Source organism: Triticum urartu, chromosome 7A, assembly GCF_056163025.1.
Source record: "Triticum urartu cultivar PI428250 chromosome 7A, HENAU_Tu73, whole genome shotgun sequence".
NCBI lineage: Eukaryota > Viridiplantae > Streptophyta > Magnoliopsida > Poales > Poaceae > Triticum > Triticum urartu.
In genome coordinates this window covers 211093902-211165606 of record NC_141879.1, presented here as the reverse complement: position 1 = coordinate 211165606, position 71705 = coordinate 211093902, and the positions used below count along the sequence as shown (strand labels likewise).

The following is a 71705-nucleotide window of genomic DNA, read 5'->3' as shown; positions in this document are numbered from 1 at the left end:
ATGGCCAGGCCAGGGATGCGAGTAGGGTGGGCCGTGAGGCCTGCCCGGCAGCGCAGGCGACCACGGGAGGTGGGAGTAGGCGGTTCCACCGGCACTGGTTTGGGCGGCTAGAGCAGAAAGATCAGAGACTGAAGAAGCACGATTGTCATTGTATTGACATATAACGGTTTGATGTTGGTAGAGTCGATTGTTGACTAAGTTTCTTTTTTTAGAAACCTTGTGTACGCATGAACTTAGTAGGCCCACAAGTCAGTCTCCAAATTTGCGGCAGATAACATAGAGCCCATTTACTATTCTTTTATAATTGTAGCCCATTTGCTAATTCTTAAGGGATTTATTACAACCCATTTTCTACCTAGGACCACAGTGAAAAAGTTCAACCTAATTTTGCATATTTCGATGGAGTCCGAACTATTTTAATCCAGAAATGATAAACATTTATTTTTTAAGAACTTATTGATTTGCCAAAAAATTGTTTTATTTTTGTAAGCTAATAAGACGCGGGAAAATTGAGTTAGTTTTAGGGAAAACCAGTGGTAAAAAAATCAGTATTAGGAAGGAAGAAAACAACAACAAAAAATAAGGATGTAAAGATGAAAAGGAAACTTTATGTATTTTCAATATAATAATACATGTATATGAACTAGTGAAACTATAGGTAGGGATTAGAAAACGGAAGTAGGACATGGCGTTTCAAGAGAAAAATAAAACTGGGTTGCATGTTCTAAGAGAAAATATAACTAAGGCTGGCGGGCCAGAGGCCAGTTCATACCTGCTCGATCTTTGTGTCCCATTGTCATCATGTGCTGGGCCTGTTAAAAACAAAACCAAGCCTGGGCAGTCTAGAGCCCAGTTGAAACTTGTTTGACTTGAAAAAACAATGTACCTGCTGGATCCCAGTTATCAGTCTATACTTGCAGAATTCTCTCGTTTATTGACTACGCTGAAAATTTCGTAGGTGTCTCAGACGTCAGCATTATTTTTCCATCGTGATAATAAGTGCATGCACTTGCTTGCATACGGCCATGGACCTGCTGGTTCCCTACGGTTAGGTTGTGTATGGACAATCGTTTTGTGTTTCCACAGACGAATTTCATGCAAATCGGATGGTTTTCAGTAAAATCAGACTAAATACATTGCATCTTACGTATTCCTTTTTATTATGGAATATTTTACATATTTTAACTAATAATAACCGACTAGGCCTTTTGAGTCCATGGAAGGCGCTTCACGCCATCGAGGTCGTGACGCTTAACTGTTCTGGAAGGCCCAAATTCATCGCTCCTCTCTTTTAACAATTTGCAGTTGGGATTGGCATGCCACATATTGTCATGTCGTGTAGCACTGTGTTAGGTCACCCCTAGCACTACATATTGTCATGGCATGCATCGTGATGCATCTGTTTGCATTGTATTTATTGTTTCTTCCCCCTTTTCTCTCCGGTAGACACCGAGACTAACACTGCTGCTGGATACGACTATAATGTCGATGACCTCTCCTTCTCAGCAGAGCTTCCAGGCAAGCAAAGCCCCCTGATACCGCCTACTCTTTCCCTCTACTGCTTGCATTAGAGTAGTGATAATTGTTACTGTCTTATCGGTTGATCCTATTCTGTTGCATAGCCTTTCCTTGTTACTGTTGTTGATACTTTACCTGCTATCCTAAATGCTTAGTATAGGTATGCTAGAATTCCATCAGTGGCCCTACATTCTTGTCCGTCTGCCATGCTAAACCCTAAACCCTAACCTTAAACCCTAAAAGTGATTCACACACTGGGGGCTGAAAGGACTTCTCTCCCTACGGCCCCCTGAATGATTCTTTGTGGCGAAGCGGGCAGGTTGAGACCACCTAGGAGAGAGGTGGGATTGATCCCTGGTCGGCGTTCGCAATTATTTCTTAATAACACACCTAACGAGTTTGGATATTTGATATGAGTTGGTCGTTGACCTATATGCACTAACCGCCACATGGGAACAGTTATGGGCACTTGCATCGTACGTTTTCTCCCGAAAGCTTTTCAGACGTCATAGTTGAGTGGCACGCACCGGGGTGGTCCGCGTAGGCACCTACCTTGTATCAGGAGGTAGCCAGGACTGATCCCGTCTGTCCTCACAACATGCAGGAGTGCAACGGGCAATGGGCCCAAGACCCCTGCACACTTAGGATGTAGACCGACGCGTTGACCTCTCTAGAGAGCCTAGATAGGGCTACGACGTGTTGATCTTCTGAGGTCAGGCATTACCTAGGAAAGCGTGTCCAGCCAGAGCGATCGAGTGTGTTGGGTAATGTGGTGCACCCCTGCGGGGAAGTAATCTATTCGAATAGCCGTGTCCACGGTAACATGACGACTTGGAGTTGTATTCCGACCTCTTACAACTAATACCGGATACTTGATAAAACACACCGAGATAAGTGACAGATACAACCCGGTGATCGCTCTCTCACAGGGAGACGAGGAGAGGATCTCCGGGTAGGATTATTGGTATATGATGATACTTGTTACATACCAGCTACTCTCTTCTATTGCTTCAAGATGGTGGCTGCCAGAAGACCTAGTCTTCGATAGGACTAGCTTCCCCCCTTATTCTGGCATTCTGCAGTTTAGTCCATAGATACTACCCCTTTTATCGATACAGATGCATATGTATTGTAGATCTGATGTAAGTCTTGCGAGTACTTTGAATGAGTACTCACAGTTGCTTTGCTACCTCTTTTCCCCCTATACCCGATTGCTACGATTAGATATCGGAGCCCTGGAGCCAGATGCCACCACCGACGACTACTACTACTACTACTACTACCCCGACGATGCCTACTACTACGTGGAGACCATCGACGACCATGAGTAGTTAGGAGGCTTCCAGACAGGAGGTCTTGCCTTTTCGATCATTGTTGTTTTTTGTGCTAGCCTTCTTAAGGCAAACTTGTTTACTTATGTCAGTACTCAAATACTTTTTGCTTCCGCTGACTCGTTTGTATTCGAGCCCTTGAGGCTTAACTTGTAATATAAAGCTTATATGACTTTAATTTGTGTCTAGAGTTGTGTTGTGATATCTTCCCATGAGTTCCTGATCTTGATCGTACACATTTTTGTACACATTTTTGTGTATGATTAGTGTACGATTGAATTGGGGGCGTCATTCGGGGCGTCACATGCGTGGAGTTCAATATGCCTCGGTAATTAAATCCATCATGAGAACCATGATATGTACAAAACCAAATGTTTCTTGTGCACTAAGTGTTATTAGCAGGTACCAAAAGTGATCCCGGAGTGGCTCACTGGACAACTATTAAAATATTATTAAGTACCTCAGAAGGACAAAGTACATGCTCCTTGTCTATAAGAAGATGAAGAGACTGTTGTAATTGGTTACACAAATAAATAGCTCCATGATTGATATAACTGATTAGCTGGCTATGTTTGGAATAGTTGCAAGCCTGAACACTATTGTGGATTCTATAGCGAAAGAAGAATATGTTGAGGCTTCAGATGCTTCAAAGTAGGAAGTCTAAATCAAGAAATGTCATGATATAGTTGGTGTGATCCTAAATGCAATGAATCTAATGATACTATATGCTGAATAGTAGTGACATTGCTAAAAACAAAAGGAATCTAGATCCCACGTATAAATCAGACATAGCAAGCACAAGTATCACAAGGATTTGAATGTGTCAGACCCTATGACAAAGGCTCTACCATGAGAAAATCATGAGCAACATAGGTGTTAGAGAAATAATGTAATTAGATTATTGACTCTAGTGCAAGTGGGAGTCTTTTGGAGATGTGCCCTAGAGGCAATAATATTGTATTATTATATTTCTATGCTCATAATTAGGAGTTTATATTCTATTCTATAACTATTATGATCCTAGAATATGTGATTCAGTGGAAAACTCATATGTAGGTGTGTAATGATAAACGACAAAATAAGATTCCTAGTCTCACCTTTAAGACTAGCTCAAGTGTTGTTTGTGATCATGTTTTTCGAATCTTAGGATATTGTTAAGTGTAACGATAGTCCTAAAACAACATTGAGAGTGTGACGTTAGAAGAACGATCATATTGAATCGACCCAATCTTGTTTGTTATACATTGAGATAATACCGTCAGAAGTCAATTGTTATAACACGGGGTGTTAACATGTAATTTAGTTCCTTAGACCATGAGAGTATCTAAACTTTGGGGCTGCTCAAATGTCATTAGTAACACCGTGATCATAAAAACAACTTACAAGTTCATCAGAAAGTTTGACAAAGGACTAGATAGCTCGAGAGTGGAATTTGCTCCTCCTATAGAGAGATATTTTTAGGGCCCTCTCGTTGTGACGACATCCATCATCGTCTGAACAGACACAGATGACTATGTCACGGGGATGCCGGAACATGACAACGAAAAAGAAGAACAAAACTGGGAACAGGGAGACCGGTATAGTGAGCATGTGAATGACTCAAGATGATACTGATATATCTCACATTGGGTTTTGTAAAGTATTGTGAACCAAAGGGAATATCACATCATAACCAAAGGTTCACTAAAATGTCATTCATGTACTCATAGGGATCGATATGGACGTCCACGGTTCTGCTATTGGTCATTGAACGAAAAGGGTTGTGTTCATGTCTATGTTTTACGAAACCTACAGGGTCACAAGTTTAAGGTAATCACAATCTGCTAGGTGTTAGTAGGACTAGAATAATGAGAATATATTTGTGAAATAGTTTCCCTAATATTCAGAATAGAAAGGATCCAGAAACGTTCCGAGGTCACCAGAAGGGTTTCAGAGTTTATCGGGCAATACCGGGTATTTTCAATAAATAATATATAGGTGGAATTTTTTTATGATGTTAATTAATAATAAAAAAGACTCATAATTGTTAGGAGGATTTTATATTTAATTTAATATTAACGAGCCTTAAAAGGCTAAGTGGTGGAAGAAGGGCCCAATAGGGGGTGGCGCCCCCTTTGGCCATATTGGGAGGCCAAATTGGAGTGGGGGAGCATTCCTCCTCCCCATAGGGTCGGCGCAAGGGGAGAGGAAATCCTCCCCTTGTGTGGCGTCCCCCCCTCTCCAACCTATATATACTAGAGATTTTCGACACATTTAGACACAAAAAGTTTTGGAGCCTCGTTTAGTTCCCTAGTTCCAGTTCTAGTTGATCAATTAAAACTAGACCTAGATCCTCTAATTCTCATAATTAGAAGCCCAGTGTGGTTCTAATATCCTCCCTCTAATTCTCCATCGATGATTAGCTCTGGACGGCAAAAGTGTGGTTCTAATCTCCTCCCTCTAATTCTCCATCGATGATTAGCTCTGGACGGCAAAAGCGTTGCCAGATCATGAAGACCGTACGCTTGCAATCTATGGAGAGACCGTGCTTTCAGTCTTTCATTCGATGGACTGTTCATTGGTGATTCGACAGATCGTTCATCTACAGTTCGAGGGACTCCAAGTACGATCTACACCGACTTGTCTTCTTCCACTACAACTCAGAATCGGTAACGATCTAATCAAACCATTCATTGCATCTTTATAGTGTTCCTGGTAGATCGTAGGATAATTTTTTTGTTTTTCTACTATGTTTCCCAACAACATGCATGAACCACCAACATAACCGTTAGCGACCGTCTAGATCAGAGCGGTTCGGGACCGAGAGGCACTAGGCCGGGAAGGCAGTTGGTGAAATTGTAGGTACAGACCACGTCCATGACAGTCACCCCTTGCGTCGTCGACGGGTGGGCCAACCTGGTTGGTGCCACCCATCCCTCCCGCCACCACTACAAACATCACCCCCTTCGGTTGTCATAGGGGCCGCCTCCCCTAGGTCTTCGGCGACTGAGGTATCAACCTCGGGCGCCCTCTCGACGGTTTCGTCCACCCCCCTCGGCCAAGAGAGGTCCTTCGGGACGACACTTCGGTGTCCTCCATGGCGATAGGCGAGGGGGCTCGCGGCGTCGTGTCACTCTCTGTCATCTCCGGCGGTAGAGAATTCCCCTCCGATAATGGAGTATGCGGGAGCTTGCGGGGAGGGCTGAAAGGCAAATAATAAAATAACTTACATAATTGAAGCAAGTGGACCGAAGATAAACAGTGAGTTTCTGAATACTTATGATTCGGCCAGGGGCTTCACCCTGAGAGGTTTCTTGGGGACTAGTTTGGACTCTGAGTCCGAACTGTCCGAGAGGATCAGCTTCCCTCTCTTGGGCGCCTCCCCCTCTGGGTCTTCGGAGGCCGCCATCTTCTTCTTCCTTCCCTTACGGGGTGAGTCACTTTCCGCCTCCTCCTCCTCTTCTTCCTCACTTCCCTCATAGGAAGAGAGGGCTTCGGTCTCTCCGGACACCGTTTCCGAGGGACCTTTGTGGTGGGGGCCGCCCTCGGCCTCCTTGCCTTTCTTCTTCTTGGTTTTCTTCTCCGGCGCCTGATAGGGCGCCGGGACCAACATCTTCGTCAGCTAGGGTGTGGTCGGGTTCTCAGGCAGCGGCGCTGGACAGTTGATATGCTCCGCCTTTGCCGTCCAGCCTATACAGAAAGCAGGCATATAACCTTTGTTATATCTGAAATATTGACCGAATAGGTCTTCAGAAAGATTATGCTTACCACCGTGGTCGGGTTCTCGATGTCGAGCCCGATGTCTTCAGTCTTCTTCAGCCACTTTTTCTGAGCCTTGAAGAGTTGCTTCCATATATCTTCGTGTGTGGTGCCGAAGAAGCGCTTCAGGGTCCGTGGCTCCTCCGGATTGAACTCCCACATGGGGGAGGCCCGGAGTTGGCAGGGAAGGGTGCGACAAAAGAGCATCACTTGAATCACGTTTGTGAGACCGGTGTTTTCGCCCAACATATTGGAGATGTGTTTCTATAGCATCTGCACCTCCGATTTGGACCCCCAATCAAGGTCCTTGGTGGTCCATGAGGTGAGTCTCGTGGGGGGTCCGGATCTGAAGTCCGACGTGGCGGGGTTCGGTGATGTAGAACCACTCCTGCTGCCACATCCCCTTTGGCCCAGACGGCGTTGGGGATCTTGCTTACCATAGCCCCACCACAGTCCGCATGCTGTCCGTCGACCACCTTCGGCTTTAGATTGAAGACCTTGAGCCATAGGCCGAAGTGTGAGGGGATGCGAAGGAGAGCCTCACACACGACTATGAAAGCCGATATATGGAGGAAGGAATTTGGAGCTAGACCGTGGAAATCTAGCCCGTAGTAAAACATAAGACCCCAGATGAAGGGGTGGAGGGGAAATCCTAGCCCCCGGAAGAAATGGGGCATGAACACGACCCTCTCACCAGGCTCCGAAGTGGGGATAACCTGATCCTTGTCAGGGATCCTATGCGCGATATCCGCAGATAGATAGCCCGTGCTCCGGAGGTCCTTGACGTCCTTTTCGGTGATAGAGGAGGCCTCCCACTTGCCCTTGGAACCGGACCCGGCCATTGCTGGGGAGGGTGGCAGCGGTGGAGAAGATCGGAGCTGTGAGCACTGGAGCTTGGAGGTTGGAAGACAGGGGCTAGAGGAAGGCGTGAAGAAAAAGGAGGGATCTTTATCCTTTTATAGACAGTGAAAATACCAAATGTCCCCCTCTTAAGCCATAAAACTTGCATGTTCCCAACAAGATTGTGTGTAAGTTGCGGTTGGATTACCCAAATCACATTGATGAGAATCCCGTAATGGGCGGGCATGATCTCTATTTTGACGAGACGTGCCAATGGAGGCTAGACCTCGAAACGCGAAACGGGAAGCGTGAAAATGATTCAAAATAATGTTAAAGAGTCAAGTGTGACGCTTCACCAAAAAAGTTATCAGTAAAAGACACTATTCCTATTTTGATGTCTTGCCTTCATGGCTAAGGGTTGTATTGATTATGCAGAGCCGAACACAGTTCCTTTATGCAGGAAGTTAACTTAAAGTATTCAGGAGAAGGAACTCTCCTTGCAATGCTGAAGATAATCCGCGCGCCGAACACATCGTCATCGAAGACTGGTTCAGGGGCTACTGAGGGAGTCATGGATTAGGAGGTCCTCGGGTGTCCGGTCTATTCGATATGGGCCAGACTGATGGGCCGTGAAGATAAAGCAGAAGGCTATCCCTCGTGTCTGGGTAGGACTCCTATGTGCGTAGAACGACAAGTTTGGTGTCCGGGTGTAATGTTTCCTTCCTCTGCAAGCCGACTCTGTACAACCCTAGGCCCCTCTGGTGTGTATATAAACTAGAGGGGTTTAGTCCGTAGAGGCTATCAGAATAATCATAGGCTAGACAATTAGGGTTTAGCCATTACGATCTCGAGGTAGATCAACTCTTGTAACCCCTATACCCATCGAATACAATCAAGTAGGACGTAGGGTTTTACCTCCTTTAAAGAGGGCCCAAACCTGGGTAAACATCGTGTCCTCATTGTCCCTTATTACCATCGATCTTCAGACACACAACATGAGACCCCCTACCTGAGATCTGTCGGTTTCAACACCGACAACCCCACCACATCTCCCTGCCTGACACCATATATGGGAAGCGCCGAACTAGCCACCACCCGTCGCCTCAGAAGAGCTCAAGCACCGTCCACAAGGGCCGCTCGTAGACGAGATGCCACCGAGATGCGACCTGCCAACCTTTGTAGAGCGCCGCACCGCCGATAGGCCACCGTGCCGCCATGGACCACATCCCATGCATCTGATGGCCTCCGTCACCACCCCGCGACGCCAACGACAACCAGGCGCCATATACGACCAGATCTCGCAAGCATGCATCGCCAACAGGCTGCAATAGCCGACGACCACCGGCCTAGGCGCCGCTGCAATGCGGCCAGGCCCCGTCGACCAGGCTGCCCTCGGCACCAGATCCAGCCGAGCAACAGATCCATCGAAGGAAGGCCAGTCAATACGACGCACACTACCGCCGCCCACCACTAGTAGAAAACAGGGCTTTGGTCCAGGCCGAGGTGGCCCATTAGTCCCGGTTCAGTCCAGAACCGGGACCCATGGGACCATCTGTCCCGGTTCATGAGGCCAAGGGCCTGCCGGGCCTCATGGGGGCATTGGTCCCGGTTCGTCATGCCCCTTTGGTCCCGGTTGGTGGGACGAACCGGGACCAATGGGCCTCGCTCCTGGCCCAACACCATTGGTCCCGGTTGGTGGCTTGAACCGGGACCACAGGCTTCCCTTTGGTACCGGTTCATGCCACGAACCGGGACCAATGAGGTACCTATATATACCCACTCGCCAGCGAGCAGAGCACTCCACACTGCTCTGTTTTTCTGGCCGGCGAGGGGAGAGCTTTGTGGTGCTCTAGCTCACCTCCTATGCACATGAGGTGTTCGATGAAATGGCCGAGCCACACTAGTTAAGCTTTCTCCTCTCGAAACTCGACCTCAAAGCTCCATTTTCCTCGAGATTTGTCTAGGTTTAGCGGCCCGTCACGTCCCACTCCCGTCTTCGCCGCCGTGGATCGCCCGCACCGATCTCGTCGCTGGCACCACCGTGGTGAGCCTCTTGTTCTTATCTTCTTTCTGAAAGAAAAGAAAAATCTTACTTTAGCTAGATAGATACTTGTCTAATTTTCTTACTTTTATTATTGCTTGTTATTACATAGTGCGATGGTTTTGGTATCCGCCCCCGTCGGCCCTCGTCATGGCTATGATTCGGATGTGGTATATATTATCTTTTTATAACTATTTGGTTCATTTATTGTTTATGACAATTATGCCGACCAACGTGACATAGATTTTATTTATCTAGGAGGTAGTTGAACCGGAAATTCCAACCAACCCTATTGTCGAGAGGTTAAATTTAGTTGAAGAAGAAAACAATTACTTGAAGGAAAAAATAAAAAAAATTGAGGAGGAGAAGATGATATTGGAGTTGCATGTTGCGGATGTCGTCGATGATCACAAGATCAAGATGGATGTAATGCGGTTGAAGATGAGAAAGATTAGAAAATATGCCATTCATACCGAGGCTTGGTATCATTATGCCGTTGGATCAATTGTTACCTTGGTTGCGATTATGATCGCATTTGTTTTCGCATTGAAATGTTTTACATAGTTTCAATGTATGGTTTAATTAATTAGATGCACTGGAGAGCTATATGTTGTTAGATGAGAACTATGTATGTACTTTGGTTTTAATGTGATGATGAACTTCTATTAATTTGGTCACTTAATTATCTATTCATGATGTTCTGTAATGGTTTTTGACACACTTAATTATATATAATGCACGTAGATGAACCGGCAATGAATGTACGGTGGCAGACACACCTCCGAGTACATTAAGGACGTGCATGATTTTCTCGAAGTGGCTGAGGCAATACAGATTCGGTCCTTCTCTGAAGACTCCAGAGAAGTTACCATACGAGAGGACCCCGGAGGAGAACGCCGACATCGCGCGAGCCGAAGTGAGGAACTTCTTTGAAGGGGTGAAAGCAAAGAAACATCCACCTCCGAAGGAGAAGGTAGATCCAGTGAAAGCGAAGCGCACTCTGGCTGCCCTGAAAAAACCAGCAAAGTCTCCACCCAAAGGCAACTATGAGCGCATTATTGAAAAGTCATTTGTCGAAGCGGAGCGGTCGGGAAGTACTGTCAGTGATCAAAGATTAAAAGAACGACGAGCTGGGAAAAAAATTCCCCAGCTCGGCAAACAAGCGAACCAATCGTGCCCCCCGCTCAAGGTGCCTACTAATGATCCGAGGATGGTGCCCGGTTATAACAATCTTGGAGATTACCTGCCCGACAATGTACATTATAAGTTCTTGGAGGTGGAGGAACACATATACGAGTACGGGAAGCCTCTTGTCAAAGATGAAAGATCTCTAACAACGATGATGCGAAGATTCCATGATTGGTACATAAAAACCTGCAGAGAGTCTGAGGGGAGGAATACTTTGCTGCTGAGAGTTAGAGAGGAGCATGACCTTGTCGGAATTGAACTGTTGAATGTTCCATTTGAGGAGTTCTTCCAGTTTTTCAATCAAAAGGCCCTCGATAAAGCAATGGTCACTTGCTACTGTCTGTAAGTAGTACTACTTCTGTCATTAAGTCTCTCTATATAGGTCAACTCTTTCATTGCATGTATTTATAATTATCCTCACTATATTATGCAGATTGAAGATCGCCAAATTGAAGAAAAGACAAATTGATGATATTGGGTTCATTAACACAAATCTCATAGATGCAAGTGAGGTCAAATATCGTGCTGAAGATACCGAGGCCAACTTGCTATGATCACTGGTAATAAATGAAAACAAAGATATAATACTCTTTCCTTACAACTTCAAGTGAGTGTTACTGTCTTGTGCATATTCGGTTTCCCTTATTAGTCCAGGTTATAGTAATGTAATTGATGAGTTATGCATGCGTGCGCAGCTTCCACTATATTCTCCTAGAGATTAAGCTTGAGCAGGCACTAGTAACCGTCTTAGACTCGAGACAAAAAGATCCCCAGGACTATGCGGACATGACTCAAATGCTCGAGAAGTAAGTTAATGAAGGAAATATGCCCTAGAGGCAATAATAAATTTATTATTTATTTCCTTATATCATGATAAATGTTTATTATTCATGCTAGAATTGTATTAACCGGAAACATAATACATGTGTGAATACATAAACAAACAGAGTGTCACTAGTATGCCTCTACTTGACTAGCTCGTTGATCAAAGATGGTTATGTTTCCTAACCATAGACATGAGTTGTCATTTGATTAACGGGATCACATCATTAGAAGAATGATGTGATTGACTTGACCCATTCCGTTAGCATAGCACTTGATCGTTTAGTTTGTTGCTATTGCTTTCTTCATGACTTATACATGTTCCTATGACTATGAGATTATGCAACTCCGGTTTACCGGAGGAACACTTTGTGTGCCACCAAACGTCACAACGTAACTGGGTGATTATAAAGGTGCTCGACAGATGTCTCTGAAGGTACTTGTTGGGTTGGCGTATTTCGAGATTAGGATTTGTCACTCCGATTGTCGGAGAGGTATCTCTGGGCCCTCTCGGTAATGCACATCACTTAAGCCTTGCAAGCATTGCAACTAATGAGTTAGTTGCAGGATGATGTATTACGGAACGAGTAAAGAGACTTGCCGGCAACGAGATTGAACTAGGTATTGAGATACCGACGATCGAATCTCGGGCAAGTAACATACCGTTGACAAAGGGAACAACGTATGTTGTTATGCGGTCTAACCGATAAAGATCTTCGTAAAATATGTAGGAGCCAATATGAGCATCCATGTTTCACTATTAGTTATTGACCGGAGACGTGTCTCGGTCATGTCTACATAGTTCTCGAACCCATAGGGTCCGCACGCTTAAAGTTCGATGACGATCGTAATTAGGGTTTTTGTGTTTTGATGTACCGAAGGTTGTTCGAAGTCCCGGATGTGATCACGGACATGACGAGGAGTCTCGAAATGGTCGAGACATAAAGATTGATATATTGAAAGCCTATATTTGGATATCGGAAACGTTTCGGGTGAAATCGGGATTTTACCGGAGTACCAGGGGTTACCGGAACCCCCCCGAGGGTTATTGGGCCTACATGGGCCATAAGGGAGAAGAGGAGGGCCGGCCAGGGCAGGCCGCGCGCCCCCTCCCCCCTAGTTCAAATAGGACAAGGAAGGGGGGGGGCCCTTTCCTCTTTCTCCCTTCCTCCTTCCTTTTCCAACAAGGCAAGAGGGGGGAGTCCTACTCCCGGTTGGAGTAGAACTCCTCCAGGCACACCCATAGGGCCGGCCGCACCTCCCCCTCTCCCTCTTTTATATACTGAGGCAAGGGGGCACCCCAGAACACACAAGTTGATCCTCGTGATCGTTCCTTAGCCGTGTGCGGTGCCCCCTTCCACCATATTCCACCTCGGTCATATCGTAGCAGTGCTTAGGCGAAGCCCTGCGTCGGTAGAACATCATCACCGTTATCACGCCGTCGTGCTGACGAAACTCTCCCTCAACGTTTTGCTGGATCAGAACTCGAGGGACGTCACCGAGTTGAACGTGTGCAGAACTCAGAGGTGCCGTACGTTCGGTACTTGGATCGGTCGGATCGGGAAGGCGTACGACTACTTCCTCTACGTTGTGTCAACACTTCCGTTGCCGGTCTACGAGGGTACGTAAACAACACTCTCCCCTCTCGTTGCTATGCATCACCATGATCTTGCGTGTGCGTAGGAATTTTTTTGAAATTACTACGTTCCCCAACAGTTAAATCGATCATTATCCACCATATCAGCAACTTTGTTCATTTCCTGATATTAAGTAATTGTTTTCTTTGTATGCAGGGTTTGGAGAAAATTCACCAAAAAAGCTCCGGGACTGCCGAAGAAGCTGCAATTTAGACACCCGAAAGTAAGTACTATAGTAACATGTTCCGCGCATCTCCTAGTCATTCAAGCGCTAGTTTCCTCAATACCATTTGGCATGCTTGCTTATCAGTTTGATTGACCTCTATTTCTTGTAAAGTGGTTGTGACAGAAACAAGGGAATGATTTCTGTGGATACTACGTTTGCGAGTCTATCCGCCACATGACCTGTGAACGAGGGTACTTTGATGAACAATATGAAGTGCGTAAGCAATAATATTCACAATTTTATTTTATTACCATCATTTGTGTTGAGTTTCATATATATATATATATATATATATATATTGACCCCCTTCTTCAAATTAGATCTTTCGAATGTGGGATGAACTCCTAGCACCACATCGTATGCGAGCAATTCAAGAGGAATTGGCGACATTCTTCCTTGACCACGTGATCGCTGAAGACGGAGAATACTATGTGGATCCTGTGTTCGTATATAATTAGGAGATTATATTTTAAGAAATAATTATTGTATATATGTAGCCGGTAGTGTCGGATAGATATACGAGAACTTGTTGTTCGACCAATCTCTCGGAGAAGGAGAGGTGGTCGATATCACTTCTCACTGTATGCATATATGTTTATGACAATCTTCTGTTTTCTTCGTTTGCTTACTAGCTAGCTAGCGTGTCTAGTCCTCTCTATACGTATATAGTACGTAGCGTCGACCAAGCACGGACATAAGAGAGGACACTTCTCTCTATTAATTAGCTAGCTAACACAATATATGAAACACCTAAATTAACCTCCCAAAACCCCCAATCCCCCCCCCTTAAAAAAAACAAAAACCTCAGCCCCTGAAATGCTGATGCGTGGATGCCTATTGGTCCCGATTGGTGCCACCAACCGGGACCAAAAGCAAAAAAAACAAAAACCTCAGCCCCTGAAATGCTGACGCGTGGATGCCTATTGGTCCCGGTTGGTGCCACCAACCGGGACCAAAGGCCCTCTTGCCTGGGCTCGACGCACCGGCCACGTGAAGGCCCATCTGTCCCGGTTCCTGTTTGAACTGGGACTAAAGGGCCAGGGCATTAGTAACGACCCTTTAGTCCCGGTTCAAAAACCGGGACAAAAGGCCCTTACCAACCGGGATAGAATACCCTTTTTCTACTAGTGCACGACCCTTTACGCCGCCTCCAGAAGGCCGTGAGCCATCGTTGCACCCTCTGCAAGCGCTGCACCGCCACCTGACTACCTCGGCCCGTGCTTAGCCACCCCAAGCGAGAGAAAGAGAGAAGGCCCTGCCAAGGCTAGCCGGGCTTCGGCCGCCAACGCATCGAGACGGTGGCGAGGAGGGTACAAGGGAGCGAGGGAGGAGTTGAGCGGGGCAGCTAGGGTTTCCCCTCAGGTCGCTTGCGATAGGGACACAATAGGTGGAAGGAAGGGATCTAGTGGGCTTACTAGCTGACACTAAGGTACCGTCATTCCAAACATTATAATACTCTGGTAGCCAACTGTGCGAACTAACGAGTTCGGAAAAAAGTTGCCAAAAATTTACCCATATAATCATAGATATGGATTGAGCTTCGGTGCCTTAAAGGCACCTACCTTTGAGTCTATGACAGGTGGGCCAGCCACCTGTTAGGCCCACCTGTCATAGGCCCAAAGGCAGGTGCCTTAAGGCACCAAAGCAGAGCAGCGTCCCCAGATATGCATGGTTATTTGACAATACAAAAGCTCATTTACAGCTGGATATAGGTATGTTGAGTTGTTGACCATCCAATACAATGGCAGGGCATAACTAGTTGCCCCGTTTTCCTTGCGTTTCACCACCAAAACATGCTACTATATTTTTTTTTGGTAGGCATTTAATCCCAGATTTTAGCATGAAAGTATTCGATAAATTTCAAATCTGGGTGCCAGGAGTAGACCGAGTTTCTTCACAATCTACACTTATCTTTTGGACGGTTAAAGCATGCATGGTGGGATGGTGGAAATACTAGCTTTCTCTCAGCCCTTTGCACTATACAGAGAAGACAATAAAAAACCACTACACAATTGGCCATATCTTGCAATTAATGCCTACATATATATGCCAATGAATATCTATATATATGCCAATGAATATCTATACGGCGATCGAAAGTCAAACCAAAGAGCATATGCCAGTGGCTCCTTGGGCATTCCTGGTGGTCAAAGGCAAACAGCGGCTACAACCTCCCGCTTGCATGCGCGCGCCCTTGGCAGCTACCACACCATACGCAAACAAACAACATCGCTGGTGCTCTCGAGGAACTCGATATCCCGAAGATAATAGTAACTCGTAATAATAAGCAGATAGAGAGAGCAAAGGAGCTTTACATAAAGTCATTATTACAAGCAATAAAAACCCCGAGAAGCGACGGATACCCAGCCAGGCCGTCCGGGGCCGGCGGGGAGCTGCACTCCCCCGTATATGCATGCATGCAAGGCAACTCATTAATCGAGTACACTAAATACTTTAGCAGGATGTGTATCGCCAGCGTTTAATGGGCAGGCCGGGGGGGCGGGGGGGCACGCCGCGGCCACCCACCCGAATTCCCGACGCCCCGCCACGACGATTTGAGCAGAAGAAACAGAAATAGCAACCGATCAAAATCAGATCGGAGCCGTTTTTATTCCTAAAAAAGAGAGCCATGATCACAACCTACTCGCCGCGGTGGGCTTCCTCCTCGTCTCCCAGATAAGGATTTGCGCTTGCCAGTTCCCACCACCATTACTACCGACCGAGGAAGGAACGCGTTCGTTCATCATATATATGCGTCCGTTCCTGCTCCTTGCCACCCGAAGCGCCGGCGGCTATCCCTCTCCCACTTCTCCACCGCAGCGCCCAGCTAAGCAGCCATCGCCTTCGTCTCCCCACCCAGCCACCGAACCCATCCCCTCCCCTCCCTCGCTCCGCCTCCTCCTCTGATCCGTCTCTACATGAGTAAGCGGAGCGGCCTGCTCTGCGTCCTGCTCTTGTCGCTGGTGCTGCTGCTGCAGGCTGCCTCTCTCTGCTTGCCCGCGGCCGCAGGCAGCAACCGCCAGCTGGTCGTTGCTGCTGCTGCTGCCCGGATTGGAGACGAATTTTTGTGTCAAGATCCAATCGGGCGACCCAGCAGCAGCAGCGTCATGTCCAGCAATGCCGGCGACGAGCTCAGCAGCCCCCCCGCTGCCGCCTTCACCCAAGAGGGCTTCACTGCTCCTGCTGATGCCTTCACCCAAGAGGGCTTCCTTGGTGACGAAGCCTTCTCATCCGGTGACAGATACCCAAAAGAAGATGAAGACGAACTGCTATCCGGTGATGGATATTCAAGAGATCCCGACAGATCTGTTGAAGAAGAAGGGCCTCTAGGCGAAGAAGAGGAAGACGGAGATGATCTGATGCTCATCGTTAAACAAGGTGCTCAAGTTGAGCCTAGCAGCAACAACTATGAATTGCATGGGAGCAGTGCCGACGTGCCGTGCCCCGAGTGCGGGAAGCTCTTCAGGAACGACAAGTCCATGTTCGGTCATCTCCGAAGCCATCCCAATAGGGGGTACAAAAAGGGTTCTGGTCATCTCAAAAGCCGTCCAAGCAAAGGCTACAAACCACCTGCCAGGCCCAAGCCACTGCCGAGCCGCAACGGTAAACTGTCGCCACTGCCGAGCAGCAACGCTAAACTGTCGCAACTGCCGAGCCGCAACGGTAATCTGTCGCCACTGCTGAGCCGCAACGGTAATCTGTCGCCACCTGCCAACGACAGCAGTCGCGTGGCCAGGTACAGCCAGCGTGATCCCGAATTAAGTAGATTTGAAGTAATGATGGCTTACGTGATGCTCACGCTTAAGCAACGTGGTGATGGGGTAGCGCAGGATCAGTCTCACAAGAGAAAGCGTGAGTCCAGCGAACTAGATGTTCCTGAAGAAGATTTGGTAAGGAACAAAGCAGGAGATGGTGTCGTGCTCGGTGATAGACATGGCACCTCTGTTGCTGAGATGCTAGGAGATGATGTGGTGCACCGTAGCGAACAAGGCAGTTCCCTTGTGGAGATGGCAGTAGATGATGCCGTGCTCGGTGATAAACATGGCACCTCTGTTGCTGAGATGCCAGGAGATGATGCGGTGCACCGTAGCGAACAAGGCAGTTCCCTTGTGGAGATGGCAGTACATGATGTCGTGCTGGGTGATAAACATGGCACCTCAGTTGCTGAGATGGCAGGAAATGATGTCGTGCTCGGTGATAAAAATAGCACCTCAGTTGCTGAGATGGCAGGAAATGATGTCGTGCTCAGTGATAAACATGGTACCTCAGTTGCTGAGATGCCAGGAGATGATGCGGTCTACCGTAGCGAACAAGGCAGTTCCCTTGCGGAGATGGCAGGAGCTGACGTGGTGCTCCCGAACGAGCACCACGGTTCTGTTGCGGTGATGGCAGAAGATGATGTGGTGCACCGTAGCGAACAAGGCAGTTCCCTTGCGGAGATGGCAGGAGTTGATGTCGTGCTCGGTGATAAACATGGCACCTCAGTTGCTGAGATGCCAGGAGATGATGCGGTGCACCATAGCGAACAAGGCAGTTCCCTTGCAGAGATGGCAGGAGATGACGTGATGCTCCCAAACGAGCACCATGGTTCTGTTGCAGTGATGGCAGGAGATGCGGTAGTCCGCAACGAACATGGCAATGTCGAGGTACCAAGGAAGAAGGGGAGGAAGAAGTCCAAAGAAAGCACAGAGGCACGTAGAAAGGAGAAGGTGCCCAGTGCAAGCATGGTCAAGCGTTCTTACACATGCAAGCAATGCAAGGCAGAATTCCCCACACATCAAGCTCTGGGCGGGCACATGGCTGCGCACAACAAGGACAAGAGGATCCAGGCCCAGAATGAGCAAGCAGCAGCAGCATGGGAGGCACATCAGCACCAGATAGACCGGAGTCTAAACAGGCTGGTAACCAGCAGCATGAAACCAGCATGGGAGGCACATCAGAGCCAGAAAGGCCAGAACCCAAACAGGCAGGGAACCAAAGGTGGCGGCGAGGAACCCAGGCAAGGTGGTGGCATGTTCATGTCCACCAGAGAACTGCTTATGGAACGCTACACCAAGCTGTTCAACCAGGGGTGGCTATCCAGGCAGGAGGCTGGAGGATCGTCCAAGAGGCAGCACACTGAGAAGGAGGATGGTGGCTCTTCGTCGGTAGCGCCGCCCCTTGCGGATGGAGGTAGGCGCAGGCCATTTGACATTGACCTCAATGCCATGGCTCCAGAAAAGGAATAGAACAAACACATACCTTTTGTGTGTTTTAGGAAAAAGAAGGAATAAATAAAGCCATTCTGTAGGCAAGCAAATTACCATGTATCTTGAGAGAATCTTGTACTTTCACAACAATATTATATAATGTCTCTCCAAAGCTATACTTGCCAACAATACCCAGCAGAAAATATGTCATGTGAACACAGGTAAATTCGCCACCATGACACACTAACAATACTATATATACTAGTAAGATTGAATAGTAAATTTTAGTTTGCGTCTATGGATCAGAATTAGTTCCACACTAAAGTTTCCAAATAGTAGAATCGTGCTTGCAGTAAATTAATTCCAGACTATATCATTTTTAAAGGCTAGTACACTTGATTTATCGACCAATGAACAGCATATATACATTCTTACTGATTTCTAAAAACTACTGCATAATGCAAAAATATAATTCTATTATAATATTCATTAATATGGTGCAGTTGTAAAGTCAAATAAATAAGAACCTGCAAATGAACATAATGAGTATTATCATGTGACGTATTCTTTATTATCCGATCTCACATGCATGCTAAAGGATAGTCAGGTACATACAAATCATGCTTGAACATCGGTTGTTTATTGTAATCACCTTATTTCAAAGCTAAGACAAAAGGCATCATAAAATTCATACTACAGGACATAATTAATATATACAAGGAAACGCCAAAAGAAGAAAGTTCTGGACCTCATGCTTTAATTTCCCATGCAAACGTGCTCTCGAAGACACTAACATGCTGAATTGATAAGTTTTCGCATAACATATTGTAGTATTCCCCCATGATCAAAGTAAGACAGTTCCACCTGCAAAATCATGTTTAAGGAAAAACCTTAAATTCTGTATGCATACTACTTGAAGAAATTATATATAATAAAAATAATGCGATATCATACAGCCTGTCTACTAAACTGTGCATATTTCATTAGAAATGAAATTTGATCATACAAAAATCAACGTTCTACTGCATCCTAAGATGTTATAAATAAGGAAATGTTGAAGACATTGCATTAAAGCTCAGGAAGATTGAAGTATTTTTTCGTTAGCATAAATTCTCACACGAAGTTCTTTTGGGTTTCATCTCCATAATAGTGGCTGAATTTTGATGATGGCTCGCCAAGCCTATCACAACCCTCCTCCTTTATCTGGGCTTGGGACCGGCTCAGGGTAGACAAAACTTGACATGGGAGGAGTCCATAAAGAGGGACCTGAAGGACCGGAATATCACCAAAGAATAGCCATGGATAGGGGTGCGTGAAAGTTAGCAGTCCCAAACAAGTTGGGTTGGCTAGAGTGGAAACCTAAAAGATCTCGAAATGGTTGTTAGCATAAATTCTCACACGATATTGAAAATATAGATTTAAACAGTTTTCTTTCTTTTGTACATTTCTTATAAATATATTCTATAGTTTCATAATATATTTCAAGAATTTCCTGAGTTATGTTTATCTCAGTATCTTTTATATGATCAAACGTCGACCTAATGTGGCGTCAATAATAGGGCACAAATAGATGCAGCAAAAGAGAGAAGGTTGGTTTTAGATGGCATGAAGTATTCTCAGTACAGGAACAACTCCAGAATATATATCATATAATTTACTTCTCAATTTCACATTCCTTGCAGACAGAAGCAGCACTAGTTAGCATCCTTAAAAGGAAATTAGTTTACAGAAAATTAAAGGCTCCTAGAGGATTAGATACTTGAAAATTATATGCAGTATATTCTGAGAAGTACTTTGTAATTTGTTATTGGATTTAATAAATATATTATGATATTTTATTAGTAAAAGTTGTGTTTTAGAGATCATATCTATGTCTAATATTACAGCTTTCAGGGAAACGGAAGGAGTAATAAGTAAAGGTTCCATTTACCTCTGTGTCAAAGCGAAGCGTACATGTAAACGATTTTCGTGTGCTTGTGGTAACAACAATATCCTGGCCGGGCTGCATTTCATGAACACTGCTTGGAAGATGAATAGTGTATTGTTCTTGTCCAGTCAAACCAATTGAGTCCATATCTTCTCCAGACTTGAAGCACAGAGGAATTACACCCATCCCGACTAAATTGCTTCGATGGATTCTTTCGAAACTTTTGGCAATTACAGCCTTAACTCCCTGCGGCGACACATTATTCCATGAGCCTACAAAGTGAGGACGTGCAAGGCACGAAACTTCTGTACTAAAATATTTACCAGCAACATAGTGCCTTTTGCATCCCAGTCCCTCGAACTTCCAGTCCCATATTCAGAACCCGCCAATACAATTGTGTCTTGCCCATCATTCTTATACCTCTATCAATAGTATGGAGAAAAGAAGAAACATGAGTAGCACAACTGCTCTTTTTCACAAATAGAAAGTTTTAAAAACTTTTGCAGCAGGAGAAATAGCCATCAACTAATTCATGAATATGGGAATTATGGACAGTGGAAAAAACCAAGACCAGTCTTTTTGTGCAAAGGAACTAACCATGGCAGCATCATAGACATAAAGCTTCTCTCTTGTTGGAATGTGAATTGTTTTTGGTCCAGGTTCACCGTCCAAAAGCTTGTTGACAATCCGAATATTGCCGAAGGTTCCCCTCATCATTACTTCATAGTTTCCGCGACGGCTGCCATACGAATTAAAATCCCTGTGCTTCACAGAATGGCCAACGAGATACTTGGCAGCTGGGCTATCCTTGTGAATGCTCCCAGCTGGTGAAATATGATCTGTCGTTACACAGTCACCAAAGCTCAACAAGCAGTAGGCATCCTTTATACTATGAGGCCCAGGTAGATCCATACTCATGCCTTTAAAGAAAGGAGGCTCACGAATGTAGGTTGAATTAGGGTCCCAAGAGTAAACATCTGTAGTTGGAACCACCAGTTGATTCCACATGGGATTGCCTTTCGTGATTACCTCATAAGTACTTTTGAACATATCAACCAAGACATTGGAATGCACAATCTGTGATTTGCATTGTCAGCACACAACAATTAGAATCACCATTGAATAAGTTCATGTACGTCGTTTGTGTTAGACGTAGTGAGGGCAGTACCCGTGCGTATGAATGTGATACCCAAGTGTGTCTGGATATGTTGTGTGTGTCTGTGTGTGTTAGGATATTTGTGGTATTCCACCTCTTGTATATATATAGTACAAGGGTAGCACCCGTGTGTATAAGGGTGATACCCGAGTGTGTCTCTAACAGTTAGAAGCGCCAATGTCCAACAGGAGTGCAGCTCCATTGCTAAATTGAATCTTGTTTGAGCAAAGGTGCATATGTGAATGCTGCCTATTCAACCTTTGCAATGTGATGTGCATCAATTGCTTTCCAAGAAAACTTACTTACTTCTGATACTTCCTCGCTAGATGGCCAGATGTCCCTTAGGAAAATTGGTCTGTTGCCCTTTCCAGTTCCAATTGGCTCCTCTTCAAAATTGATATCAACCTAAACACGACACTCTAAACATAAGAATCCATACCGTTTTGGGGAACAGGATCCACTTTTCTTTTTCTATTATAACAGTTTCTAATTGGCAACATGATTTAACTATACAAAACAACCACTATGCTAATGGATATTAATAGCAAAACATACATAACAAAATACCCTATAAGTTACATATTTTTACGTTAGCTGGAAAGCATCATTGCAAACATTTACAATATTTCCACTTACAGTGCCAGCAAGAGCATATACAACGACTAGAGGAGGAGAAGCAAGATAATTAGCTTGAGTTAATGGATGTATCCGCCCTTCAAAGTTACGGTTTCCAGAAAGAACAGCAACCGCGATGATGTCTAACAAAAAGATAAAAAATTATACTAGTGTCTTCAATATGATACTTTGAAAGGAGTGAAGAGGCACATGCAAGAAGATAGTACCATTTTCTGTAATTTCATCTGCAACGATTTGATCAAGATCACCTGAATTTCCGATACAGGTAGTACAGCCATACCCAACTAGATTGAAACCCAGGTCGCTCAAGTACTTCAGCAAACCACTGAAAATGTTATATTGCATCCACGATCAGTATGATTGGAGGTTACAATACATAATTGCATCCAGGCCGGATTGCAGGAACAACAATAAGGGGCATATGATGAATTAAGTGACATGTAGAAACATACCTCCTAAGCAGATATTTGGTAACAACTCCTGACCCAGGGGCAAGACTTGTTTTAATCCATGGTTTGACCTTACCAAACAGAAGAAGGCAATTGAGTACCCTGACTAGCCAAAGGGCAGAGAAGGAAGATGCACACCTACAGTAACTATAAACTATTGATCATAATTAACTAAGTGCTGACCTCGAGGCCCAACTCGTAAGCTTTCTTTGCAACCAACCCAGAAGCAATCATAACGGTGGGGTTTGAGGTGTTTGTGCAGCTTGTGATAGCAGCTATGACAACAGTCCCATGTTTAAGCTCTGCAGTTCGCCCATGAAAATCAAACTTCACCACTCTATTTTGCAAATCTTTTGGGATACCATAACCCTGAAATAAATAGAATGAATCATCCTTGCTTCTGTCTTCTCAAGAGAATAGTTACATTAGGTAAAGCAAACACACTCAACATATCTTATGACCTAAAAATACCATGGATGTTAGTCAACGCATGAAGCTATTGGAAAATGAGAAAAATTGGTAATTTTCAAATGTATCAGCACAGCCCATGAACTTTTTATGAATACAGACTTGAGACCAGAATTCTGGAATTTGTTTGCAAAGACAGGACAAGAGGCACACTTATAGGCTGTAACGAACGTCTAACGTAAGTTTTGATATATTATGTTTGCTCTCTTGCGCAACACCTCAACCACTTGGAATTAATAGACTTAAATATATAATCTAGGCATCAAGATCCCTTCAATTAGTATGAGCAAACAAATTTATTTGTCTGATGATCGACGCACCTTGAAACCAATTTTATTTTCCAGACATGCATGCCAGTCTGTCTTCATGTCTTTTAAGGTGACTCGATCATGAGGTCTGCAAGAAGAGCTTGTATTAAAACCATGTAAGAGAATGGAAGTATACCACAACATAACAGGATAAATTACCTCTTCGGACCAGAAATACATGGCTCAACATCTCCCAGATCCAATTCTATGTATGATGAATATGTCGGTTCTATTTTAGGCTAAAATCATAATGGAATACGCAGTCAATATTCCTGCATGGTGTTCACTATATTCATAACAGTGAAGAATTAAACTTACTTCATTGTAATCCACAAACATTTTGTTTGCACGTAGATATGCCTCTATTGTTGATACCTACATGGTCAAAGCATTCAGCATTACCGAATAAGAACGTAGTTCTCAGTAGAAATTATGTTAACCATCAGGACATGGATATACTAGTGTACGTTTTTGTTCCAAACAGCATCTGCAAAGCATAGCAATGTATATGTAGCAAAGTCATTTTGAAAGAACAAACAACCATTATACTCACAGTTTCATCTTCTCTTCCAGTCATTTTAAGATATTCTAAGGTGATATGGTCAACTAGAAAGAAACCAACAGTTGCTCCATACTCTGGTGCCATATTTGCAATTGTTGTTCTATCAGCCAATGCAAGCTCTTCCATACCTCGGCCTACACTTACACAGTAACAAAGCTAAGTCCCTGATAATAGCTGCTAACTGTTTGTGACAGGACAAAGGATATCTGCCAATGATCTAGACAATAAAATACCATAGAACTCCACAAACTTTCCAACAACACCATGTTTCCGAAGCATTTGGGTAACCGTGAGAACTAGATCAGTTGCTGTGACCCCATCCCTTAGTGTTCCATGTAGCTTGAATCCAACGACACCAGGTAATACCATGCTCATGGGCTGCGGACAAAATATAGAAGAGGTAAATATATAAAGCATTCACTGAGCTTGTGGGGAAATTTTGTTCTCATGTACTATCGATTCATGGCTCGGTAGTCGCTGAACATTTAATGTTCATCAAAACTGCAGCAACAGACTGACAGGATCATTTACATGTTCCAAACAACTACCTAGACTAAAATTAATTGTTTTATTGATAACTAGTAATCGTGCACGTGCAAATGCACATATATGAATAAAATTGATAATTTAATCTCTTGTAACCCTGTGCTCCCGATCAAATAAAACTATCTGCCTGAAGGTGGTTCGAGCTCCGAACATAACATCAAGAATCAGCTAAAGGCACTATCTTTGCGAAGAATCAGCTAAAGGCACTATCTCTAGACTCTGATAGGAAGCAATTTATGTGTTCCATATTACAGATTACCAGGTTGCTAATAACTTTTAATTCCTTCTGTAGTAACAATCATGCTTTTATATTAAGTATGGTGATAATGGAATAAAATGTTATGCTGATTACTGGCAAAACATGCAAAACAGGGTCCTTGCACCATTTATGCAATAGTTTTAGTTGCAATAGTCAAACAATTATAAACATCATACTTGATTTGGTCCCTGCGACAAATTGTTTCAAACTGAAAAACTAGCACAAGAAACAGGCAAATATCACTCAGCATACTGTTTTCCAGGAAATTGCATATGCAAGCACATGTCAAGGCCAAAAGAATTTGAGCATGTACCTGACCAAGCATAGCTGCCTCAGCATCAATCCCTCCAACCCCCCAACCAACAACACCCAGTCCATTAATCATTGTAGTGTGGGAATCAGTCCCCAGAACACTATCGGGATAAAGAAGGCCATCTCTGTTGAAAACAACTCTGGCAAGATACTCAAGATTTACCTACACTAGATAACATAAGATAAGAGTTCAAACATAAAAAAAGAGAACTCTTGATGTTATTCCTTTCACCTGATGAACAATACCAGAACCAGGAGGTATGATAAGCATATTGTGAAATGCAGAAGACCCCCATTTAAGGAAGGCGAACCGTTCCTTGTTTCTCTCGAATTCCAGTTCCATATTGGCCTGTATCGCATTTTGTGACCTCACCACATTAGCAGTTACTGAGTGATCAATTACAAGGTCTGCTGGAACCTAAAAGCAGAAATACGGAACTGTATATTAATTACAAAGAATATGTGAAAGGAAATACGCTCTGGCTAAATTAATATAGTATAGGAAATAATTTAATACCATCGGGTTAATCTTATCAGGATTGCCACCTAATTCCAACATTGCGTCGCGCATGCTTGCAAAGTCAACAAGGACAGGCACACCGGTAAAATCCTAAGCCGAGGTATCATTAGAAAACACTGCATGCAAAGAGTTTTATATGGGAAATCAGCTAATGTTAGATCCTTGTACAGACGTACCTGAAGTATCACACGTGAGGGTTTGAATGGTATTTCAACTTGCTCCAGGGAGGTCTTCTCCCAGCCCATGATCTTCTCTACATCCTCCTTGGTTATTTGGAACTCGTCACAATTACGCACCGCAGATTCAAGAAGAACACGAATGGTGTATGGCAGTTTATCTGGAGAAGGCATCACCAAGCACTCTAATAGGTGATGTACTTCCTTCACAGTTCCTAAATGCAGCTTTGACAAACATTTTCTTATGATGTTCAATATATTTGCAAATATGTTGTTTGGTCCAACTTGAACCCTTAACTATACAACCTGTTTATAATAAACACCGAACTTTATGAAACCATTTAACCTGAGACATAGATACTTGATAGTTGATTTTGTATTATAGGATTCTAAAAAATTATAAATTTCATAGGGGTAGAGAGTGCTCTGAAATGATAATCTGCGAAAAATTCAATCAACAGGATGAATATATGTGTCCTGTGTAAAAGTGAAAAGACAAATTCCTTTATCTCTTGTGTTTTTTTTTTGTATAGAACACAAATAGTTATACTGTATGATGAAGTTTTAATGGTTCTCACTTTATAGCATTTCCCTTAGGCATGAATTGTTTCAGATTATTGGTAACCCTTGGAGACCAACCACCCTTCAAGCCTTCCCGCAATATTTAGGGTGGTTTTGCACCTATGAAACTTCAGAAAGCTTTGAAGTATGGAAGACTGAGAAACTGCAAATTTTCATCCAAACATCTGAGTATTTGTCCTCTGTAACAAAACAGGACTCTGTTTATCTATTCTCATTTCGTAAAATATATTTTTGCATGATATAATATCATAACATTTACTGCATATATCAACTGTTTTACATTTTTTGGAAACCAGAAATTAAGAAAACATTATAGAAAACCAAGGAAGGGTTCAGTTTAAATGATTTTAGAAGTTCAGTGTTTGACATAGACGGTTTCATAGTTCAGAGCTTATGTTGGACCCAGCACCATAGCTCACGGTTAAAAATGGACATTTTGCTATAATAAAACTGCAATGGAATTGTTGTAAAAAGAAAAGCCTAGGGTACAAACGCTAAAACAGAAAACTTAGAGAATATCATTATTACACAACTATAGCCACAACCCACATGTAACATGCGCCTGGCCCTGCATGCCATTCTTGCATGCGACGATATATTCTACCCCCTTTATTATGGCATATTTATTTTCATGCAGTTTATACAAGCACGTGTTACTGTCCGAATAACAAACCGGTTTGACCGTTAGCGTGGTCGTGGAAGCATTATTTGTATGAAGCGGTTTGACCGTTAGCGTGGTTGCGGAAGCATTAGTCGTATGTGAAATGCTGTTTTGTCCAAACATTTCAGTGGATTTCACGCGTGGATTCGAACGCGGGGTGTGCGAGTTTACCACGGCAAGATCTAGCCACCGAGCTAGCGGCCGGTTCTCTCGTGGAAGCATCATTAATTTCTATGTGAAATGTTATTTTGTCCAACCCAGCAATACCTATTCGCTGATCGCCTAGGTCGGGGATGCTGTAGTAGCTGCCACAATCGCCACCCTCACGGTCTCGGAGCCCCCTCAACGCGAAGCTGAATGGATTGCTGTTGCTGCTGCTGGTAGCTGCACACATAATCATCAAAAGTGCCTGATTTAGTTAAACTGATTCCATGAACTGCCTACAAAATGACGTGAGAGCCGATCCCCTAAGTCGCCGAATTACGAACCACAACGACGAAACGAAAAGGAGGGCTAAAAGCACATACACTTAAATTAACCCCAAAAATACGGCGAAATTCTTTGCAGCAAGGAGCAACGAGGACTCGACGTGCGCTCGAAGATCAAAGTAAAAGTACAGAAAACGAAAAGTTGCAGCAGAAAATCGTACCCATGGCCACCGGACCGATCGGACGAAGAGGGGAGCAATGCGACGAGCGGCAGGCGGCGGGGGGATAGCATTTGGCGCGTGGCGTTGATGAGGACGGGGAGGCGCCGAGGTCGAGGCGCTGTCGTGGCGGGGCGAGGAGGAGGGACACGAGCGGCGCGCCTCGTGTCCCCCCGCGGCATTCCCCACCTGGACGACGACGGATAGCGGCGGCAGGAAGGAAGGAGACAAAAGTCCCACCAAAACGCGGGCCTGGCTGGGCCGCAACCGCTCTGCGCAGCAGGAGATTGGGCAACCGCCGATTCGTGATCGGACGGTGGCCGAGTGTAATTTTGAGTTTCGGGCCGACGATCTCCGGCCCATGTTCTGTGTAGCAGACGTGTGGCCCATTATAAGCCCATCCAAGGTTTTACCAACCAACCACAGGCCCTGCTAGCCCAAACACACAAACAAACCCAGTTGGCCCTAACTGAACACCTCGGGTGTCCGGCGACCGGAGCGCCTTCACTGCTCGGTCCGCCATGGCGTCCCTCGTCCCCCGGCTCCTTGGCCGCCGGACTCTGCACCCCGCCGTCGCTCTACGCTCTCCACGGTTCATCGCCACTCCTCCTATTAATGCCTCCATCGCCATCTTGTATTTTGGGTTTGATTTATCTGTTGCCTCCTAACCAGCGATGCTTGGATGCGATTCCACGGCGCAAATCCCCCACGCCCCTGCCCGCTGTTCCGGCCTTCCCTGGGGGTTGATGGATGCGCGGGAGCTGCGCGGAGATGGTGGTTTCTCTCGCCGGTAAGGCACCGGAGCACGGCGGTGACGCTGAACACGGACGGTGGCTTTGCGCGGTTCTCGGTCGGAGATCTGGACACGAAGCAGAATGGAGTGCAGAATCAGCCGCCGGCGAAGAAGAAGATGTCCAAGAAGTCCAAGGTCAACCAGCTCAAGTGGTTCCGCCTCAAGGCCAAAAAGAAGATGAAGTCGCCCAACCCCGAAGTCAGGATAAGATACAAGCTCGGAAAGGTTGCTTGGTTTTAGCATGTTATATATTACCACTCTGTTCCCTTTCGTATGTATAGTTGATGAGAAATGCTGAAGTGCTGCATTGTCAATTTCTCATATGAATTCAGGCCAAGAGGAAAGAAGAATGGCTGATTGAGAAACTCAGGAAGTACGAGGCCCCGAGGGCTCCAGAGCCGGTTCACGACCCTGAGATTCTGACCGAGGAGGAGAAGTTCTATCTGAAACGGACTGGGGAGAAGAAAAAGAACTATGTTCCTGTTGGGAGGAGAGGGGTGTTTGGTGGTGTGGTTCTCAACATGCACCTCCACTGGAAGAAGCATGAGACTATGCAAGTAGTCTGCAAGCCCTGTCGACCTGGGCAAGTGTATGAGTACGCAGAGGAGCTGGCGAGGCTCAGCAAAGGGACAGTTATTGATATTAAACCTAATAATACCATTATCTTTTATCGTGGAAAGAATTATGTGCAGCCAAAGGTTATGTCACCTCCTGATACTCTTTCTAAGCAGAAGGTAATCATCACTAGTCCTATACCGACAAATCTGCTTGTTCTCATGGTACTCCTTTTCTATCTGAGCATACTATCGTTTAGTTTGTTCAGTTGACTTGACATCATGTATCTATACTCCCATGTCCACAGGCCTTGGAGAAATATAGGTATGAACAGTCTCTTGAACATACCAGTAAATTTATTGAGCAGCTGGAACAGGAGCTTGAAGATTACCAGAAGCATGTTGCTTTATTTAAGAAGCGTGAAGGGGCTATTTCTGAGCAAATCAGTAATGAAGACTCTGCTGTGGATGACCTCACAACTAGCTCAGATACCGATTGAATTGCCTTCTTCCTCAATTGACATCTCATATTCTTTCCGCAATGAAGGTTTGAGAAGATCTCGCTACCCTAAAAACTTATGTCATGTTTTTTTTTCACTCTTCCAAATGTTTGGCAGGTGCAAGAAACGTTTGGTAGCAGCCACATTTGTGGCGTTCCACACTTGTCTAACATTGTATTTATACCCCACCTATCATAGACCTTTATTTACCCAAGTTTTGCCACAAGTGTGGTGACCAATTTGATCGCCACAAAACTGCCACTTGCCGTACCTGTGGCACAACAACAACAACAAAAATCTTTTGGGTTTCATCTCCATAAGAGTGGCTGAGTTTTTACGTTGGCTCGCCAAGCCTATCACAACCCTCCTCCTTTACCTGGGCTTGGGACCGGCTATGTTGAGACAACATAGGCGGAGTTTCTTTAAAGAAATGCAACACGAGGACTTCCCAGGAGGTCACCCATCCTAGTACTACTCTCGCCCAAGCACGCTTAACTTCGGAGTTCTGATGGGATCCGGTGCTTTAGTGCTAGTATGATCGCATCCACCTGTGGCACAAAATTGAGTTAATTTATGGATGGCAGCCAAACATGCCCTTAGATGCAGAGCTTAATATTCATACTGAATTGAGAAGCTTTCCCTTAGATAGATTACAATAGGAATTAAACAGCGCTTCAATGCTCAGAATCAGGTAGAAAAAGAGCGGTAGCATATTCAGGGGTATTATGCTTAAAATTACTAGTCTGGGTAGTTGGTAGGTACTTGGTACAAATGTTCTTTGTTTGTGTCTTGATGTGGTCTTAGATTTGATATATCCATTTAATGAAAGTTCTGTTGTTACTTGAACATCAACGTTGTCAGCATTTGATCTTCATAGGGCTGGTAGTGAGTAAAAAGCTAGTTTTTTCTGTTCAGCTTGATTATATTGGTATGATTAGTTTCATGGGTTTTTATCATGTATGCCACTAGTTGTGTCCCACTAAGTTTTGCCAGTAGAAGTTACAACTGCTAAAAATGCTATCGTTTTGTGAGATGCTTGCTCAAAAATGCCATTATACACCTAAAAAATGCCATCGTTCCATTAGATGCTTGCTCAAAAATGTCATTAGACACCGTTACTGTCAGGTCAAACCCGTTGACCATGTTATATGACCAAAGTACCCCTAGACCCATATGTCAGCTCTCTCTATTTCACAATGATAGGTGTGGGCCCCACTTGTCATGAGTAAGAAAGCAAATAATTTTAGAGGAAAATAAGAACGTTGTTGGGGGTCGAGTGGGACCCACACTTTATTGTAGTGAGATAGAGGGAGAGCTGACATTTTGGTCCATGGTTATTTTGGTCATATATCATGGGAAACAGGCTTTGAGCTGACAGTAATGGTGTCTAGTGGCATTTTTTAGCATGCGCCTAATGCAGCGATGTCATTTTTGAGCAGTTGAAACTTAGTGGCATAAATGATAAAACCCCTAGTTTCATTGCACTGCTTTTAGGATCCTAAGAATAAGTGACCTTCTCTTTTAGAATCTGTTGTACATTGCCTTACAACCATTACGCGTGACTTGTAATTTTGCAATAGCCCTTGTGTAGGGTTCTCATGCTATCTCATAAAATGGAAAAAGGGACAATTAGTAGTTCAAGAGCTATTATACTGCTGGAGTACCATGAACCCAGAGGAGCAATACCTATGAGGAATCAAGTACCATAAACATATTTATGGGATGCTCACATTGAGAGTTAGTAAAGTTTATGGTTTGAAGATTTAAGGTAGTAGTGGATGCTGATGGTGGAGGAGATGAGTTGAACTTTTTGAGAGAGATGGGCTTGCTTGTTGCTTCAATACTGAAAAATCAACTTGGGTTATCTGCTGCAAAGGAAGCCTCTCAAATGGAAACTGGTAAGCTCTTACCTGGATCTCAACGAGTAGATTATAGCATACATAAGATTGATGTTTTCAGATTAGAATTTACTTTTGTAAGATTAGTTACTATACCGTCGGTGAAGTCAAGATAATGTCAAATGAATAAATTATGGTTTGCAGTAGCAAACTTATATAGTTCATACCATGTTTTACTCGTGAGCAACATTTTGTTCTACTTATTGTTTTCCTTATTGTAGCCGTGAATGGGTTCAGCCCTATTGTTAAAAAAGTCAACTTTTTGAATTTGGTTTCTCTTAGTACTCACCAGCCCTTCTATATTTCACATTTGATCGAATGCTTGATTTGGACTTATATATTCCAAAGATAGTTTCAAAATCTTAGTTATTATAAAATTAAAATTCAACCCAATTTACTTTTGGAAAACTGAATTCGGCAAAGATCATAAGATACTTGCGGTAATTGGTTTTACCACTGGGGTCTTGAATGCTGGTATGACTTACATGCTGCTAGCCATGATACCATGCCATATGTTGTCACAATTGATGATCTCACCATTTCCAGCAACGCACGTACCACCTAGGGGAATACTAACTTATGGCCCTGAAAAGGAAATGAAGTTATTGCTTGACTTCTTCACTTTATGACACTAGTCAAGTGGAGGACTACACATAACTAGTGAAATACCCACGCTTTCCAATTGATAAAGGATTATAAACAATCATGGCATGCTATCGCCGCCGGCTCAATACTCCGCCGGACATACTCCGTGCGCACGGGCTAAGTCATCAGGCCGCTGGATACCCCGTGCGCACAGGCTCACTTACCCTGTGCACACGGGGCTGCCTGTGTGCAGCTGTTGGGCTTTGCCCATGTATTCACATTTCGCCCCTCCTTACTCCTTCATGTTTTGGACCTATATATACTGCTCCATTTAGGGATAGCTAAGAATAGATCTAGACATTAGAGCTTCACTCATGTATCTCCCCTTGTGGGATTCCTCTTGAGAGAGAGAAGACTCCATTGGAGTTCAAGACATCCGTTGGAGAAGATCCTTAGGGATTTGAAGACCCCTTCAAGGGAAGATTCCTCCATGGAATTCAAGACCCATTTCTCCTAGAGATCTAGATGAACTATCTTGTATCTTTATTTCCCTTGTTGTCTTTGGATTTTGATGCACCCCTTGCATTACTTGTGATTTGAGGAGTACTTGGAGTGAATCTTGTCCATTAGAGTGTTCTTGTGTTTTCCCCTTGTGTTCTTGATGTTCTTCCTCAAATTCACCTCCAAATCGTGAACATCAGGCCACCTAATTGGAGGTCGATTTGAGGAAGAACACCAAGAACACAAGGGGAAAACACAAGAAGAACACTCTAATGGACAAGATTCACTCCAAGTACTCCTCAAATCACAAGCAATGCAAGAGGTGCATCAAGATCCAAAGACAACAAGGGAAATAAAGATACAAGGTAGTTCATCCACATCTCTAGGAGAGATGGGTCTTGAATTCCATGGAGGAATCTTCCCTTGAAGGGGTCTTGAATCCCTAAGGATCTTCTCCAATGGAGGTCTTGAACTCCCATGGAGTCTTCTCTCTCTCTCGGAATCCCATAAGGGGAGATACATGAGCTAAGCTCTAATGTCTAGATCTATTCTTAGCTATCCCTAAATGGAGCAGTATATATAGGTCCAAGACATGAAGGGGTAAGGAGGGGCGAAATGTGAATACATGGGCAAAGCCCAACAGCTGCACACAGGCAGCCCCGTGTGCACGGGGTAAGTGCAGCCTGTGCGCACGGGGTATCCAGCGGCCTGACGACTTAGCCCGTGCACACGGGCTTGTACCGTGGGCACGGGGTCCTGGGCTCGTGCGCGCGGAGTATGTCCAGTAGCTCTCCGGAGGGGTCGTGCGCACTGGGTCAGGAGGGACCGAGCACACGGGGTCGCCTGGGTGCGTCTTCTTCCTTCGTGTTGTTGGCTTCTGGCTTCCTCGAGATCTTCCCGTCGGTGTTGGTGGAACTTGGCCTTCCTCTTGACGGTTCCTTCTCCACTTCCTTGGATGGTGTAGTCGTTCCCTTGCGCTTGCACTCCTTGTCATCCCTGAAGTTCTAATAATACCTATGTATGCACACGAGAGGGGTGTCAACTGTCAAGTAGTATACCATCCTCGAAGGGGTCAAGTGAACACGCGTAAAGGAGATGGTTCGCCTTTATGTATGTGAACTAGATGTGGCACTTGTCACTTGCCAAACGGACTCTTGACATGGTGATGTCCGTAGGATGCTCCGCATCATGTTTGCTCTTGTGTTCAATCACAAGTCAGACATAGTCCTTTGGTAGAAGGACGAACTGGTCTATCAAATTCATCTGTCGCCATCAAGTACCACTTGTTCACTTTACTTTACTGCTTTTCCCTTAGCAGTTTACTTCCGTGCTCTGTGTCGATAGACTTATTTGATCTATTTTAGTATTTCGTGCTTTCCTCTGTTTCACTCTATCGGTTCGCATCCTTTTAGTTCGTACTTAGGTTGTTTGTCAGCATGGTCTTCTTTGTGTTTGTCTCTATCTATTCAGCTTGTTTTCATTCGGTGTTATACCTGTTTTCCTAGCTAGTATTCCTATCGGTTATATTGTTGTCATATATCTTCCCATGCTACAATATCTGCTGACCTACTGGATTACCATCGTAATAGTCAGACCTATGTTCTACTATGCACGAACAATTATCGCATCTTTCCTCGAAAGATTTGTTCTTCTCTGAAGTGCATGTTTAGCTTTTGCTTTACCGAACTTATTCCGCCGCTGTGATTCGGTTCAATTCAAACATTCGAAGAATTTTTTTAATCTCCCATTCACCCCCCTTTGGTCGATATACTCTCGGTCCCAACACAGCTTCCCTACTGCATGTCCACACAGTCCATCTCCCGCGCCACCTGAGGCAATGCTGCCTGCCGACCGCTGCCGGCCGCGCAATTTTCAGGGTGCGAGTTTACTGTGCATGTACAGTAGATGCGGCTTGCTCATTTACTGCTGTGAATTTTCAGGGATTCTCCCGGTTGGATAGAGCTCATAGTACGAGTTATGTTTTAGTTGGAGATGCGGGATGCTGCGGCGCCCGCCGGACAAAGCGGCCATATCGCTTGAGCCCACTTATGACCATACGGTTTGTCCAACAGCGCTTAGCGGGCATACTTTGTGGGGCGGCGTTGCGGCCAAGCGGGTAGTCCCGTCCAGCTTGCATCCTGACTTCCACGCCACCCTAGGCCGTTGTCATCATGACCGTGGACATGTCCCAAGTCGTCGTTGGCGCTATCAACGTGATTGCAGGCAAGTCGAAGACCATTTGGGGCACTCTAATAAAACCGCAACCCACTTTTGATCCATGTTCCTGAGGGAGCCACACGTGAGAGGGGGGGGGGGGTATTGCATTGCCCACCTTTCTCCATTACCTTGAGCTTTTGGGTGAACTGTCTGGTGCCGTCCGCTCCGAAGCCGGCGAGGTCCCCGGCGACCACGATATGCGCGGGGTCTAAGGGCAGGCGGCCGTTTGAACGTGATGTTGACGGCGGCGAGCGGCGGCCGCTCGCTCCCTCCTCCTGCTCCAAGCGGCCAGATCCGCACCATGCTCGCGGTCACCTCTGCCCCCTCCCCATCCTTTGGATGTTTGTTGTATTTCTTCAATCATCGTTGGATGATACAGTGCTGAGACACATCGGGGCCGCTTGGGTGTTGCAATCTGACGGCGGATTACAGGCGGAAATGTATTCGGTTGTATTTTACTGGTGTACAGTAATATCCAGGTGTAACAATTTACAGTTGTAAAATTTCACAGACATTCCAAGCGGGGCCTAAGTGTAATTTCCAGAAACATGGTTCATCCAACTTTTGGTACAAGGGTCTAGGTCTCTGCAGTGCCATCTCTTCCAAATTTTGCTGTGAACCTGAACCGTGTAACCTAAATTGGTTTGTGTATGACAAAATTATTATGACATAGGCTTCTGTCACAAAACTCAGACCATGGCCCTTAAGTTGCCTTCCTAAAATATGTTTAATGTGGCAACATCAGAGAGTGAAACACCAACCAGCACATGTTTGTTGCTCTTTGTTTTTATTTTGTGCAGCCTTCACTTATTGTTCTTGTCAAAGCCTTATAAAGAATCCAACAATAAGAAACTGAATATCATAAATTGTTCTTGTCAAAGCCAGCTGCCTGGTGGGTACCACATAGAAGTGTTCCACTTTCACAGCTCATGTGTCAATGTCAAAGAACCCTTTCATATTATCCTATCTGTAGGCCATAGCCAACTAAGACAAAGCAAACCCCAAAGCCATTTGGATGTCTTGCACACCGCTGCCATTATGCCACATCAAGACTCGTATGGTCCCTTTCAGCTGTCCTGTGGTGTATGCTGGCGAACAATTTATGTTAGGCCCCAGCCATTGACATGAGCCCTCACCAGTTGGCTCTGAAGGATTCCTAGTCTCCATTTTTGGTTCTAGTCCAAAAGATGATAAAATCGGTTTATCGGCATCGAGATCTGTTAGTCCTAGATAGCAATCACTCATCATGTAGAACTGGTCATCCTGCAGCATTTTACATCATCTACTTTCTGCGATACAGACATGGTTTAAATTTAAGGCATCATGTCAATTGTGTAATACGGAGACCTCTGAATTTTCCCTTGTGAGTTTTTATGCTGTTAGCATATGACGTTAGTTGGTTCTTGGTTGGCTATGTGTACTTTATGAAGTGAACTACTTCTGTGGATTTTGTTCGGAACCAACTCATACTGTATGACACATGAACAACATTACTATAACATGTATGCATAAATTTAGTTACAATTCGGAAGCTACTGTTTTTCTTATGAGGACCCACAATCTAGTGCCCGACACTGATTGTACCCTTATAACAGTGAAGACCTGGAGACGTAATGGATGCCCATCAGGGATTTCTGAACCATTGAAGAGCTGATTTACAGACCGTTGAAATGAGAGCATACTGGTTATTCTATATGTAGGATGATTTCTTGGATCATCTATCTGTGCTCTGCATGGAATTTGCTGCTTCACAAGCTTTTGGTCTTCTTCACTCGAGAGATTAACAGATTATAAATGGACGAAGTCCTTATCTGCATGTAAATGTAAACTAGTTGTGCTTTCTCGTATAATTGGTGTTAGTTTTTCCTTTTCTTCTACGAAGCTTATCAAGAAGATTGCAATTCTATTAGAAGAGAATAACACCGGTTAGTTATCAGTATCTTTGTTTTGTTGTCACTTTCGATATATGCATGTCCTGGCAGTCTTGCCATCCATCATGGGCAGCTTCCTCCACATCGAGAAGTACTTGTCATCCATCCATGTACTCTCCGTTCACAAACATAAGATGTTTTAACTTTTTTCTGAATCAGATGTATATAGACATGTTTTAGTGTGCTTGTTCACTCGTGTCAGCCTGTATGTAGTCCATATTAAAGTATCCAAAACATCTTATATTTATGAATAGAGAGAGTAGCAATTATTGGAGGCGGCAAAACATCCAAACCAATTGAATAGTTTGGCTAATGTTCTGCATTTGTCATTTGTTGCAAAATTTATGATAAGGAAATTGTTCGTCGAATGGAAACAGGGAATCAATGAATCGTTGGAGAACGCACATTAACAAGTCATGAGTGTATCATATCCCATAATCCCAAATCTTTAGGCCATTGCAATACTTTTTGTACATTTACAATACAGTGGTTGAAGCACTTGTAAAGACAGAAGAAGAGCAAACACAGCAGTTGCCCTGCCTGTGTTTGACACAGTACTATTTCACATGCATCATTGCTTTATGACATTGTTTATCTTCTTTGGTGTAATTGTATTTGCAAGTAGCTTGGCGTGCTCTGGTTGCAGATTTACCTAGTTGGGTCCATGCATGCGATGCAGGTGCGGTTCGTTTCATCCATTCTTCAGCTGCAGCCGCCGGCCGCGAAGCCGATCCTGGACTGCGCGACGTCGTAGACGACGCTGAACGTCTGCTGCTGCGTGTTCCCGATGATCGCCGTGCTGTCGGTGGCCGCGAACGCGAGGCACGTCGTGGACTCGTCCACGTCGATCAGCACGTTGCCCGGCGCCAGCTTGAGCGTCGCGCCTCCGGGGAACGCCATGTCCATGGCCGGCACGCGCAGCGTTGACGCCTGGCCCTTGAAGCACGTGTCCAGGATGGAGTACGCCGGCGCGCGGGGCGCTCCGCCCATGGCTGCGCCTAGCGCCTTGCTCAGCGCCGTGTACACGGCCGTGGGCAGGCGCGTGATCACCGTGCCGGAGTCGATGATCGTCGGCAGGCTTCCGTACTCCGACGGCGACACCGTGAGCGGGCTCCCGGCGACGGACATGCTGGCGAGGCTGACGAAGTAGAGCGAGGCGTCGAGCGAGCTGGACACCATGGGCGTGTACGAGTACTGTCCCGGGCTGTACGACCCGAAGGACAGGTACCCGGTCGACGCCGATGTCGGCAGGCAGTAGGAGAAAGAGTCGCCGAGGCTCGGCGCGAGCTGGTAGAGCAGCGACAGCTTGTTCCGCGCGAGGCCGATGAGCCCGGCCGACCGGCCGAAGAGGCCCTCGTTGTCCTGGCCGCACCCGTAGTAGAAGCCGGGGAACCTGCCGGAGCCGAAGGAGACGGTGTCCCTGCTGAGGTACCCGAGGGAGAAGGAGCTGTCGCCGTAGGTGGCCTGGTAGATGCAGACGCCGGAGGCGGAGCACGCGGACGGGTTGAGCGTGGCGGCCTGCAGCTCCCCGCACTGCGGCGCCGAGCACGGCACCGCGGCGTACGTGCTGGACGTGCGCGGGTTGTAGAGCGGGCCGGCCTGCCGGTGGCACGACACCACGCAGGGGGAGCACTGGAGCCACGTGAGCGACGACCCCGTGTCGACGACCATGGCGTAGGAGGTCGCCGGCGTGCCGAGGCCCAGCTGGGTGACGTAGTTTCCCACGCCCACCGACGCGCCGGGCGCGAGCGGCACCGAGCTGGACAGCGAGTCGGCGAGGTGGTTATCGCCGGAGGACTTCTCGCGGTGCTGTTGGCGGAGCGACGTCGGGTGGCGGGAGGGAGTCTTGGCGAGGCGCGAGGCGAGGCGGGCGATGCGCGCCTCGTCGTGGGCGATCACGGCGGAGAAGGGGAGGTCCGACGGCAGAGGCGCCGGCGAGCAGGGGCTCTGCGGGTGGTGCAGCGTTAGGTGCATGCCGGTGCCATTCATGTGCTGAAAATCTGCAACAAACGACCATCGTATAGTTTGTTAGTATTACTCACGCCATTATCTTAACATGTTACTGTTTGCTGGGATTAACTGATAGTAATGGTTTATAAAATTTCCAACTCTACTCTTACTAAGAGAGTGGCGCCATGTTTTCTGACTACTCAATGTGGTTTGCTTTCGTGAACCAACCTGTGGTTCGATGGTTAGAGGGACTGTATGGTATCCCCACTCACCAGGGTTTAAATCCGGATACTCGCATTGCATTCAGTCGGAGGAGACGTTTCCGTCAGCGACGAGACGTCTATGGTGACTTTGTAAATCTTAACATGATATGCCGGCTCAGTCTTTTGAAGGTGTTCATAAAGATAGGGTGTGCATGTGTGCGTTTATAGGGATGAGTATATGCGCGTGTATATGAGCGCTTGTGTCTGTACTAATATTTTAAAAAAATGTGGTTTGCTTTCAGATGGAGCTAGTCCGTCCGTCCAACCGATGATTGCTAGCTCACCGGTGGTAGGGTACAAACCGTCCGGCCCTGCATATTTTGGTAGCAGCGGACTGCACGTAACTTTGCACGCACACGACCATGACGCGTCGGGTTATTCATTCCAGCGATGTTTGGATATAAGTTGGTACGGAGTCACGGTCTGGTGTTGACGTGGAGAACTACAAAACGAAAGGGATCGTCAGCAGATTAGCAAACAGGAGAATCTGGCCTAACATTCTATGAATGAATTCTGTCACAAACCATTTTATCAATTATACACGCCTTCCGTAATGTACTAAAACCCTATCCATTTTGTCACCAGCTGCAACCGAAATTTGTCGCGGAATCTCCTGTTTTTTTTTTCTCTTTCTCCCTTCTCATCAATGGGGTCTCATCCAGGCACCAACAGACGATGCTCCCATCCCATGGAGCACCGGTTGCCATGCCCTCTCATTTGTCTCCACATCACAACTTTCAAGTCTTAATCAATTATTGACAGGTTACCAATTTGTCCATGATTGTACTACCCGAAAGTCCAACGCCAGAGGAAACCCGTCAAATGGAGTAAACTGAATTGATTCGTCGACAGTTATGGGAAGGGAGAGTCAGGCTGGTTCACGCAAGCGTCTATTCGTGCCACTTATCACTGCTTGGTTTGCTCTGTGTGGTCACCTTCTCTTTTCCTAAGCACTGTTGCTTACTTTCTTGTAGCTTAACGGTTGATATCTCTCTAATTATCTGGTTCGCTGGCTATCTGGCGCCTGAATTTCTATAGAAATATGCGTTATGAATTTCAAATACTCTCCTATACTATAGATGTTCCTGGGAATGTGTATGCTAATCTATTTAACAAACCTGGCACCTGCGATCCATGGTTAGTGAAGGTGGTTAATATAGTTATCACCACATGCTGCCTGTCTAAGCTCTACAACGCCAAAAGAACAAACGACATAGTATCCAGCCCTGATTCAACCATAAGCCATCCATCCGTCTACTTATCATGGTCCCATGAACGGTTCAAGTTAGGTTGTGTACTGCGCAACAAGATGGTATCTAACGATGATGGAAACCTCTATAATAAAAAAGCTATGATGGACGGAAAACTAACTGGGGAAGAGATAAATACACTGCCAATATTACTGAGTATTATGGGAGTACCATTAGCTTGTGAGGTGCAGGCGTTGGTGATCTCCCTGGCAGGAGTCACAAGAGGGAAGATGAGAGAGCCTGCGAGAAGAAGAAGAAGCGACTCCATGGTGTTGCGGGCTAAAAGCTTCTGCTTCTTCTTGAGGACGTTCAGTAGGCTTGTTCTTGTGGCCTCTATATAGTGTGTGCGAGTGGTTCGTTGGAATCTTTCCGGTAGCTTTCAACGCACATAGTTTGTCACAATAGATGCGTCTGAGTTTATCCACCCAAATGATTATTTTTTAGGGACACAAATTATTATCTGTGGTGACGATGCTCTGGGCGAAGCGATTACTGAATTATTGACGAGTAATGTGGCGCTGCTTCTCAAGTCCCGATTCTCAGTTAAGTGCGTAATTTGTGCACTGCTTTTGCTTAGGGAGCACAGATTTTTTTTTTGAAACGAAGGCAAAAGATTTGCCTCATCTATTAATTAAGATAAGAAGAGAGTTTGTTACAGAAGTCACTCTTACACGGCATGAGTGATTACTCGCATAAAATAATAGCCCCTAATTTCTTTGCACCGGCAGTGACCCAAAGGTTTGCCTCGCAAATGATGAAGTTGAGCAAGATTGTTGGCGGAGCGCTCTTCTGTCGAAAGACACGGGCATTCCTCTCATTCCAAGTGGTTCATGACACGAGTATGGTAAGAGAGGCCATAGCCTTCCTATTGGGGACTCCGGCACCGGTTATATTTGTCCACCACTCCTCTACCGAATCATGTAGCTGCCAAGTAGTAGTGTCCAAGTGGTGAAGGCCGAATTTCGCGATGACCGAGTTCCATAGCCGAATGGTGTATCGGCATTTGAAGAAGAGATGTGGTGCACTTTCTTGATCTCTCTTGCAGAGAGTGCAAAGCCCGCAGTTTGACCATCCCCGGTTTGCAAGCCTATCCGCAGTCCAAATTCTATCTTAGATAGCCAACCAAGCAAAGAATTTAGCCTTTGGCGGCGTCCAAGCCTTCCAAATCATTTGATCCATGGGGGAGAGGACCAATCCTAGAAATTGGGCCTTGTAGGCGGAGGCCGCAGAGTAATGCCCACTTGTCATGTGCTTCCACACAATGGTGTCTTCGGCATGTTTAACAAGGTGGACATCAATTAAAAGCGTCCAAAGAGTGAAGAATTGCCGAAGGTGTTCAACTGATACGACCGTGGAGGTGTTGATCTTGAGGATCCACGCATTATTTTTTAGAGCCTCGCGCACCTTCCAATTCTTCCTCGAGGAGGCCTCAAAAATGAGAGGAGCGACATCCTTGGGTTTGCATCCATGAAGCCAAGGAGAATCCTAAAAAGATGTTTTAGCACCATTCCCCATGGTGATGGTTGTGGATGCATAAAAGAAGTCAAGGTCCTCCTCGTCACATGGGTTTCCCAATCCCACCCACATCTTGTGAGGCACCGTCCATTCAAACCATGGCCACCTCAAACGCAAGGCCCTCGCAAATTTGTCGGTGTTGAGGACCCCTAGACCACCATATTCACGCGGCCGACAGACAATCTCCCAATTCACTTTGCACTTGGCACCCGTCGTCTTGAACCGATCCGGACTAAAGGAAGGCTTGCTCGAGTTTGTTGATCCGGACCAAAAGAAGGCTCGCTCGATCCGGACCAAAGGAGCACAGAATTTAACTTGTCTGCCAAACAGACGTATCTACGGCAGATACACTTAGATGCAGGGTTTATTTTGTCGGCCGGTGCACGAGTAGAAAGAGAAATCAGGCACCGTTTGGAAGTTGATATTGAGGCTCAAAATTGGATAATGGTATTGGGGCTATCTGAGTGTTGATGTCTTTTTTGAGAAACACGGTTCATATGCACACGCTCAAAAACACGTACATACACTCACCTCTATAAACGCATGCATGCATACTCTTCCTATGAACATCTGGAAGAGACTGAGCCGACGGGTCTTGAGATTGATGAAGTCACCACAGGCACCTCGCTATCGACGAAAACGTCGCCTCCACCTGAAAGAATATTCCAACTTTTTGGGACACCAAAGCATCAAACCAGGGGTTTGTGACGGGGAACGAAGCATGAAAATCAAAAAAAATTCTACGAGCACCAAAGATCTAATCTAGGAGATGCAAGGCAACAAGAATGGAGTGTGTCTACATAACCTTGTAGACCGAAAACGTTAGCGTCGTAACGCGGTTGATCCAATCGTACTCTTCATGACCCAATCGCGATCCAATCCGATCAAGTGCCGAACAGAGGGCACCTCTGAATTTAGAACATGTACGGCTCAGCGGCGTCCTCTCCTTCTTAATCCAGAAAGTGAGGGAAAGGAGGTAGATGAGATATGAACGAACACGACGGCGGGATGGTGATGGTGGCAGCGAAATTCCGGCAGGGCTTCGCCAAGCGCTGACGGAACATGAAGGAGTAACGGGAGGGAGACGAAGCAAGCATGGAGGGGCTGGCTGTCCCGTGCGCCTCCCCATTATATATAGGGATGAGGGAGGGGCGTGCCAGCCCTAGCCCTCCTCCCAAGGCAGGGGGTGGCGGCCAAGGGGGAGGAGCGCCCTCCAAGCCAAGTGGAGGGCCCTCCCTTAGGTTTTCCATTCCTCGGGTGCATGGGCCTTGTAGGGGCTGGTGCGCCTGCCCAATAAGGCCAGGGCGCCCCCCTATGGCCCATGCTACTGTATGGGACGTGGTGGAACCCTTTACGGACTTCCGAAACCTTTTGGAACCTTCCTTGTACAATACCGAAAAAACCAAACTTTTTTCAAAACCCCGACAACAACTTTTCATATATAAATCTTTACCTCTGGAGCTCCTCGTGATGTCCCGGATCCCGACCAGGACTCCGAACAACCTTCCGACTTTCCACTATTAATATCTCAATACTACCCTAGTGCTATTGAACGTTAAGCGTGCGACCCTATGGGTTCAAGAATCATGTAGACATGACCGAGACTCCTCTCCGATCAATAATCAATAGCGGGACCTAGATGCCCATATTGATTCCCACATATTCAACGAACATCATTATCGGTTGAACCACGATGTCAAGGATTCAGTCAATCTCGTATGCAATTCCCTTTGTCCAGCGATATGTTACTTGCCCGAGATTCGATCGTCGGTATCTCCATACCTAGTTCATTCTCATTACCAGCAAGTATCTTTACTCGTTCCGTAATACAAGATCCCGTGACTAACTGTGACACCCCAAAATTTTTGACCTTGTTTTAAATTAATTAAAATTTTGCCAGGAAATAAAATTTTTATTTTCTGGATTTCCTTTTGATTTCAGAACCATTCTTTTCTTGGTTAGTATGGAGTTTTTACCGCAAGTGAAAACTTTCCAAATGTTTTGTTGGACTTGTATACCCTCTCAAGAAAACTTTTCTTTTTATCAGAGGAATTAATTATATAATTATTTTCCTGATCTTTATTTCTTTAAAATGGTATCCCATGGTTTTAGGGTACCATTTGAACTACAACCCTTTGATAAATTTATTTAAAATTCCAACCAAAATTTGGGGATGTCATGTGATGTTTTTAAATCACTTTTATGGAAAAACATCTTTTATTCATTGGATATTTTGAGCTCTACGCCAAATTTTCAAATCTGGAATAGTTGGCAATTTTGCACTACAACCTATTTAAATATTTATTTAAAGCTTCCACCAAAATTATGGGATATCAGTGGCAGTATATAATTCAACTTTATGCAAAAATCCATTGATGTTCTTTGAAAAATTCGAGTAAATCAACCCCATCTTCATTCTGGTCCAGCTTGGTGATTTGTACTGCAACCATATTTTTACTTACTCTTTTACCCATGATTCTTTTTCCTGCTTTTAGACCACCCTACAAAACCCTTAAGTCCAGGAGAGTGGACCCATTGGAGGATTTTAAGTGCATGCAAAAATACCCTTATCTTTCTGTCCAGATTTGGCTTTCTCAAAAACTTGCACTATCAAGTTTTGATTTTTCCCAAACCAACCATGCCATGTCTTCTAGTACCTAAAGAGACTCTGATCTGGAAACTTTGGTCACTTGCAAAACCTTCTGGGTGCCCCTAGCATTTCGTCGAACAGTTGGAGTGCATGAACTATTTTGGCATAGATTTTAGTTAGCATTATAGAGTTGCTTTACTTGCCTAGCCAGCTTGTCCACTAGAGGTTTAGTAACCACCCTAACTAGTCTGGTAACTTGCAGTATCATCCAAGCCCTCTGGGGTGCCATGGCATTTCGCCGAGCAGTTGGTGGGCTTGCACTGGGCGCGCCCAGAGCGCGCCAACTGCAGCCACGCACCTGAGCCGCCGCGTCGCGCTTACTCCGTGCCTCCTGACCCTCTGCCGCTCGCAGCGTAGGGCCAAGCCTCGACCTGTACCCCCTCACGAGCACCACAGCCCCTCGCCACGTCTCCGGCAAGCCAGAAGCTAGCCGCCATCGCCGCCTGCTGTGGTCGGTGCCGTACGGGCCACCTGGCGCGTCCCCGAGTACCCCCGCCCACCGTGATCATCCACAACCCCATCGCCTACCTCTGCAAGCCCTGCCAGCCAGCCCCCACCTCCCCTGCTCTGCAATAGTGCCGCCGCCGTCGTGCTTATCCTCGGGCAGCCGACGAACCGACCTCTGGCGCCTATAAAACGAACCCCCTCGCTCTGTCAGCCACAGGTAGCACTGTATATTTCCCTTAGACCAATCCCGCACATCAAATTGACCCGCAGAGGCCATCTCCTTCACCTCCGGCCGAGACGCTCACCGCCGCCCTTCTGTTCATCCCGACACCACCAGAGCCCCTCCCTCTGCCCTATCACCACCATTAGCTCCATCATGACCCCGAGGACCCTTTCCAGCATCCAATTTCGCCCGGGAGTCGAGGTGTGCAAAGCTCCACTCCCTCCCGAAGCTTCCACTCCGCAATGGAGGAAGGTGCTCTCACCCTCAAGCTTCCCCGCGCCCCTAACCACTGCAGGTGGATGCGGTGCCTCCTCCCGATCACCCCCATATCGCGAGGGCGTCGAATGGTGGCTTGTGTCACTGGGGATCGCCATTGGAAACGGCCCCTGTCTCTGTCGAGGCGCGCATAGGGGGGAGAAGATGAACCCGACAGGTGGGGACCACCTGTCGGTGAGCCAACCCAAGCCACTAGTGGCGCAACCCGTCCGATGTGTTTTCCTCTGGTGGAAGCGTATTTCGGGTAAGTACGCGACCACTCACAGAAGACGTATTCCAGGCGAACCGTTTTCCTTTTTCTGTTTTATTTAAATAACAGAACTTTGACTAAACTTTGACTGGGCTTATCTTTTTAAATATAAGTCCAAATGACTTGATTCTTTTTCTGTTGTTCCTCAAATTTGGTCTAGTTTATTTTCATATTTATTTCAAAATTTTCCAAACAACCTTTTTGTACTGTTTTTAAAGTATGTGTTAATTTAAATTTATTTAAAATAGGAATTTGGAGAGGGAGAAGAAAACTTTCAAAAGTTTTGGAGAGCACCTCACCTCTCCACACCTTGAAGGCAACCATTTTTGAACCATGTCATAATATTATTGTGTGTTGTTTGATACGATCGCAACACCACCTCGACACGAAGTTTTCGTTATTTCATGTGATGATATGATTATACTCATAAGTGCATATTGCTGAATTCTGGGTTGTTGGCATTCGATATATTGTGATAGTAGACACCCTCGTATACCTTTCTTGCCTACCGGGAGGAAGTCGGGAGAGCCTCTGTCTTGGGTAGACACGAGCTTGTCTCCGGTCTTCGTTGAGACGGTTGTGTCCGGTACGGCAAAGTGAGGCATGAAGAGTGGTGACTTTGTCTGTTGGTTGAAACATATTTGTTATGCTAACCATGCAGGAAATACTTAAACCTCCTGAGTCGACCATAGATCGAGTCTTGTTCCGGTAACCCCCATACTTGTTTCGTACTACCACTTGTCCCTGCCACAAGTAGGGTACGGTTCAGTAAGTTGTCAACCCCTTTCCTAGCACACACCGTACAGAGAGGCCATGGTGGAAGATACCGGAGGCCTCCGGTAGGCATGCCACCTGGTCCGGGGGCATGGGTGTTTTCGGTTGTAGCCGAAGGGGGTAGCTCCCCCAGTTTGCGCGCGGTATAAATTTTGTGATCCCATGCTAAGTCAAGGTTGTAGCCTCCCCACTTAGAGTTTTGCTTAACGGGTGTCAAGGGTGATTCCAGACACCGGTGAGTTTGGCTGGTGTGTGCGGTTAGGTGGGTTTTCAATTAAAAGACCGTAGACGGAATTAGTCCTGATGGACTAAAGGAATCCGTTACTCGTGGGTAAAGAGTACACCCTCTGCAGAGATTATACCTATTCGAATAGCCGTGTCAATGGTTAAGAACTACAGTCTGGGATGGGTCAAGTGTCGGTCTTAGTGTCGGTCTTCGGAGGAGAAACTACTAAACCAGAACATTGATTATGACATGTGACATATGATGATTATGATTATTATTGTGGACTAATCATTTGTATTATTTGAAATTAATGAGTATCCCTAGGACGGTTCTACCTCCTAGATATTCACTGTGATTATTTTTATATATAAGCCCTTTATGCGGTGTCGCTGAGACGCCCGACTGTGGCATGCTTGTTATTTTCATTTACTTATAAAGCCCTTTATGTGGTGTCGCTCAGACACACGACTGTGGCATGCTTGTTATTTCAATTATTTATAAGCCCTTTATGTGGTGTCGCTCAGACGCCCGACTGTAGCATGCTTGTTATTTCAATTATTTATAAGCCCTTTATATGGTGTTGCTCAGACGCCCGACTGTGGCATGCTTGTTATTTCAATTATTTATAAGCCCTTTATGTGGTGTCGCTCAGACACCCGACTGTGGCATGCTTGTTATTTCAATTATTTATAAGCCCTTTATGTGTTGTCGCTCAGACGCCCGACTGAGGCAGGCTTTATATTATTATCCTTTCGAAGCGTCGCTTCAGACACCCAATCGGTGCACTCTATTTTTACTCCCTGATTGCATATTCATATTTGACATGATTGACCTGCTTGCATGCATCATGAGTTTCATTTATGACTGACGTAGTGATCATGGCATGTTTCAGAGCATGATTATCTTTTGATTTATTATACCAGTGTTCATGATGTTTGCGAGTACATTCAAAGTACTCACTGGCTTGTCCCTGGCTATTGTCTTGGCCAGATTTCTTGCATGGACAGGAGCGTTGCGATGACAGCCCCGGAACCTACGCAATGGAGATAGCAGCCTCGCGAAGATAGGAGTTATCCTGGTCAGCTGTTCCTGTGGGAAATGGAGTCCCATAGACACTGATGACCCGCAAACCGCTTCCGCCATCAACCACTAGAAACCATTCTTTGTACTCATAGGCCAGAATGGTCTTGTACTACATACCTTATATTTTGCTTGGAGTTTCTGTAACAAGTTGGTGCCTCATCAGCTAACAGTAATCCTGGGGCTGGTGAGCACAAGGGCCGCTTTTGGGAAATTAATACCCCGAAAATCCGGTCCTCACACTAACTCATTAGCCACATTGCTTGCAAGTTGTTTATGATGTTATATTATCGAGATGGCTCTGACGCCCGGGTAATCATGCTACAGTAATTCCACGCTAATGATGCCACGTCACCTCGGTTACTGTTATCAATCTCGCGATGGTTCAAAAACGGTTCGAATTCAAATTTAAAATCAAGTCAAACAATTAAAGTTTTCAAAAGTCAAAACTAAAATGTTCTTAATGTGACAAGTAAATCATGGATATTATTGGTGGAGTAACAACATCTTTATAAAATATTTAAATACCCTTAAGTGATTAAAACAACATCAAAACAATTAGTTATACTCCTAATATATTTTACCAAATACTAAACTATTTTTATTCTGAGGTAAAACTTCTTAGAACAGTGGATTAATTTGACACACTATTTTTGGAGCTGTTTTCATATTTTACTAAACCAAAAATATAGTGCAACTAAAATAAAAGAGAAATGAATAAAAGGTAAAACAAAAAAAATAACAAAAGAAAGAGGAAACCCCCCTAGCCAACTGGGCCGAACGGCCCAACTGGCCGCCGAACCAACCGACCCAGGCCGGCCCACCCCCAGTCCCCCTTATCCCCCACCCCCCAGAAACCCTAGATCGAAACCCCACCCCACTCGCCCCACTTTCCCTCCCCACACCCCGCTCCTCCCTCTGTCCCCCCGATTGGATCGGGGGAATCAACCCCATCGACCGCACCGCTCGACCCCCCCTGCGATCCATCACCGGACGCCATCGCCGCGGTCCTCTCCGTCGCTGGAGGCCCCCTCGCCAGACCGCAACCTCGCCGGCCTGCCTCCCCCTCCCCGCCGGACTGCTACCTCTCCGTCCCCGTCATCCTGCCCACGGGTCGCCCTCGAACCTCGCCGCCCATCGCCGTACCGCCTCGCCTTCCCCTCTTCTCCGATCTAGATGATGCGCCGCCCGAAGGCCTCACTGTCGCCGGACCACCCTGCCGTCGCTGCTCGTCGCCTGGAACTTCTCCGCCCCGTCGCGCCAGCCCCGACTCCTCCTCGAGCCGGCTTTGCTCAACTACAGGGCTCGGTGAGCCCCGTACTCCCTCTCTCCCCTCGTTCTCTGTCGCCGGCGCCGTCCACCGCGCGCCGACCGCGCTCGGCCCAGCGCCTCTCCATGGTCCTCCGCGCCCCTGTACACGCACGCCGCGTCCGCGTCTTTACGCGCCCCGGCCTCCTCGCGGTGCACGCGCGCGGCCCACTCGCGCCCAGCGCTCGGTGCCCCTCCTCCCTGCTCGCCCGCGCGCCCCACTGATGCCGCCTCGCCCTCGCCGTGCAGCCTCGCACTGCTCGCTACCCCGCGCCGGCCATGCCCCTGTTCGCCCGAGCTCCCCATCCCCACACGCGCGTAGTCTCCAGCCGCGCCCGCTGCTGGCCCTCTCTCACCGCCAGCTCCACCCTGCAACTGCTCGCCGGCCACCGCCGCCGTGTCCCTGCGCCGCCCCTCGCCCCCGCGGCCGCCGCTCCGGCCTCCTGGCCAGCGCCGTGGCCCCTGGCGCACCGCAGCGCTCAGTCGGGTTCGGCCACGCCAAGGCGCATGTGCCCGACGCCCGCGCCAACTATGGCTCAACAGAGCCACTGGCTAGGGGCCCCACCCGCTGAAACGAAAACAAAAAAACAAAAGAAAAAAAGGAATTAAATAAATAAATAAATAAATAATTTAATTAATTAATTAATTAAGGATTTAATTATGTTAATTAATCATATTTAGATTAATCTAATCAGTAATTAACCTAATAAATTAAATAAACTAATTAAAACCTGATTAGTTAGTCTCAAACTATGACAAGTGGGTCCCACTGGACCCACTGGTCAGGTTTGACTCTGGTCTGTGGACCGTTGACCGCTGACGTCACCCTTACGTCATGCTGACGTCACCAAACACTGTTTTGGATAATGTTGAACTAAATTAATTAAATAAATTCTAAAATTGATTTAAACCTTTTTAAAAATCATATAAAATAAACCGTAACTCAGATGAAAATACTTTCTACATGAAAGTTGCTCAGAACAATGAGACGAACCCGGATACGCAGCCCGTTCGTCCGCCACGCATCCCTAACCTATCGAACTCGCAACTTTCCCCCTCCGGTTCACCGGTCCGAAAATGCAAAACACCGGGGATACTTTCCCGGATGTCATCCCCCTTCACCGGTATCACCTACTACCGCGTTAGGGCACCTCTAACGTCGTTACTTGTCATGTCATGCATCACTATGCATATGCTTGCATTATATTTATTGTTTCTTCCCCCTCTTCTCTCGCTAGACACCGAGACCGACGCCGCTGCTACCCAGTTCGACTACGGTGTTGACGACCACTCTCTCTTGCCAGAGCAACCAGGCAAGCCCCCCCTTTGATCACCAGATATCGCCTACTCTTTTCGCTATACTGCTTGCATTAGAGTAGTGTAGCATGTTACCGCTTTCCGTTAATCCTATCCTGATGCATAGCCTGTCCTTGCTACTACTGTTGCTACCTTTACCTGCAATCCTAATGCTTAGTATAGGATGCTAGTGTTCCATCAGTGGCCCTACACTCTTGTCCGTCTGCCATGCTATACTACTGGGCCGTGATCACTTCGGGAGGTGATCACGGGCATATACAATATACTTTACACAGTTACCTTACCTGTGATACTGTTCGGAGATGGGGGCTAAAGGGGCAGGTGGCTCCATCCAGGTAGTGGTGGGCCTGGGTTCCCGACGGCCCCCGACTGTTACTTGAGGCGGAGCGACAGGGCAGGTTGAGACCACCTAGGAGAGAGGTGGGCCTGGCCCTAGTCGGCGTTCGCGGATACTTAACACGTTTAACGAGATCTTGGTATTTGATCTGAGTCTGGCCACTGGCTTATACACACTAACCATCTACGCGGGGACAGTTATGGGCACTCGACATCGTGGTATCAGCCGAAGCACTTCGTGACGCCAGCGACTGAGCGGCGCGCGCCAGGTTGGACCGCGTAACGTGACTTCCTTTGTAATGGAGGTTGCTAGGTCCGCTCTCCGGCCGCGTACGCAACGTGCAGGTGTGCTATGGGTGATGGGCCCAGACCCCTGTGCGCTTAGGTTTAGACCGGCGTGCTGGCCTCTCTGTTGTGCCTAGGTAGGGCTGCGACGTGTTGATCTTCCGAGGCCGGGCATGACCCAGGAAAGTGTGTCCGGCCAAATGGGATCGAGCGTGTTGGGTTATGTGGTGCACCCCTGCAGGGAAGTTAATCTATTCGAATAGCCGTGATCTTTGGTAACAGGACGACTTGGAGTTGTACCTTGACCTTATGACAACTAGAACTGGATACTTAATAAAACACACCCTTCCAAGTGCCAGATACAACCGGTGATCGCTCTCTCACAGGGCGACGAGGGGAGGATCATCGGTTAGGATTATGCTATACGATGCTACTTGGAGGACTTCAGTCTACTCTCTTCTACATGTTGTAAGATGGAGGTGGCCAGAAGCGTAGTCTTCGACAGGATTAGCTATCCCCCTCTTATTCTGGCTTTCTGCAGTTTAGTCCATCGATATGGCCCTTTACACATTTACCCATGCATATGTAGTGTAGCTCCTTGCTTGCGAGTACTTTGGATGAGTACTCACGGTTGCTTTCTCCCTCTTTTCCCCCTATCCCTTCTACCTGGTTGTCGCAACCTGATGTTGGAGCCCAGGATCCAGACGCCACCGTCGACGACGACTCCTACTACACCGGAGGTGCCTACTACTATGTGTTGCCCGCTGACGACGACCAGGAGTAGTTAGGAGGATCCCAGGCAGGAGGCCTGCGCCTCTTTTGATCTGTATCCCAGTTTGTGCTAGCCTTCTTAAGGCAATCTTGTTTAACTTATGTCTGTACTCAGATATTGTTGCTTCCGCTGACTCGTCTATGATCGAGTTCTTGTATTCGAGCCCTCGAGGCCCCTGGCTTGTAATATGATGCTTGTATGACTTATTTTCATTTGTAGAGTTGTGTTGTTATATCTTCCCGTGAGTCCTTGATCTTGATCGTACACATTTGCGTGCATGATTAGTGTACGGTCAAATCGGGGGCGTCACAAGTTGGTATCAGAGCCGACTGCCTGTAGGAATCCCCCTTCCACACTCCTTGGCCGAAGTCGAGTCTAGACATTGCAAAACTTTTACTAACATGGCTGTGCAGCCCATGGGCCCACGTCGCCATTGGGTGGTATTAGGATCTTTTACTTCTCGATCTTTACTCCGGGATTCTGAACTCTCTTCTATTCGGGTTAAACAATTTTTTTTCTAAAATCTAACCTTAGGTTCTTGAAAATACTTTCTCTCGGAGAGCCCCTTCAGTCCAGATGATCGCCGGCTGCACTAGAAGATTTCGAAGATACTCTCCGATATTCTCTCGAGACCTTGTGTCCGTTGCTTTTGCAATTCTCTTCCACCGAAATATCCCTATGGATAAATACTTACACCTGTCGTTCTTACTTTTATTCCCAGTTGATCTTGTTATTACAAGATAACCCAAAATTCTCTATAATGTTTCGAGTATACTTTATGCCCACTGCCTTGCAGTTCCTTGCCACCTGAATACCCCTACGGATAATTCTCGCACTTATCGAGTATCCGCTCATCCCCCAGTTGTTCATGTGTTTCACAATGGTCATCGAAATACTATTCGATCCTCCAAAATCCTTAGTAGCTTATTGCTCTGCAATACTTGTCTGCTTGCATGATGGATGCTTTCCATATGTCTGGCAATATTCGTTAGTATCCTTAGACACCGTCATTTTGATACCTTTGATTCAACATGAGTGCGAATGCACACAATCATCAGTTGATCCTTCTAAATTATCTTTCCGGCTTAGACATCATTTTAAACATGAGCTAGTTCTCAACAAATCCAATTGCCGTCGATTGTACCCCTAAGGCTATTCAACTTATCCATCCCTAATCAGAACATTGCTTCTGATCCCTTGAATTGAAAATCATAATTCCTTTGCATTTGTGCTCTGGATTAGTCAGTTGTTTCCATAATCCAATGCCTTTGCATTGTTACTTCCTCTGGTTGTGTGCCGATGCGCACGTCGGCTCTGTTATGGACCGGCAGATCCTTTAATGGATTTTTATCCGACATCGTCCTTCATATTCAATGACCTTGTGAGCCTTCCCTCGGATACATAATGCCTTTGGTAAATGGTATCATCTACTTTCTCAACCTTGCTCTACTTTCGAGCTTGTAATATTTACTCTTGAAACTTGTGGTATATGTTTCTAAGAAGCCCCTATGGGTTGAACATATGCCTTCTCTAAACTATGTGAACTCGAAAGCTTTCGCGAGTCATACACCTCTGGTATTTTGCCAGATAAAATTTCAAACACTACAACTTCTTCGAAAGTGAGAAGTGAATGAAAGGTTATGCATTGGAGAAGTGGGAGTCGACCTTGAACCTTGTGTTCATGCCCATGGACACGATGTAGATCTTATCATTAAAGCTTCTCTTAACTTGATTATTCCTGGGTATAAGTTCTGATATCTGGGATCTGGCCTTTTTCAATCGTGGTTCTGACCATGTTCTCCTTTAAATAACATTTCTCGTGCAAGTTTAAGCACTTGTCTTCTGCAGAGCAATACCCCAGTCCAACCTCTACTTTGATCTGTCGTCGAGTATTACCCCCTGGTATCTCGAGGATACCACAGGATACATAACTTCTTATGAGTTCTTCATCAACTAATATTCTTGCCGATTCCATTTTTCCAACGGGTTCTCAGTTGTTAGAACCCCTCAAGGACACCGACAACTGAATTGAGTCCGCACTACGATTCAACAACTCTTGGTAACCTTCATTACTTACGAGTCTGAACTCGATCACGTCATTCCGAGCCTACTCGGCTATATCATTATCGTGCCAAATTTTAACTGTGCTACCTGGTCCTTCTTTCCGGAGCACAATTTCGACGATGGGCTAAGCTTACGTCGATCTTCCTTGTCTTATCGTTTCACCTCAAACAACAAACTTGATTTCAAGTTTGTGTCGTACCCATGGTTCCAGTAACCTTTCGCTTCATCATTCGTTTGACTTGATGTCATCGCCGACCGATTACATCTCCATGAAACCTCTCAACAGAAATTGTCATGATCATCATCAACATTTCGAGCTCCTCAAGGATATCAATTGAATTCCTGATGAGAAATACCATCCTTGCCCTCGATGATTTGTGTTATCATCGACCACTCGATTGCCTTCCGTTCAACACAAACTTGTTCGTGTTTTGTGTTATACCTTGAGATCCTTGCTATCCAGCATATGTTCTTCTTTACCTTAGAGCATTACCATCTTTTTATGTCAAGAATGTCGTGAGAATTTCACCACCTCTTAAGAATCCTTGATATAGTAATACTTCTCACCATCACCATTCTTTCTTGGTCCCCGTGTTGTTGCTAAACAGAATACCGACAATTGAACTATGAAGTGTGAATTCAAGACTTTTAGCAATCCTATTGCTTTGAAGTGAATGGTCGATTGATTCACTTTAACTGTTTTGATCGTGAAGTCGCCGTTCTAACATTTATCGTGCAACCCATCCCATAATTCGGGTGCACCTATCAACCAATGTTTGGTTGTGGATGTTTCCTTGAACCTACATCATTATATCATTGGATCTGACAAATGTTATCTCATTGTTCACCTACTTGTGGAAATCCATCCTTTTGGGAATCTTGAAGAATTGTCGCTGAGACCATCAGCCACCCCTCATTCTCTCCTTGTTTTAATGATGAGCTCTTGTTTCGGGACTCGCTTCCATAGTTCAATTCCCGAGAATCTTACTATGCCATCTCGACAATTTATGTTGCACTTTCTTCTCAGGCATCCTGAGTCTGACGTATCCTAACACCGATCAGATCTGAATCTCGGTCAGATATGATGGTTGGAACATTTTTTCCATGAGTTATAACACTGGTCTTTTATGACCCGGTAAAGTGATGGCATGCCCAGCACACCTGGCCGGATGACCTACTGTTATAGTTTCCTTTTTAGCAAAGTTATCCATTTTTTATGAGAAAATTGTAAGACTTATTCTATAAGTTGTTCCTGGTGAATCCTTAGAGTATCCAAACTCTGATCTTTATCCAGTGACCATGTCAATGCTATCTCGAAGCATATCTGTGATACTCCAATTTTCAACAAGAACATTTGAAGCACAACGTTGAATTTTCTTTATCAATTATCCAAACACCGTTGTATGGGTAATGTCATGAAGTTTCTCTCCCCTTTTCTAAAGGGTTTTCTACATTATATCCTGTCATGGATATCATACTCTGCTTGTCCTTGGGAAGGATATACCCTTGAAATATGTGTTTAAACACATTTTCCTTTCCATTGTTCTGCTTAAACCTGACAATCACTTTTCCTTTCCATTGGGATTGTTTAAACCTTCTTGTGATCTATATGATGTAAGCAGTAGTTTTCTCCTACTTAGGTAAACACCTCGGTGTACAATTCTGTCGGTAAGACCCTGTTTCTATTGTTGATGACATTCCGGTAACCACCGATGGATGAGAACTTTGCCTATTGGTCCGCCTCGTTCAACGAGCAGGAGAATGGTTCTCTTCGTCCCTCGCCCTTGGTATCGATGTTGTTGCCGACATAACTGACAGACTAGCCTCTGACATGCCTTGCTATCGTGACCATGCAAGATGTCACCCCTCCTACTTTTATCCCGCATGGTGGGCCCATAACCCACAGTTCCACAGGATCGAAACCTGACTCTCCTATACACCACCTGTTCCCAAGGTTGTTCCTCACGCTCAACTTCGTATGTAATTCACGGACCACCTGTCTAGTGATCTATTCTGGTATGAGGCGCAATACCTATTCTCGTTGCCCTGAAAACCCTTTCACCTTCTGATTAGGCATCGAACGATTGCCTATCCGTTTGAAACTTCTCATGGTACCTTCTTACTTTGCTCTCGATATCTTCTTAAGTTTCAAATCGAGAGAAACTTATGCTTCTTCCCTGAGTTAACCGTCTGATGCTCGATCTTGTTAGAATCCATCCATATACAGCTTTCCCTTCTCACCCTTTCGTAAGTTTGGTGATGGTCCTGAAGGAAGGACGGTGACTTCATCATGACGACCTGAAGTAGAGGACCGAAGACATCAATGTAATGGATCGACCTCTTCGAGAAGAGCAACTATGACCGAGAAGAATCTTTAGAATTTCGTAACCAGATCCCTTCCCCTTGTACCCGCTCCTAAATCTCGGGACGAGATTTCTTGTAGTGGAGGAGAATTGTGACGCCCGGGTAATCATGCTACAGTAATTCCACGCTAATGATGCCACGTCACCTCGGTTACTGTTATCAATCTCGCGATGGTTCAAAAACGGTTCGAATTCAAATTTAAAATCAAGTCAAACAATTAAAGTTTTCAAAAGTCAAAACTAAAATGTTCTTAATGTGACAAATAAATCATGGATATTATTGGTGGAGTAACAACATCTTTATAAAATATTTAAATACCCTTAAGTGATTAAAACAACATCAAAACAATTAGTTATACTCCTAATATATTTTACCAAATACTAAACTATTTTTATTCTGAGGTAAAACTTCTTAGAACAGTGGATTAATTTGACACACTATTTTTGGAGCTGTTTTCATATTTTACTAAACCAAAAATATAGTGCAACTAAAATAAAAGAGAAATGAATAAAAGGTAAAACAAAAAAAAATAACAAAAGAAAGAGGAAACCCCCCTAGCCAACTGGGCCGAACGGCCCAACTGGCCGCCGAACCAACCGACCCAGGCCGGCCCACCCCCAGTCCCCCTTATCCCCCACCCCCCAGAAACCCTAGATCGAAACCCCACCCCACTCGCCCCACTTCCCCTCCCCACACCCCGCTCCTCCCTCTGTCCCCCCGATTGGATCGGGGGAATCAACCCCATCGACCGCGCCGCTCAACCCCCCCTGCGATCCATCACCGGACGCCATCGCCGCGGTCCTCTCCGTCGCTGGAGGCCCCCTCGCCGGACCGCAACCTCGCCGGCCTGCCTCCCCCTCCCCGCCGGACTGCTACCTCTCCGTCCCCGTCATCCTCCCCACTGGTCGCCCTCGAACCTCGCCGCCCATCGCCGTACCGCCTCGCCTTCCCCTCTTCTCCGATCTGGATGCGCCGCCGCCCGAAGGCCTCACCGTCGCCGGACCACCCTGCCGTCGCTGCTCGTCGCCTGGAACTTCTCCACCCCGTCGCGCCAGCCCCGACTCCTCCTCGAGCCGGCTTTGCTCAACTACAGGGCTCGGTGAGCCCCGTACTCCCTCTCTCCCCTCGTTCTCTGTCGCCGGCGCCGTCCACCGCGCGCCGACCGCGCTCGGCCCAGCGCCTCGCCATGGTCCTCCGCGCCCCTGTACACGCACGCCGCGTCCGCGTCTTTACGCGCCCCGGCCTCCTCGCGGTGCACGCGCGCGGCCCACTCGCGCCCAGCGCTCGGTGCCCCTCCTCCCTGCTCACCCGCGCGCCCCACTGATGCCGCCTCGCCCTCGCCATGCAGCCTCGCACTGCTCGCTACCCCGCGCCGGCCATGCCCCTGTTCGCCCGAGCTCCCCACCCCCCACACGCGCGTAGTCTCCAGCCGCGCCCGCTGCTGGCCCTCTCTCACCGCCAGCTCCACCCTGCAACTGCTCGCCGGCCACCGCCGCCGTGTCCCCGCGCCGCCCCTCGCCCCCGCGGCCGCCGCTCCGGCCTCCTGGCCAGCGCCGTGGCCCCCGGCGCACCGCAGCGCTCAGTCGGGTTCGGCCACGCCAATGCGCATGTGCCCGACGCCCGCGCCAACTATGGCTCACCAGAGCCACTGGCTAGGGGCCCCACCCGCTCAAACGAAAACAAAAAAAACAAAAGAAAAAAGGAATTAAATAAATAAATAAATAAATAAATAATTTAATTAATTAATTAATTAAGGATTTAATTATGTTAATTAATCATATTTAGATTAATCTAATCAGTAATTAACCTAATAAATTAAATAAACTAATTAAAACCTGATTAGTTAGTCTCAGACTATGACAAGTGGGTCCCACTGGACCCACCGGTCAGGTTTGACTCTGGTCTGCGGACCGTTGACCGCTGACGTCACCCTTACGTCATGCTGACGTCACCAAACACTGTTTTGGATAATGTTGAACTAAATTAATTAAATAAATTCTAAAATTGATTTAAACCTTTTTAAAAATCATATAAAATAAACCATAACTCAGATGAAAATACTTTCTACATGAAAGTTGCTCAGAACGACGAGACGAACCCGGATACGCAGCCCGTTCGTCCGCCACGCATCCCTAACCTATCGAACTCGCAACTTTCCCCCTCCGGTTCACCGGTCCGAAAACGCAAAACACCGGGGATACTTTCCCGGATGTCATCCCCCTTCATCGGTATCACCTACTACCGCGTTAGGGCACCTCTAACGCCGTTACTTGTCATGTCATGCATCACTATGCATATGCTTGCATTATATTTATTGTTTCTTCCCCCTCTTCTCTCGCTAGACACCGAGACCGACGCCGCTGCTACCCAGTTCGACTACGGTGTTAACGACCACTCTCTCTTGCCAGAGCAACCAGGCAAGCCCCCCCTTTGATCACCAGATATTGCCTACTCTTTTCTCTATACTGCTTGCATTAGAGTAGTGTAGCATGTTACTGCTTTCCGTTAATCCTATCCTGATGCATAGCCCGTCCTTGCTACTACTGTTGCTACCTTTACCTGCAATCCTAATGCTTAGTATAGGATGCTAGTGTTCCATCAGTGGCCCTACACTCTTGTCCGTCTGCCATGCTATACTACTGGGTCGTGATCACTTCGGGAGGTGATCACGGGCATATACAATATACTTTACACAGTTACCTTACCTGTGATACTGTTCGGAGATGGGGGCTGAAGGGGCAGGTGGCTCCATCCAGGTAGTGGTGGGCCTGGGTTCCCGACGGCCCCCGACTGTTACTTGAGGCGGAGCGACAGGGCAGGTTGAGACCACCTAGGAGAGAGGTGGGCCAGGCCCTAGTCGGCGTTCGCGTATACTTAACACGTTTAACGAGATCTTGGTATTTGATCTGAGTCTGGCCACTGGCTTATACGCACTAACCATCTACGCGGGGACAGTTATGGGCACTCGACGTCGTGGTATCAGCCGAAGCACTTCGTGACGCCAGCGACTGAGCGGCGCGCGCCGGGTTGGACCACGTAATGTGACTTCCTTTGTAATGGAGGTTGCTAGGTCTGCTCTCTGGCCGCGTACGCAACGTGCAGGTGTGCTATGGGCAATGGGCCCAGACCCCTGTGCGCTTAGGTTTAGACCGGCGTGCTGGCCTCTCTGTTGTGCCTAGGTAGGGCTGCGACGTGTTGATCTTCTGAGGCCGGGCATGACCCAGGAAAGTGTGTCCGGCCAAATGGGATCGAGCGTGTTGGGTTATGTGGTGCACCCCTGCAGGGAAGTTAATCTATTCGAATAGCCGTGATCTTCGGTAACAGGACGACTTGGAGTTGTACCTTGACCTTATGACAACTAGAACCGGATATTTAATAAAACACACCCTTCCAAGTGCCAGATACAACCGGTGATCGCTCTCTCACAGGGCGACGAGGGGAGGATCATCGGTTAGGATTATGCTATACGATGCTACTTGGAGGACTTCAGTCTACTCTCTTCTACATGTTGTAAGATGGAGGTGGCCAGAAGCGTAGTCTTCGACAGGATTAGCTATCCCCCTCTTATTCTGGCTTTCTGCAGTTCAGTCCACCGATATGGCCCTTTACACATTTACCCATGCATATGTAGTGTAGCTCCTTGCTTGCGAGTACTTTGGATGAGTACTCACGGTTGCTTTCTCCCTCTTTTCCCCCTATCCCTTCTACCTGGTTGTCGCAACCTGATGTTGGAGCCCAGGATCCAGACGCCACCGTCGACGACGACTCCTACTACACCGGAGGTGCCTACTACTATGTGCTGCCCGCTGACGACGACCAGGAGTAGTTAGGAGGATCCCAGGCAGGAGGCCTGCGCCTCTTTTGATCTGTATCCCAGTTTGTGCTAGCCTTCTTAAGGCAATCTTGTTTAACTTATGTCTGTACTCAGATATTGTTGCTTCCGCTGACTCGTCTATGATCGAGTTCTTGTATTCGAGCCCTCGAGGCCCCTGGCTTGTAATATGATGCTTGTATGACTTATTTTCATTTGTAGAGTTGTGTTGTGATATCTTCCCGTGAGTCCTTGATCTTGATCGTACACATTTGCGTGCATGATTAGTGTACGGTCAAATCGGGGGCGTCACAATGGCCCAGAGATATCTCTCCGTCATACGGACTGACGAATCCCAGTCTCGATCCATGCCAACCCAACAGACACCTTCGGAGATACCTATAAATCATATTTATGATCACCCAGTTAAGAAGTGACGTTTGATAGCACACAAGTTATTCCTCCGATATCCGGGAGTTGCATGATCTCATGGTCTTAGGAATAGATACTTGACATGAAGAAAGTTGTAGCAATAAACTTAAGTGATACGATCATATGCTAAGCTTACGATTGGGTCCTGTCCATAACATCATTCTCCTGACGATGTGATCTCGTTATCAAATGACAACTTAGGTCGATCGTTAGGAAACCTTAACCATCTTTGATCAACGAGCTAGTCTAGTAGAGGCCTACTAGGGACACGGTGTTGTTTATGTATTCACACATGTATCTAAGTTTACGGTCAATACAATTCTAACATGAATAATAAACATTTATCATGAACGGGAAATATGATAATAACCATTTTATCATTGCCTCTAGGGCATATTTTCAACAGTCTCCCACTTGCACTAGAGTCAATAATCTACTTCACATCGCTAAGTGATTAACACCGAATGAGTTCTGGGGTTTGATCATGTTTTGCTTGTGAGGTTTTAGTCAATGGGTCTGCAACATTCAGATCCGTGTGTACTTTGCAAATCTCTATGTCATACTGTAGATGCTGCTACCATGCTCCACATGGAGCTATTCCAAATGACTACTCCACTATACGTATCAGGTTTGCACCTCAGAGTCATCTGCATCGGTGTCAAAGCTTGCATCAACATAACCCTTTACAATGAACTCTTTATCACCTCCTTAACCGAGAAACATTTCCTCAGTCCTCTTTAGGTGCCTAAGGATAATTTTGACCGATGTCTAGTGATCCACTCCTGGGTCACTCTTGTGCCCCCTTGCCACACTCATGGCAAGGCACACATCAGGTACGGTACAACATGGCATACATTATAGAGCATGTGGCTGAGACATAGGGGACGACTTTCATCCTTTCTCTTTCTTCTACCATGGTTGAGCTTTGAGTCTTACTCAACTTCACACCCTACAATATAGGCAAGAACACCTTGTTTGACTGATCCATTTTGAACTCTTTCAAAATCTTGTCAAGGTATGTGCTCTGCGAAAGTCTTATTAGGTGTCTTTATATATCTCTATAGATCTTAATGCCCAATATGTAAGCAGCTTTACCCAGGTCTTCCTTTGAAAAACTCATTTCAAACAACCCTTTATGCTTTCCAGAAATTCTACATCATTTCCAATTAACAATATGTCATCCACATATACTGTTAGAAATGCTATAGAGTTCCCACTCACTTCCTTGCAAATAAAAGTTTCTTCATAAACTTCGTATAGACCCAAAAAGCTTTTATCACCTCATCAAAGCATATATTCCAACTCCAAGATGCTTGCATGAGTCCATAGATGGATCGCTAGAGTTTGCATACTTTTTTTAGCATCCTTAGGATCCATAAAACCTTTATGCTGGATCATATACAATTCTGCCTTAAGGAAAGTGGTTTTCACATCCATCTGCGAGATTTCATAATCGAAAAATGTAGCAATTGCTAACATAATTCTAACGGACTTAAGCATCGCCACGGGTGAGAAAGTCTCGTCGCAGTCAACTCCTTGAACTTGCCAAAAACCCTTTGCAGCGAATCGAGCTTTATAGATAGTGACATTACCATCAGCGTTTGTTTTCTTCTTAAAGATCCATTTGTTCTCGATGGCCTACCAGTCAACGGGTAAGTCTACCAAAGTCCAGACTTGGTTCTCATACATGGATCCTATCTCAAATTTCATGGCTCTAGCCATTTGTCAGAATCCGGGCTCATCATTGCCTCTTCATAGTTCATAGGTTCACCGTTGTCAAACAACATAACTTCCAGGACAAGATTACCATACCACTCTGGTGCAAAATGTGTCATGGTCGACCTACGAAGTTCAGTAGTAACTTGATCCGGAGTTTAATGATCATAATCATTAGCTTCCTCTTTGGTTGGCGTAGGCATCATGGGAACTGCTTTTTGTGATGTCGTACTCTCCGATTAGAGAGAAGGTATGATTACCTTACCAAGTTCTACTTTTCTCCCACTCACTTCTTTTGAGACAAACTCCTTCTATAGAAAGGACCCATTCTTAGCAACAAAAATCTTGCCCTTGGATCTTTGATAGAAGGTATACCTAATGGTCTCTTTAGTGTATCCTATGAAGACACACTTCTCCACTTTGGATTCGAGCTTATCAGGATGAGGCCTCTTGACATAAATGTCACATCCCCAAACTTTAAGAAACAACATCTTAGGTTTCTTGCCAAACCATAATTCATACGGTGTCCTCTCAACGGACTTAGACGGTGCCCTATTTAAAGTGAGTGCGGCTGTGTCTAATGCATAGCCCCAAAACGATAGTGGCAAATCAGTAAGAGACATCATAGAACGCACAATATCCAATAAAGTACGGTTACGACGTTCAGACACACCATTACGCTGTGGTGTTCTAGGTGGCGTGAGTTGTGAAACAATTATGCATTGTCTTAAATGCGCCAAACTCGTAACTCAAATATTCGCCTCCACGATCAGATTGCGGAAACTTTATTTTCTTGTTATGATGATTCTCCACTTCATTCTGAAATTCCTTGAACTTTTCAAATGTTTTAGGCTTGTGTTTAAGTAAATATACCCATATCTACTTAAGTCATCTGTGAAGGTTAGGAAATAACGATATTGCACCGCACGCCCCAATACTCATCGGACCGCATACATCGGTGTGTATTATTTCCAACAGGTCACTTGCCCGCTCCATCGTACCGGAAAATGGGGTTTTAGTCATCTTGCCCATGAGGCATGGTTCACATGTTTCAAATGATTCATAATCAAGTGATTTCAAAAGTCCATAAGCATGGTGTTTCTTCATGCATTTTACACCAATATGACCTAAGCGGCAGTGCCACAAGTATGTGGTACTATCATCATTAACCTTGCATCTTTTGGCATCAATATTATGAATATGTGTATCATTACGATCGAGATTCAATAAGAATAAACCATTCACAAGGGGTGCGTGACCATAAAAGATATTATCCATATATATAGAACAACCATTATTCTATGTCTTAAATGAATAGCCATCTCAAAATAAATAATATCCAGATATAATGTTCATGCTTAACATAGGCACCAAATAACAATTATTTAGGTTTAAAGCTAATCTCAAAGGTAGATGTAGAGGGAGCGTGCCGACGGTGATCACATCAACCTTTGAACCATTTCCGATGCGCATCGCCACCTTGTCCTTAGCTAATCTCCATTTACTCCATAGCTTCTGTTTCGAGTTACAAATAAGAGCAACCAAACCAGTATCAAATACCTAGGCGCTACTACGAGCACTAGTAAGGTACACATGAATAACATGTATATCAAATATACCTTTGTTGACATTGCCAACCTTCTTATTTTCCAAATACTTAGGGCAGTTTCGCTTCCATTGACCATTCCCTTTGCAATAGAAGCACTTAGTCTCAGGTTTGGGTCCAGCCTTGGGTTTCTACATGGGAGAGGAAATTGTATTGTCATTCTTCTTGAAGTTCCCTTTCTTTCCCTTGCCTTCCTTGAAACTAGTGTTCTTATTAACCATCAACACTTGATGCTCTTTCTTTATTTCTACCTCCGCGGCCTTAAGCATCGCGAAGATCTTGGAGATCGTTTTCTCCATCTCTTGCATATTATAGTTCATCACAAAGCCCTTGTATCTTGGTGGCAGTGACTGAAGAACTCTGTCAACCGCTACTTCATCCGGAAGATTAACTCCCAACTGATTCAAGCAGTTGTAGTACCCAAACATCTTGAGTACGCGCGTGCTCACTAACAGAGCTGTTCTCCTCCATCTTATAGCTAAAGAACTTGCCGGAGGTGTCATACCACTCAACCCGGGCATGAGCCTGAAAAACTAATTTCAGCTCCTGGAACATCGCATATGGTATGTGGTGCTCAAAACGTCTTTGGAGCCCTGGTTCTAAGACGTAAAGCATGGCACACTAACTATCGTGTAGTAATCACTTTTAGTCTGCCAGACATTCATAGCGTCCAGATTTTTGGGAGCGGGTGGTTCACCTAGCGGTGCATCAAGGACATAAGCCTTCTGTGCAACAATGAGGATAATTCTCAAATTACATACCCAGTCCGGATAGTTGCTTCCATCATCTTTCAACTTTTATTTCTCTAGGAATGCATTAAAATTCAGGGGAGCTACTCTTGATAACCCACAAGTATAGGGGATCCCAACAGTTTTCGATAAGAGTGTCGAACCCAATGAGGAGCTAAAGGTAGAATAAATATTCCCTCAAGTTCTATCGACCACCGATACAACTCTACGCATGCTTAACATTTACTTTACCTAGAACAAGTATGAAACTAGAAGTACTTTGTAGGTGTTGTTGGATAGGTTTGCAAGAATATAAGGAGTACATAAATAAAAAGTAGGGGTTGTTTATAAGTAAAGAAGCAATAAAGTAAATATAGCGAGTGTGGAAAAGTGGTGGTAGGAGTTGCGAAATTGCCCCTAAGAAATTGACTACTTTACTAGACCGATAGCAAGTATTATGTGGGAGAGGCCACTGCTAGCATGTCATCCCTGACTTGGAATTCTATGCACTTATGATTGGAACTATTAGCAAGCATCCGCAACTACTAATGTTCATTAAGGTAAAACCCAACCATAGCATTAAGATATATTGGTCCCCCTTCAATCCCGTATGCATCAATTTCTATGCTAGGTTGAAGCTTCTGTCACTCTTGCCCTCCAATACATAGTCCTATCAACATAAAACTAACCCTAGGGTGTGATCCACGCGCGCAATCATATGATGGGCACCAAAGGACAGCAACATAACCACAAGCAAATTAAATCAATCATAGCAATTCATCAACCACCGATAGGACAACGAAAATCTACTCAGACATCATAGGATGGCAACACATCATTGGATAATAATATGAAGCATAAAGCACCATGTTCAAGTAGAGGGTACAGCGGGTTGCGGGAGAGTGGAACACTGTAGATAGAGGGGGTAAGGTGATGGAGATGTTGGTGAAGATGGCGGAGGTGTTGGTGTAGATCGCGGTGATGATGATGGCCCCCGGTGGCACTCGGTGCCACCGGAAGTGAGGGGGAGAGAGCCCCCTCCTCCTTCTTCTTCTTCCTTGACCTCCTCCCTAGATGGGAGAAGGGTTTCCCCTCTGGTCCATGGCCTCCCTAGCAAGGGAGGGGCGAGAGCCCCTCCGAGATTGGATCTGTCTCTCTTTGTTTCTGCGTTCCCAGATTCTTCCCTTTCACCATTTCTTATATTCCCGGAGATCCGTAACTCCGATTGGGCTGAAATTTTAACACGATCTCTATCCGGATATTAGATTTCTTGCGGCGAAAGAAGAGCATCAACCGCCTTACGGGGTGGCCACGAGGGTCAGGGGCGCGCTGCCCTGCCTCGTGGGCCCCTCGAGCATCGTCTCACGTGGATTTTTCTTCCCAAAAATCATATATATTCCAAAAAAATCTCCGTCAGTTTTTATTCCGTTTGGACTCCGTTTGATATGGATATTCTACGAAACAAAAAACATGCAACAAATAGGAACTGGCACTGGGCATTGGATCAATATGTTATTCCCAAAAATAGTATAAAAAGTTGCCAAAAGTATATGAAAGTTGTAGAATATTAGCATGGATCAATCAAAAATTATAGATACGACGGAGACGTATCAACATCCCCAAGCTTAATTCCTGCTCGTCCTCGAGTAGGTAAATGATAAAAAATATAATTTTTGATGTGGAATGCTACCTAGCATAATCTTGATCATGTAATCTAATCATGGCATGAATATTAAGATACAAGTGATTCAAAGCAATAGTCTATCATTTGACATAAAAACAATAATACTTCAAGCCTACTAATAAAGCAATCATGTCTTTTCAAAATAACATGGCCAAAGAAAGTTATCCCTACAAAATCATATAGTCTGGCTATGCTCCATCTTCACCACACAAAATATTCACATCATGCACAACCCCGATGACAAGCCAAGCAATTGTTTCATACTTTTGACGTTCTCAAACCTTTGCGACTTTCACGCAATACATGAGCGTGAGCCATGGACATAGCACTATAGGTGGAATAGAATGGTGGTTGTGGAGAAGACAAAACGGAGAAGATAGTCTCACATCAACTAGGCGTATCAACGGGCTATGGAGATGCCCATAAATAGATATCAATGTGAGTGAGTAGGGATTTCCATGCAACGAATGCACTAGAGCTATAAGTATATGAAATCTCAAACTGAAACTAAGTGGGTGTGCATCCAACCTGCTTGCTCATGAAGACCTAGGGCATTTGAGGAAGCCCATCGTTGGAATATACAAGCCAAGTTCTACAATGAAAATTCCCACTAGTATATGAAAGTGATAACTCAAGAGACTCTCTATACGAAGAACATGGTGCTACTTTGAAGCACAAGTGTGGAAAAAAGGATAGTAGCACTGCCCCTTCTCTCTTTTTCTCTCATATTTTTTTATATATATTTTTGGTGGGCTTCTTTGGCCTCGTTTTTTTATTTGGGCTTCTTTGGCCTCTTTTTTTTAATTGGGCTTCTTTGGCCTCTTTTATTTATTTTTAAAGTCCGGAGTCTCATCCCGACTTGTGGGGGGGTCATAGTCTCCATCATCCTTTCCTCACTGGGGCAATGCTCTAATAATGATGATCATCACACTTTTATTTACTTACAACTCGATATCTAGAACAAGGATATGAATCTATATGAATGCCTCCGGTGGTATACCGGGATGTGCAATGATCTAGCGTAGCAATGACATCAAAAAACGGACAAGCCATGAAAACATCATGCTAGCTATCGTACGATCATGCAAAGCAATATGACAATGAATGCTCAAGTCATGTATATGATGATGATGGAAGTCGCATGGCAATATATCTCGGAATGGCTATGGAAATACCATGATAGGTAGGTATGGTGGCTGTTTTGAGAAAGGTATATGGTGGGTTTAAGGTACCGGTGAAAGTTGCGCGATATTAGAGAGGCTAGCAATGATGGAAGGGTGAGAGTGCGTATAATCCATGGACTCAACATTAGTCATAAAGAACTCACATACTTATTGCAAAAATCTATTAGTCGTCGAAACAAAGTACTACGTGCATGCTCCTAGGGGGATAGATTGGTAGGAAAAGACCATCGCTCGTCCCCGACCGCCACTCATAAGGAAGACAATCAATAAATAAATCATGCTCCGACTTTGTTACATAACGGTTCACCATACGTGCATGCTACGGGAATCACAAACCTCAACACAAGTATTTCTACAATCCACAACTACCCACTATCATGACTCTAATATCACCATCTTTATATCGCAAAACTATTGCAAGGAATCAAACATATCATATTTAGTGATCTACAAGTTTTATGTAGGATTTTATGACTAACCATGTGAATGACCAGTTCCTGTCATCTCTCCAAATAGATATAAGTGAAGCAAGAGAGTTTAATTATTTCTACAAAAAATATATGCCCGTGCTCTAACAAATCTAAGTGAAGCAAAAGAGCATTCTACAAATGGCGGTTGTCTATGTAAAGAGAAACAGGCAATCCAAACTTCAAATGATACAAGTGAAGCACATGAAGCATTCTATAAAGCCATAGTCAAAAGATATAAGTGAAGTGCAAAGAGCATTCTATAAATCAACCATGGACTATCTCATACCAGCATGGTGCATAAAATAAAAATGAAAACTAAATGCAAAAGACGCTCCAAGATTGCACATATCACATGAACGAAACGAATCCGAAAACATACCGATACTTGTTGAAGAAAGAGGGGATGCCTTCCGGGGCATCCCCAAGCTTAGACGCTTGAGTCTCCTTGAATATTTACTTGGGGTTCCTCGGGAATCCCCAAGCTTGAGCTCTTGCCTCTCTTCCTTCTTCTCACATCGAGACCTTCTCGATCATCGAACACTTCATCCACACAAAACTTCAACAGAAAACTCGGTAAGATCCGTTAGTATAATAAAGCAAATCACTACTCTAAGTACTGTTGAAAACCAATTCATATTTTGTTTTTGCATTGTGTCTACTGTAATATAACTTTTTCATGGCTTAATCCACTGATATGAATCGATAGTTTCATCAAAACAAGCAAACTATGCATCAAAAACAGAATCTGTCTAAAACAGAACAGTCTGTAATAATATGAACATTCACCATACTTATGATACTTGAAAAATTCTACCAAAATTAGGAAAAATAAAAATTTTGTATAGGAAGACAATTCAAAAATAATCAGAACCATTTGACGTTCCAGCAAAAAATGTAAAATCGCGCACTACAGCCAAAGTTTCTGTCCTGCACCATACAAACCATCAAGCAAATGTAAACATCCTAAAGGCAAACCTTGGCACATTATTTTTATAATACAATGGAATTGTACAAGGGGATAATTATTTTTATTGAAAATTTTCTGTAATCAAGATTCACAAAGTTTCCATGAGCATGAACAAAGTTCAAGGCTAGCTCCCACTTCAACAATGCTTGTCTTTCTCACTTTCACTTTCCTTTTTGAAAAAGTTTTGGGTTCCCCTCTTTATTTTTGTTGTTTTTAAACTATATAAAAGCACTCAAGAAATAAGTGACTCTCTAAAACTTCCGGGTTGTCTCCCTGGCAGCGCTTTCTTTAAAGCCATTAAGCTAGGCATATAGTGCTCAACTAATGGATCCACCCGGATCCCAAGGTATATCAAAGCCAATTTTAATTAACAATGATTTGTAATTTAGTGGTGAGGACATGGTAACATATATCATGTAATGACGAATTATAACTCTCTTCCTATGCATCGGCATGTCATAAAAGAACAATTCATGCACACATAGTAAAGGCCAATGCATAGTATAAACAGCTTCTTGCAATTTTGTCATATTGGAAACATAGAGAGGTGGAGATATAGTTCCTCTCTCATAATAATTGCAAGTAGGAGCAGCAAGCACATGCATATTATATTCATCAAAATCATCATGTGCAACGGTAAAAGGCAACCCATCAATATAATCCTTAATAAGTGCAAACTTCTCCGATATAGTGTAGTCGGGAGAATTCAAAAAGATAATAGGACTATCATGCGTGGGTGCAATAGCAACAATTTCATGTTTAACATAAGGAACTATAGCAAGTTCATCTCCATAAGCATAATTCATATTGGCATCTTGGCCACAAGCATAGCAAGCATCATCAAAGGGGGATATTCCAAAAGAATCGACGGGATCATAGCAATTATCATAGCATTCATCCTTCGGTAAGCACGAAGGGAAATTAAACAATGTATGAGTTGAAGAGTTACTCTCATTAGAAGGTGGGCATGGGTGATCAATCCGCTCTTCCTCCTTTTGTTCTTCGCTCTCCTCCTCATCTTTTTATCCAATGAGCTCACAGTTTCATCAACTTCTTCTTCTATAGATTCCTACAAAATATTAGTCTCTTCTTAGACAGCGAAGACTTTCTCAATAAGTGCATTAATATCGTAATTGTATTCATAATTCTCATAACAATATTTATGGATAGCTAAATTTTCAGGTCTATAAACCGAATCATCAAAATCTTCAAACTCTTTAAACATAGATTCAATTTCATAAGCACCCATAAAAGAAACAAATTCTTCTATTTGTTCCACATCATAGTAATCATATATACCTCTAGCATAAGAAGATAAGGTTTTATTATCATTAAATTCGCATAAAAAGGGAAGGTGTGGAGCCTTCATCTTAGAGCAACAAGTATAATCATATCTCAAGCATAGTTGCCTAGCATACCAATTCAATATATGAATTTGATCCCATAATAGTTTCCCTTTTTGTGTCAAGCGGTAATCCCTAAAGTATTCATGTTGATCCAACGTTACTCCCATTACATAATTGAATGGGGTTTTCTTAGGATTATTAAAGTAGTACATAATATCTTTCACATAACCAGCATCGAGGGTTTTAGGAGGTTCCTCATCTCCATGGGCAGAAAGTACACCTAATTTTTTTGGTATTTCATGCTCCATATCGATAACTAAAGATAAAGAACAACTAAGAACAGCAAATAAAAATTACTTAGTGATAAAGCAAACAAGCACACACGAGAATATTCACCCCACGCTATTGCTCCCCGGCAACGACGCCAGAAAAAGGTCTTGATAAACCACAAGTATAGGGGATCACAACCGTTTTCGATAAGAGTGTCGAACCCAATGAGGAGCTAAAGGTAGAATAAATATTCCCTCAAGTTCTATCAACCACCGATACAACTCTACGCACGCTTAACGTTTACTTTACCTAGAACAAGTATGAAACTAGAAGTACTTTGTAGCTGTTGTTGGATAGGTTTGCAAGAATATAAAGAGTACATAAATAAAAAGTAGGGGCTGTTTATAAGTAAAGAAGCAATAAAGTAAATATAGCGAGTGTGGAAAAGTTGTGGTAGGAGTTGCGAAATTGCCCTAAGCAATTGACTACTTTACTAGACCGATAGCAAGTATTATGTGGGAGAGGCCACTGCTAGCCTGTCATCCCTGACTTGGAATTCTATGCACTTATGATTGGAACTATTAGCAAGCATCCGCAACTACTAATGTTCATTAAGGTAAAACCCAACCATAGCATTAAGATATATTGGTCCCCCTTCAATCCCGTATGCATCAATTTCTATGCTAGGTTGAAGCTTCTGTCACTCTTGCCCTCCAATACATAGTCCTATCAACATACAACTAACCCTAGTGTGTGATCCACGCGCGCAATCATATGATGGGCACCAAAGGACAGCAACATAACCACAAGAAAATTAAGTCAATCATAGCAATTCATCAACCACCGATAGGACAACAAAAATCTACTCAGACATCATAGGATGGCAACACATCATTGGATAATAATATGAAGCATAAAGCACCATGTTCGAGTAGAGGGTACATCAGGTTGCGGGAGAGTGGACCGCTGTAGATAGAGGGGGGAAGGTGATGGAGATGTTGGTGACGATGGCGGAGGTGTTGGTGTAGATCGCGGTGATGATGATGGCCCCCGGTGGCACTCGGTGCCACCGGAAGCGAGGGGGAGAGATCCCCCCTCCTTCTTATTCTTCCTTGACCTCCTCCCAAGATGGGAGAAGGGTTTCCCCTATGGTCCATGGCCTCCATGGCAAGGGAGGGGCGAGAGCCCCTCCGAGATTGGATTTGTCTCTCTGTCTCTCTCTGTTTCCGCGTTCCCAGATTCTTCCCTTTCACCGTTTCTTATATTCCCGGAGATCCGTAACTCCGATTGGGCTGAAATTTTAACAGGATCTCTATCCGGATATTAGATTTCTTGCGGCAAAAGAAGGGAATCAACCGCCTTACGGGGTGGCCACGAGGGTCAGGGGCGCGCCCCCTGCCTCGTGGGCCCCTCGAGCATCATCT

The 71705-nt window shown here is 45.3% G+C and overlaps 3 protein-coding genes and 1 non-coding gene across 12 annotated transcripts; 1 reads left to right on the top strand and 3 right to left on the bottom strand.

Annotated features, from left to right (window-relative positions):
* Positions 1-19079: 19079 nt before the first annotated feature.
* On the bottom strand, positions 19080-27945 carry LOC125521472 (putative aconitate hydratase, cytoplasmic). Of its 3 annotated transcripts, none has more exons than XM_048686523.2 (20): positions 27742-27945; positions 27360-27476; positions 25850-26010; positions 25671-25763; positions 25386-25571; positions 25155-25316; positions 24270-24414; positions 24028-24170; positions 23793-23849; positions 23634-23713; positions 23487-23562; positions 22882-23067; positions 22702-22769; positions 22456-22574; positions 22250-22371; positions 21920-22018; positions 21055-21534; positions 20781-20879; positions 20461-20703; positions 19080-19394 (listed from the first exon to the last, which is right to left on the bottom strand). In XM_048686523.2, the coding sequence occupies exons 1-20, from the start codon at positions 27743-27745 to the stop codon at positions 19320-19322; spliced, it is 2715 nt and encodes a 904-aa protein (XP_048542480.1). In that variant the 5' UTR covers positions 27746-27945; the 3' UTR covers positions 19080-19319. The 3 variants fall into 3 exon arrangements, with proteins under 3 accessions (XP_048542480.1, XP_087394113.1, XP_087394112.1); XM_087537987.1 differs by lacking the exon at positions 27742-27945 and adding an exon at positions 27620-27706 and having other exon boundaries at positions 25850-25936; XM_087537986.1 differs by lacking the exon at positions 27742-27945 and adding an exon at positions 27620-27705.
* Positions 27946-28171: 226 nt separating this feature from the next.
* On the top strand, positions 28172-36903 carry LOC125521471 (RNA-binding CRS1 / YhbY (CRM) domain protein). 6 transcript variants are annotated; one of them, XR_007289300.2, is made up of 6 exons: positions 28172-28330; positions 28411-28756; positions 28864-29265; positions 29394-29632; positions 31177-31483; positions 36387-36903. XR_007289300.2 is itself a non-coding variant. In XM_048686521.2 (5 exons), the coding sequence occupies exons 1-4, from the start codon at positions 28260-28262 to the stop codon at positions 29583-29585; spliced, it is 1011 nt and encodes a 336-aa protein (XP_048542478.1). In that variant the 5' UTR covers positions 28172-28259; the 3' UTR covers positions 29586-29632; positions 31177-31670. The 6 variants fall into 6 exon arrangements, 1 of the variants encoding a protein (XP_048542478.1); XR_007289298.2 differs by having other exon boundaries at positions 36382-36903; XR_015612356.1 differs by having other exon boundaries at positions 36352-36903.
* LOC125526067 (5S ribosomal RNA) lies at positions 30013-30131 on the bottom strand. Its single transcript, XR_007291535.1, has one exon. It is a non-coding gene; the product is annotated as a 5S ribosomal RNA (ribosomal RNA).
* A 244-nt stretch (positions 36904-37147) lies between the features above and the next one.
* Positions 37148-40506, bottom strand: LOC125521470 (aspartyl protease family protein At5g10770). 2 transcript variants are annotated; one of them, XM_048686520.2, is made up of 3 exons: positions 40352-40486; positions 39215-39372; positions 37148-38717 (listed from the first exon to the last, which is right to left on the bottom strand). In XM_048686520.2, exon 3 carries the CDS (start codon positions 38704-38706, stop codon positions 37420-37422), a length of 1287 nt encoding a protein of 428 aa, XP_048542477.1. In that variant the 5' UTR covers positions 38707-38717; positions 39215-39372; positions 40352-40486; the 3' UTR covers positions 37148-37419. The 2 variants fall into 2 exon arrangements, with proteins under 2 accessions (XP_048542477.1, XP_048542476.1); XM_048686519.2 differs by lacking the exon at positions 39215-39372 and having other exon boundaries at positions 40352-40506.
* Between the last annotated feature and the right edge of the window lie 31199 nt (positions 40507-71705).

Excerpts from the sequence above, each read along its gene's own strand:
- LOC125521472 (XM_048686523.2), bottom strand. Across the intron at positions 24,171-24,269 it reads AAAGTTTGTGGAGTTCTATG|GCCGAGGTATGGAAGAGCTT; the intron begins GTATTTTATTGT and ends GTGTAAGTGTAG. Across the intron at positions 19,395-20,460 it reads CGCTTCGCTTTGACACAGAG|GTGGAACTGTCTTACTTTGA; the intron begins GTAAATGGAACC and ends ATGATTTTGCAG.
- LOC125521471 (XM_048686521.2), top strand. The coding sequence starts at position 28,260 with ATGGCGTCCCTCGTCCCCCGGCTCCTTGGCCGCCGGACTCTGCACCCC. Across the intron at positions 28,331-28,410 it reads GTCGCTCTACGCTCTCCACG|CGATGCTTGGATGCGATTCC; the intron begins GTTCATCGCCAC and ends CCTCCTAACCAG. Across the intron at positions 28,757-28,863 it reads TAAGATACAAGCTCGGAAAG|GCCAAGAGGAAAGAAGAATG; the intron begins GTTGCTTGGTTT and ends ATATGAATTCAG.
- LOC125521470 (XM_048686519.2), bottom strand. The coding sequence starts at position 40,448 with ATGGAGTCGCTTCTTCTTCTTCTCGCAGGCTCTCTCATCTTCCCTCTT. Across the intron at positions 38,718-40,351 it reads CTGCACCTCACAAGCTAATG|ATTTTCAGCACATGAATGGC; the intron begins GTACTCCCATAA and ends CGTTTGTTGCAG.